At 42.5% G+C, this 72,089-nt stretch overlaps 1 protein-coding gene across 1 annotated transcript; it reads right to left on the bottom strand.

Annotated features, from left to right (window-relative positions):
* Positions 1-13,578: 13,578 nt before the first annotated feature.
* Positions 13,579-66,837, bottom strand: LOC135549769 (neurexophilin-1-like). Its single transcript, XM_064980045.1, has 2 exons — positions 66,235-66,837; positions 13,579-15,798 (listed from the first exon to the last, which is right to left on the bottom strand). The coding sequence occupies exons 1-2, from the start codon at positions 66,286-66,288 to the stop codon at positions 15,043-15,045; spliced, it is 810 nt and encodes a 269-aa protein (XP_064836117.1). The 5' UTR covers positions 66,289-66,837; the 3' UTR covers positions 13,579-15,042.
* Positions 66,838-72,089: the final 5,252 nt, after the last annotated feature.

Raw genomic sequence — 72,089 nt, 5'->3', positions numbered from 1 at the left:
TTCAGTGCACAGACAATCAGGGCAGAGACTTCAGCGCACAGACAATCAGGGCAGAGACTTCAGTGCACAGACAATCAGGGCAGAGACTTCAGCGCACAGACATTCAGGGCAGAGACTTCAGCACACAGACAATCAGGGCAGAGACTTCAGCGCACAGACAATCAGGGCAGAGACTTCAGCACACAGACAATCAGGGCAGAGACTTCAGCGCACAGACAATCAGGGTAGAGACTTCAGCGCACAGACAATCAGGGTAGAGACTTCAGCGCAGAGACAATCAGGGCAGAGACTTCAGCGCAGAGACAATCAGGGCAGAGACTTCAGCGCAGAGACAATCAGGGCAGAGACTTCAGCGCACAGACAATCAGGGTAGAGACTTCAGCGCACAGACAATCAGGGTACAGACAATGGATGATGATGACTCACTGGCAACCAATAGGAAGTGATAGGAAACAAGAGTAATACACATTTAGGTTTAACATAACATGAGCATATTTATGTCTCTTCTCAGTAATTGTCAAATTAGCTCTGGGGCAATTTTACCTGAACCGATAAATGAGCTCAACTAATGAACAAACACTATATAGTGAAGTGTGAACTTTATTGTCTTATCTGTTCTGAGTGGAAATGTCCTGAGGATGTTTCAGTCCTAGAACAAAAACAAAGTCCTGAAGAACAAAAGTCTATGAGGGAGGAAGTGTCCTGAAGAACAAAAGTCTATGAGGGAGGAAGTGTCCTGAAGAACAAAAGTCTATGAGGGAGGAAGTGTCCTGAAGAACAAAAGTCTATGAGGGAGGAAGTGTCCTGAAGAACAAAAGTCTATGAAGGAGGAAGTGTCTTGAAGAACAAAAGTCTATGAGGGAGGAAGTGTCCTGAAGAACAAAAGTCTATGAGGGATGAAGTGTCCTGAAGAACAAAAGTCTATGAGGGAGGAAGTGTCCTGAAGAACAAAAGTCTATGAGGGAGGAAGTGTCCTGAAGAACAAAAGTCTATGAGGGAGGAAGTGTCCTGAAGAACAAAAGTCTATGAGGGAGGAAGTGTCCTGAAGAACAAAAGTCTATGAGGGAGGAAGTGTCCTGAAGAACAAAAGTCTATGAGGGAGGAAGTGTCCTGAAGAACAAAAGTCTATGAGGGAGGAAGTGTCCTGAAGTGCACCTTTATTTGCCATTTGAAATTCAGTGGTAATTTAGCCACCACCATCGTCCAATCCCAAACTTTCCAGGAAATGATGAGCAACAATTTGGAGGTGAGCAGTAATGGTGGCAGGTGAGGAACACAGTTGCGAAGATTCAGGAGTGATTAATGGAAACTAATTTTTCATGGCAATTAAAATGATTAAAGCCGGAGGGCCTTTCTGCAGTAACTCCGAATTGCTCCAGGAGCAAGGCGGTGCCACAAAGCTGAAGAACCAAAATTGCATTAGTAGTCGAGGAGAACTGTATTAAAATGCAAATGTACAGCTGTTAATAGTTCTTCAAAAACAATAATCCCCCACCGTCAGTCATGTGTCAAAATGGTTAATGGAAAAATACCCCAGAGGCACGCAAGGTCCTTTTTCTATTCTGACTTTGATTAAAGGAAGAAATTCTGCTCAGGGAAAACTGTTCAGGGCTGGATGGGACTGGGTCTCTGTCCCAAATAGCACCTTCTTCCCTGTGTAGTGCATTACTATTGATCAGGGGCGATAGGGATTTTGTCAAAAGAGGTGCACTATTTAAGGAATAGGGTACCATTTGGGATGTACCCTGGGACTGGATGGGGATAGGATTGGCAGAGTGTGGCTTAATGTGGGCAGGATCCCAAACTCATTGTTCAGACTTCCTGATTCCAGAGATATGCCTTCTCATGGGAATAGCCTGTCTGTGTTGCCGACAAGGGGGAAGACGATCCCATCTCTACAGCTCTAAATCTGACGTGCATGTATTAAAGACATTCATCACCCCGTTGTGTTTAGCACTTAACCTGTATTGAGTAACGCTTACATGAAATGCTTATGATACATCTGCCTGCCTGTGAATGAAGAGGGCGGTTAAGGAGCAGCTGTGGCTGAAGGAGTGTCACACAGAAAGACATAATTGAATGAATAGTCTACTTGGTTATCCTGTCACTTCATTATGATTCTGCTGGGGGTTATAGAGAGATGAGAGTGTTCTCTCTCACCAGAGGGAAAAATGCCGTTTTCACTCCAACTAGACAGCATGGGCCATGGGGAGACATGTTGTTGTTGCACATTGAAGCAAATTTATTAAGGACATTATGATTCATTATGAAACCTCAGGTAACACAGAGACTAAGTAAAAGCCCGGTGTCGGTCAGTGAATAGTATGACTTACTGGTAACTCCTTTTGCAAGAAATACTAACATTTATGTCTGTTTATGACCAATCGCCCATCCCGGATCATCAAATTGTGTCTTGATATGTGTCTGTCACTGAATAGATATGATGGCCACGTTAAAGGGAACCTTCACCTCTAGACACTATTTGGGGTGTTTTCCCAGTCACCCTACATAATAATGAGAGGGTGTTTCAGACATAACTATGCATTATAGCTGTATTTTGTCATTTTAGCATTGGGAAAGTTCAACCAATGACATCATTGGTTGAATGAGTCTGCTGTCTGATCGAAAAATTAATGGATTCATGTGTTGAAGCAATTATTGTTGTCTTTATTTTGCAGACTGCACGATCAGGTGATCACGTGAGTAGATATGACAGTCCTTGTTCATTAGAGCTATTGAACATGTCTCAATGGTGTTCCTATCTGCCAGGACATTGCAGGATATCTAGGTTGACTCATTTTCCCTAGCTTTGTAAAGACTACAGCCTGATGGGAGCCATACTACCTTGTCCCCAGCCTTGAAGGCAGGCTTTTCAAAAAGGGAGTGGTGCTAGTTTACAGGTTACCGTGTACTGTCTACCTGAGACTGCTAAATAATTAGCTACAATGGCTACTTCAATCCAACAGTTTCATCTGAGTGCACAAATCAGTATGCCTACCTCCCAAAGTCCAGCACTACTACTGGGCTTGTGAAAGCCACACACTCCTAACTGACAACAACAGACTCCAGAAAACCAACAAGGGTGTTACTTGCTGATATGTCCAAAGCCTTTGATCGAGTAGATCACACAAAGCTCCTGCAACATCTGTCTGACATTGGACTGTGTCCAAGGTTACTAGCCTGGTTCACAGCTACACCACAGGAAGGAGACAGAGGGTGATGGTTACTAGCCTGGTTCACAGCTACACCACAGGAAGAAGACAGAGGGTGATGGTTACTAGCCTGGCTCAGCAGCTACACCACAGGAAGAAGACAGAGGGTGATGGTTACTAGCCTGGCTCAGCAGCTACACCACAGGAAGAAGACAGAGGGTGATGGTTACTAGCCAGGCTCTACAGCTCCACCACAGGAAGAAGACAGAGGGTGATGGTTACTAGCCTGGCTCAGCACCTACACCACAGGAAGAAGACAGAGGGTGATGATTACTAGCCTGGCTCAGCACCTACACCACAGGAAGAAGACAGAGGGTGATGGTTACTAGCCTGGCTCTACAGCTACACCACAGGAAGAAGACAGAGGGTGATGGTTACTAGCCTGGCTCAGCACCTATACCACAGGAAGAAGACAGAGGGTGATGGTTACTAGCCTGGCTCAGCAGCTACACCACAGGAAGAAGACAGAGGGTGATGGTTACTAGCCTGGCTCTACAGCTACACCACAGGAAGAAGAGCGAGGGTGATGGTTACTAGCCTGGCTCTACAGCTACACCACAGGAAGAAGACAGAGGGTGATGGTTACTAGCCTGGCTCTACAGCTACACCACAGGAAGAAGAGCGAGGGTGATGGTTACTAGCCTGGCTCAGCAGCTACACCACAGGAAGAAGACAGAGGGTGATGGTTACTAGCCTGGCTCTACAGCTACACCACAGGAAGAAGACAGAGGGTGATGGTTACTAGCCTGGCTCAGCAGCTACACCACAGGAAGAAGACAGAGGGTGATGGTTACTAGCCTGGTTCACAGCTACACCACAGGAAGAAGACAGAGGGTGATGGTTACTAGCCTGGCTCAGCAGCTACACCACAGGAAGAAGACAGAGGGTGATGGTTACTAGCCTGGCTCTACAGCTACACCACAGGAAGAAGACAGAGGGTGATGGTTACTAGCCTGGCTCAGCAGCTACACCACAGGAAGAAGACAGAGGGTGATGGTTACTAGCCTGGTTCACAGCTACACCACAGGAAGAAGACAGAGGGTGATGGTTACTAGCCTGGTTCACAGCTACACCACAGGAAGAAGACAGAGGGTGATGGTTACTAGCCTGGTTCAGCAGCTACACCCCAGGAAGAAGACAGAGGGTGATGGTTACTAGCCTGGCTCAGCAGCTACACCACAGGAAGAAGACAGAGGGTGATGGTTACTAGCCTGGCTCTACAGCTACACCACAGGAAGAAGACAGAGGGTGATGGTTACTAGCCTGGCTCAGCAGCTACACCACAGGAAGAAGACAGAGGGTGATGGTTACTAGCCTGGTTCACAGCTACACCACAGGAAGAAGACAGAGGGTGATGGTTACTAGCCTGGCTCAGCAGCTACACCACAGGAAGAAGACAGAGAGTGATGGTTACTAGCCTGGCTCTACAGCTACACCACAGGAAGAAGACAGAGGGTGATGGTTACTAGCCTGGCTCTACAGCTACACCACAGGAAGAAGACAGAGGGTTATGGTTACTAGCCTGGCTCAGCAGCTACACCACAGGAAGAAGACAGAGGGTGATGGTTACTAGCCTGGCTCAGCAGCCACACCACAGGAAGAAGACAGAGGGTGATGGTTACTAGCCTGGCTCAGCAGCTACACCACAGGAAGAAGACAGAGGGTGATGGTTACTAGCCTGGCTCTACAGCTACACCACAGGAAGAAGACAGAGGGTGATGGTTACTAGCCTGGCTCAGCAGCTACACCACAGGAAGAAGACAGAGGGTGATGGTTATTAGCCTGGCTCTACAGCTACACAACAGGAAGAAGACAGAGGGTGATGGTTACTAGCCTGGCTCAGCAGCTACACCACAGGCAGAAGACAGAGGGTGATGGTTACTAGCCTGGCTCTACAGCTACACCACAGGTAGAAGACAGAGGGTGATGGTTACTAGCCTGGCTCTACAGCTACACCACAGGAAGAAGACAGAGGGTGATGGTTACTAGCCTGGCTCAGCAGCTACACCACAGGAAGAAGACAGAGGGTGATGGTTACTAGCCTGGCTCAGCAGCTACACCACAGGAAGAAGACAGAGGGTGATGGTTACTAGCCTGGCTCTACAGCTACACCACAGGAAGAAGACAGAGGGTGATGGTTACTAGCCTGGCTCAGCAGCTACACCACAGGAAGAAGACAGAGGGTGATGGTTACTAGCCTGGATCAGCAGCTACACCACAGGAAGAAGACAGAGGGTGATGGTTACTAGCCTGGCTCAGCAGCTACACCACAGGAAGAAGACAGAGGGTGATGGTTACTAGCCAGGCTCTACAGCTACACCACAGGAAGAAGACAGAGGGTGATGGTTACTAGCCTGGCTCTACAGCTACACCACAGGAAGAAGACAGAGGGTGATGGTTACTAGCCTGGCTCAGCAGCTACACCACAGGAAGAAGACAGAGGGTGATGGTTACTAGCCTGGCTCAGCAGCTACACCACAGGAAGAAGACAGAGGGTGATGGTTACTAGCCTGGCTCTACAGCTACACCACAGGAAGAAGACAGAGGGTGATGGTTACTAGCCTGGCTCAGCAGCTACACCACAGGAAGAAGACAGAGGGTGATGGTTACTAGCCTGGATCAGCAGCTACACCACAGGAAGAAGACAGAGGGTGATGGTTACTAGCCTGGCTCAGCAGCTACACCACAGGAAGAAGACAGAGGGTGATGGTTACTAGCCAGGCTCTACAGCTACACCACAGGAAGAAGACAGAGGGTGATGGTTACTAGCCTGGCTCTACAGCTACACCACAGGAAGAAGACAGAGGGTGATGGTTACTAGCCTGGCTCAGCAGCTACACCACAGGAAGAAGACAGAGGGTGATGGTTACTAGCCTGGCTCCACAGCTACACCACCGGAAGAAGGCAGAGGGTGATGGCAAATGGCACATTTAGCCCTGGGTCAGAGGTCACCTCTGGTGTGCCACAAGGGGGTGTGTTTTCACTTTCACATGTCAACCCGAAAAGTTGTCTTCATTGACACACTGGACACTGGGTATGTAGATGATGTAGGGCTGTCCCGAGCCATACCATTAACCAGCATCCAAGAGGACATGTCCATGGGCTTGGAGGTGAGGCAGCTGGAAGAGTGGGCCACATCCAACAACATGCTCCTGAATGGGGAAAAGTCTGTGGTAATTGGGATGTTTTTCTAGAGATCATCCACAACCTACACCACTAATTACCCACGAAGGAGGGTAATTGACAAATAAGTAAGTTGATGTGCTGTCGGTAGATAACTACCAATATAGCTCTCTTCTAAACGAGGTAGTGTTGTGTAGTACAGTACAATTTGGTGATTGATTCGGCCATAATGGGGGCTTGCTAGAACCACTACAAGCAAATAGTTGTTTGCTATATTTAAAATGTATTGTGGTCTAACATTATAGCTAGCTAGCAAACTAGCCTAGCTAGCCTCATGCATCTCATTATGAGCAAAACTGTAGAAATGTTTCGATGATGATGGCGGAGAGTAACGGAATAAGTTTGGCTTGATGACTCATATTAGTAACTATACAGTGGGGCAAAAAAGTATTTAGTCAGCCACCAATTGTGGGAGAACAATTGGTGGCTGACTAAATACTTTTTTGCCCCACTGTACCTGTGTGTGTGAGATCTCTCATATTCTACACCATGCTGATAGAGTAGGAATGCAGAGAGTACACAACGGTTGCCCATGGATGTGTACTAGTGTTTTCGTCTTCCTCTCAGACAATATCGCTTGGATACAAAGAAGTTGATGACTCTCAAGAGATGTGAACCACCCAAACACACCATATGCAAGTATTCTCTTTGCAGAACTGTAGTACTTATTATAAGCATTATTAGTATATTTTCCTTCTATTGTATACTGTATATGTCATACATTGCCATAACTGTTCCTGCATATTGCTGTGTAAACTCACCTCGGTCTCCACAGCAAATCAAAGCCCTGTCTACTTATTTGCGATATTGACAGACGAATCTACTGTCTTATTAAAACAGGTTTAAATATGCTGTACCCGTAAAATGTACAGAACCAGTGTGCGAAGCTGTCATCAAGGCAAAGAGTGGCTACTTTGAAGAATCTCACATATAAAAAAGATTTTGATTGGTTTAACACTTTTTTGGTTACTACATGATTCCATATGTGTTATTTCATAGTTTTGATGTCTTCACTATTACAGTAATAATAATAATAATGTAGAAAATAGTAAAAAATAAAGAAAAACCCTTGAATGAGTAGGTATGTCCAAACTTTTGACTGGTACTGTATGTACAACAGCTAGCAATATCTACAGTGAATTCAGAAAATATTCAGACCCCTTCCCCTTTACCACATTTTGTTATGTTACAGCCTTATTCTAAAAAGTATTACATATTATTTTTCTCGTCAATCTACACACGATACCCCATAATGACAAAGTGATATTTATTACAAACATATTTATTACAAACAAAAAAAAGAAATGATTTATTTACATAAGTATTCAGACCCTTTGCTATGAGAAATTGATTTCCCGGTGTATCCTGTCTCCATTGATCATCCTTGAGAGGTTTCTACAACTTGATTGGAGTCCACCTGTGTTAAATTCATTTGATTGGACATGATTTGGAAAGGCACACACACACATATATATATATATATATATATATATATATATATATATATATATATATATATATATATATATATATAAGGTCCCACAGTTGATAGTGTATGTCAGAGCAAAAATCTAACCATGAGGTCGAAGGAATTGTCCATAGAGCTCCGAGAGATAATTGTGTCGAGGGTACCAAAAACTGTTTGCAGCATTGAAGGTCCCTAAGAACACTGTGGCCTTCGTCATTCTTAAATGGAAGAAGTTTGGAACCACCAAGACTCTTCCGAGAGCTGGCCAATCTGGCCAAATTGAGCAATCAGGGGAGAATGGCCTTGGTCAGGAAGGTGTCCAAGAACCTGATGGTCACTCTGACAGAGCTCCAGAGTTTCTCTGTGGAGATGGGAGAACCTTCCAAAAGGACAACCATCTCTGCAGCACTCCACCAATCAGGCCTTTATGGTAGAGTGGCCAGACGCAAGCCAATCCTCAGTAAAAGGACCATGACAGCCAGCTTGGAGTTTGCCAAAAGGCACCTAAAGGACTCTCAGACCATGAGAAACAAGATTCTCTTCTACATCTGCATTGCTTGCTGTTTGGGGTTTTAGGCTGGGTTTCTGGATAGCACTTTGTTACATATGCTGATGTAAAAAGGGCTTCATGAATACATTTCATTGATTGATCTGCAGAGAGGAATGGGAGAAACTCCCCAAATACAGGTGTACCAAGCTTGTAGCGTCATACCCAAGAAGACTTGAGGCTGTAATCGCTGCCAAAGTCGCTTCAGCAAAGTACTGAGTAAAGGGACTGAATACTTATGTAAATCTGATATTTCAGTTTTTAAGTGTTCAACACAATTCCCCCCCCCCAAAAAAAATGTCAAATAAATTTTAGAATGAGGCTGGAACGTAACAAAATGTGGTCTGAGTCAAGGGGTCTGAATATTTTCCAAATGCACCGTACACCACAATGCAGATGTAATTATACTAGGCATTCTATATTATACTACAACATCAGTCTAACTGAATATGGAGTTAGTTTGGTAATGGCAGCTGGTTTAGTAAGCTTTGGCACTGTGGCGATGTTGACAGGGATGTTAGATTTGGGGGGCTGAGATTTTGTCTCCTCCTAGACAACTGTCTGTTCCATTCTGCACTCCACAGCCAGGTGGACAAGCTTCTCCTACACTTTCTTCACCCACTACTTTGACTCCTTACAGAATATATGTTTGTACTGCAAGCGTCCTGGAAAGACATGAAGACTGATCATGAAGATGTGTAAAACATGAAGACTGATCATGAAGATGTGTAAAACATGAAGACTGATCATGAAGATGTGTAAAACATGAAGACTGATCATGAGGATGTGTAAAGCATGAAGACTGATCATGAAGATGTGTAAAACATGAAGACTGACCATGAAGATGTGTAAAACATGACAACTGATCATGAAGATGTGTAAAACATGACAACTGATCATGAAGATGTGTAAAACATGACAACTGACCATGAAGATGTGTAAAACATGACAACTGGTCATGAAGATGTGTAAAACATGAAGACTGATCATGAAGATGTGTAAAACATGAAGACTGACCATGAAGATGTGTAAAACATGACAACTGATCATGAAGATGTGTAAAACATGACAACTGACCATGAAGATGTGTAAAACATGACAACTGACCATGAAGATGTGTAAAACATGAAGACTGATCATGAAGATGTGTAAAACATGACAACTGACCATGAAGATGTGTAAAACATGAAGACTGATCATGAAGATGTGTAAAACATGACAACTGACCATGAAGATGTGTAAAACATGACAACTGGACATGAAGATGTGTAAAACATGAAGACTGATCATGAAGATGTGTAAAACATGACAACTGACCATGAAGATGTGTAAAACATGAAGACTGATCATGAAGATGTGTAAAACATGAAGACTGATCATGAAGATGTGTAAAACATGACAACTGACCATGAAGATGTGTAAAACATGACAACTGACCATGAAGCATTTTACATGTTCAGAAATGACTGGTCATGAAGATGTGTAAAACATGACAAACATGACAACTGACCATGAAGATGTGTAACCATGCAATAAACCATGTTCATCTGTAAACTAAAAAGGATACAGTGGACTGGTATGTGTTTTGTTACACTCAGTCAATCATTGTTACACTCAGAGTCAATCATTGTTACACTCAGTCAATCATTGTTACACTCAGAGTCAATCATTGTTACACTCAGTCAATCATTGTTACACTCAGAGTCAATCATTGTTACACTCAGTCAATCATTGTTACACTCAGAGTCAATCATTGTTACACTCAGAGTCAATCATTGTTACACTCAGACTCAATTATTGTTACACTCAGAGTCAATCATTTTGCGTCGGGATGCACTCAGCAAAGACGTGAAAGGTTTGAGGGGGGCTGGACTCATAGACAGTAGAGTTGTATATTTGCCAAGGAACTGACTGCAAGGGTGTGGAAGGTTTGAGGAGCAGTTGCCTTGTTGACAGTTTAGTGCATTGGTTATTTTGTTTTGTCAAGAGGGGTCTACAGGCTCTGCACCACTAAGGCTGGTGTCAAGGTCATCTTAATCAGTAGCAGGATCAGTCTGTGGGACACAGTAGTCATTGATTAGCCAACATTTTACTACTTAGTCCCCATCAATGCACACTCAAAACAACATACTATATCCACCCACCCCCCTCATGTCAATAGATCATGCCTACTAACCTTCACACACAATACCCACCCCCAACAGACACCAGTCAGTAACCCACACCATCCCCTCCTTACTAATACCTTCAAGCCTTGCATGACCAATCAACTAAGAGTCCATAATATAGAGAAAACTACAGTAGAGGTTGTAGCCTACTTGTAAACACACAAGACACTGACCATGTTTAGCTCCCCTGTTCATTTGCTGATCTTGGAGTCGTGGAAATATTTATTTGGTTTTAGGACTTACACGAGTTCCTCATGCTGAGCTTGGTATGGATGCCTCTGCAGGTGTTGATGGGATTGGACTCTAAATAGAACAGTCACGTTTGTCTCTGCGGTAGTTAGTTAGCTAGCTAATGTAACCTAACTAGGCTAACATCAGCTTGCAAAAAAGATAGCAGTTGCCTAATTACATTGATATGCTTTGTATTGCCAGCGTATTATAAAAGCTAGCTAGAGAAAGGGGGATACCTAATCAGCTGTACAACTGAATGCATTCAACTAAAATGTGCCTGCGGCATTGAACCCAACACCTCTGAATCAGACCAGTGCAGGGGGTTGGCCTTAGTCAATATCCATGTCGGGAACAATGGGTTAACGGCCTTGCCCAGAGTTTTAACTGGTCAGCTCGGGATTCGACCCAGCATACTGTAGCGACCCGCACAGACAGCTGTGTGTTATGTGTTAGGCTAGGAGGTGGTTGTGTTGTACTGACCAGTACCCGGTGTTCGCCGGGTCCGACATGTCAATCAACCTGCTATCTGCCAATCACGGGAATGCCTGGAATGTTCTGATGCCGGGCATCCTGGTGGTTGGCGGAGTGGCGAGGGAGGGGGGTTGGGCAGGGGGGTGGAGCATTGGAAGTTAAGACCAGGTTCAGCCTTTGTTCTCGCTCTCTTACGTCTGGGCTTCCCAAGAGAAGGTCACGATTGGCTTGTGGGTTATCTGTCATCTTTTTGGCGTGTGCTACGGCCCAAACAGTAGCCTGTGTAAAGTTGGTTTAATAAACCGTCAATTCGCAAACTCAAGCCTCTGTCTGGACAATTGTTCATTTATGATCTAGTCAGGTCATTACAATACTTTCAGTTACAGGCCCAACGCTCCTACTCGCCAGGTTACCTACTGCCCTGGTAATGTTAGCTGCATTTCCTCACACCTCTTTTCTGCTGCGCTGATGTTGGCTGATCGGATAGCATCCTCTTTGAAGTGAAATGGAAAATTGATAGAATACTTGTCAACGTTTGATGATATGTCAACCTTATCAGTTGAGAATTTTGGTCCGTTTCGAAATCCTCTGGCTACAGACATTTCAATTTCTCACGCCTCCATGGGACGGTTCTGACGTCCTGATGTCGTTATGAATTCTGGATATTGTAGTTTTCGACTTCGGCTGTTTTCGGCTGTTACAACCAGGCGATGTAGATTGCCTGATGTAGATTGCCTGTTTCTACCAGTGAGATACAGAAACGCTCGTATATGGCATACAAAAATTCTAAATTTGTATGACATATGTGTTAATAACATATTAAATGTCAGTGAAATAGAGCATTTAATATTGTCTCGATTCGTGTGGTCAGATAAATTCAATCTGAATCTTATCGATAAAGATAGTGGCTGTATACACACATGTAGACAGCAGGGAGCTGCGAGCCCGAGGTCCGGCGCGCTATCGACTAAACGGCAAAGGCTATTTCCGCGCTTATAAAGTCAGGGTCGTTACACAACTCCCTCCTTTCAAAGAGCTTGCGACTCTAAGACGCGCTCACCGGCTAAGTACATGCCCTGTCGTGGATGCGAGGTCCGATCACTTCTGACACCAGTGTAATGAAACAGGCAGAGAGCAGGTCTCGATCCTTCGATCTTCGAGTACGAGGTCCGGCGCGCTATCGACTGTGCCGCAACAGCAAGCTCCAGGGGCAGCGTCGATTTCCGCGCTTATAAACCCAGGGTCGTTACACTACTATTCCTTGTGGAGCAATTTGTCAGTAATACAGTATGTTTGAGTGTATACGTTCAAAACATATGCCAAATATCACACATTAGAGTACATCCCTGTAGACTTGTTAAAAGTGAATAATTCAGGGCTAAACTTTAGGAGGCCTACTCCTTAATGAGGCCGGCTGTAAAAGCACCCTGCAGACAGCCGATGAACACACAAACCTGGCACACACTTTAATTACTGATAAATTGTGAGCCAGATAAACGCAGCGAGGAGCGTATTTCTCCTCCAGAGGGTTCTAATCGCTGTAAAGCCGAGTGCTGATCCTAACTGCCGACTACGAGGCTTCCATGGCAGGTGCCACTGCACCGAGGAGTCCCACAACAGACGCTGCTATCTGCTATTGACTCCAAACGGCACTCACTCACAATCTCCTCAATCTCTCTCACAGGGACTGGAACACAACTTGGCTTCCATGCACAACTTCTCTCTGTAGACTATAAGGAAAACACGGTATCATAGACCAGAGCGACTCTGGGAAGAATTGAAGCTTAAATTCAGGAAGTATAGAGCTTACTGTAAATGTATTGTATGGTCTTCTGATTGCTCTTGGAGTGAATTTGGATGAATGGTGTGATCAGTCTTGCTTTGATGAAGTTGGAAAAAGTTTGGTACTTGTCTTGATCAGGAAGATCAAGAACCAATTCTAAGAAGTTCCGGAATTTATAGGCTCTATAAGGAATGGTAGATCAGGATAACATTTATTTTTATATATCTTATTAAAATGTTAAAGATTATGTGACATTATGATGCGCTAAGAAAAGCATGGAGCTCAGTTTGATCTGTATCTTTGGAGTGAGATGTGTGAATACTGAGGGAATCGATTAAATGTATACCATGCACTATTAGGTACAGCATGTTGGAAGACTCAATTATGTTGAGAATAATTATTGTACATGCTTCAATGTCTGGCAATTGAGATATCCTTAATATCTATTGACCTTGAAATCCTACCATCATTATAATCATTGAGACATGCATATAAAGAAATCACACTCAAGAACATTAAACTGATAAAACATACAGTATTTTTATTCATATGTACACCTCCATCCCATCCGTCCCCCATAAATAAATGTTTTAGTCATACAGTTGATGAGTACGTATAATATATTTAGACAGTTCTACAGCGTATGTACAGGGTAGCTGTTTTCAAGGATTCACGTCTACATCATCAGCAACATCAGTGTCTTTGTTTGAGGGACCAATAATGAGTATTAATGGAATGAGAGAGAAAGGGAGAGAGAGTGAGTGAGTGAGAGCGAGAGAGCAAGAGAAGGAGAGAACGAGAAAGAGAGAGTTTGTGGGAAGAGGGAGACAACTTTCTGGGGGCATATACGCAGGTCAATTCGGGATAAACTATGTACAATACAAACCATTCATACAAATTAGGATCTCTAAGACATAAAATTCATTACATTACATGTTTTATTAAGTCAATGACAATGAGCAAAGCCCCAAGTCAATCATAACTGAATATTAACAATAAACCTAATAAGGCTGTGATTTTCTAATAATAATCTGAGCCAAGATTTATACAGGGACACTCCAAATAAGCTGAAGAATGAACAGAATCATTTCTGAACATGTAAAATGCTTAATTTATTTTTTATAAAACATGCCTGCGGGAGAAGCCTGCTCAATGCTAGCTCAATGCTAAGTCCGTCAGGCCATGGGACCATCTCCACCCGATGCTTCGATTGCACACCGACACACTCCTCTTCTTCAGCTCTCTCGCCTTTGGGGTCGCAGGGTTTGGAAATGTGTGGGGATCTTGAAGGCCTTCAAGGATAAGAGTCTGGACTGTTATTTCTGAGAGAGCAGAATTGAACTACTTTGAATGAAGAGTATTGCAGGTGCAAACAAAACACAGGATCCTGTACGTTGCAGTCCAATTGGTATCTCACAGAACTGAACTTTCATGCAGAAAGTTGGCCCTAAGGAGCAAAGTAAGAAATACTAAAAGGAGAAAATCTAGGCATTTAGAAAAAAACTGGACCAAGCAAATTTACCTAACATAACATAAAAAGTTGTTACAAACTAATAAGACTTAAATGAAATGCTGATTTCACTTAGTTACAAATGGAACTATCAACCTCAAATATGTACACATTATGCATCTATGAAATCATTGATGGAAAAAAGGTATGAAAACAATAAAACAAATGGATTATAATCAATATTATTTGTTTAGTCATAGTATTTGTATACTAATAACATAATTATAATTATACAAATAATAATGGTTTTGCACAACATTTGAAATAAAAAAAGTACTGCTCCCATAAATCTTTACTTTCTGTATTGTCATCAAAAGTCTTCATTTCATATATAGGTAATTAATTCATTTTACACATTCTTTTATGTTCAGAACATTACAGCTAACATATATTTCTCTGGGTGGGGAAAAATAAGAAGCCCCACTAAGTAACTTCCTGCTCAACATTGGGGTTGTTGTTGTGGGAGTGGTCAGCCAGAGGGGAAGTAGGGAGTTTCACTGTGGTAGTTGTAGTCCGGACAGACTTTCTGCACCAGCTTGTAGTCAGTGCTGTAGAAGGAGATGTAGATGCAGATTACTTTAAAGGGCTTGGAACAGAGCCAGGAGACGTGACTCTGAGTCTGCTCCTGGTAACATGTCTTGGACGGGTCGAAGTTACACAGCGTGTTCCTGGCACCCTTCTCCACCTTCTCGTACTCGATGCGGCAGTTGAAGGACTTGGAGTCCTTGGCGTCAATCACGGACTGCTGGGCTGCCACGTCGAACTCCACGATCTTCGTTGGCGGGACGAGACTCACAGACACGTTTCCCTGGCCTGTGGAGTTGTGTCTGAAGTAGACGCTGAAGGTCCCGTTACCGTGGTCCACAATCTTCCCGGTGATGAGGAGGTTGAGCTTGACTGTCTTGATGTTGGAGTGGAAGTCTCCCCAGCCAAACATCTTCTTGAACTTGCCTGTCTTGACCATAGGCCGCCGTTTGGCTCTAGGTCTAGAATCATGGAGGTCGGTGGAGTTCCTCAGCCAGTCCCAGAGGTCCTGCTCGGAGTAGGGCTCCGGGGTGTCATAGCGCAGGTCCAGGGCCGTGGTGTTCTCTTTGCCATGGAGAGTCTGTGACAGCAACCTGCTGATTGACAGGTCCTTGCCGCTTTCTGTCCATATGTGTTTTAACGTTGACTTGGGGCTGCCCGATTTGAGGAGGTCTCCCTTGGAAGCATGTACACTTGTCACCTGAAACAAAGAGAGAAGAGGAGATACGTTTCTCTAACTGGTTTGTCATACATTTAGAGGCTGTTACAGGAGACACGGTAGTACTAGAGACAATTAAACATTTATCTAAACAGGCAACGAGACACATCAGCAGATATTAATATCAGATTCGGAAAATATAGACTTCACATTCAGGCCCAGCACACAGCTTTCTACAAAACTGACAGATCAAAAGGGATTCTAAAGTGGGGAGATACTGGTAATCCATCTTCCAACGATCTTCAATTTAAAAAAGTAGCAGACAGCCCCCATTTGGGAGTTAGAATGTGAGAGACAGATCTCTCTCTCTCTCTCTCTCTCTCTCTCTCTCTCTCTCTCTCTCTCTCTCTCTCTCTCTCTCTCTCTCTCTCTCTCTCTCTCTCTCTCTCTCTCTCTCTCTCTCTCTCTCTCTCTCTCTCTCTCTCTCTCTCTCTCTCTCTCTCTCTCTCTCTCTCTCTCTCTCTCTCTCTCTCTCAGTCAGATAGTAGAAGGGATTTCCACTTGGCTCCCCCAGATAGATAAATGCAGTGGCTATTCAGTGAATAAAGACCAGACTATTAAACACAGAGCGCTGCTTGGATTGATGATTGATGAACCCCCAGGATTTCACCATTTAGCCAAGATGAGCGGAATTAGGTTCATTCAGGCCCCGGCGGTGGAAAGTGACATTGATTGGCCGATTTCTACTGTAAGACATGACAGCAGATCTGTCTTGCCCAGGGTTTTTGCATTTTGTGGGCTGAGGCACTCCGGGGTCGATATGTAGAAAATAAGGTTTCGCTACCAATAAGTTTGCTCTTTGGACATGAATTTACTTCCTCCCTACAGACCAGTTTAAACATATCATTGTGTAGGGGGAAAATATGCCTATATGGTTCCCATAAGGCGCTTGGTGTAGAGAAAAAAAAAGAAACAAAATCAAAACGTTGAATGACCTGGGGTGTGTTTTGAATTGCACATTAAAAGCCATTTGAACCTGGCTTGGAGTAGAGTAGAACATTATCATATCATTTCTGTAGGAAGCGTTCTTTGCGCACTGGCCAGAAGTAGGATCTTAATTTGAGCCAGTTTGCTACAACAGGAAAATAATTCTGCAGCAACTAGAAATGTGAATAATTATGTGGATTATAATGAATAATTATAGTACTTACAAGTGACATTTTACAACCTCTATTTTAGCCTTGTTTCTATTGACTACAGAGTAATGGGTACAGTATTCCACTCTGAACCTGCATATGAAGAATAGCCTTAATCCCTGACTGCTTGAAATACCTTGAAATACCAAATTCATTAGTTCCCATTAAACTACATATTGCTACTAAACATACACGATTTCATTGATTACATGAGGAGATTACAATACAAATTTATTGATCAGAAATCTTCTCTGCATCTGGTCTAAGTCAATGGAAATGTTTACAGATTAATTGAGATAAAATATGAAGGAAGATTAGCCTACTGAACAGGGCCGAATACATGGATATTGATTAAGGCAGCCCTCCGCAACGCTCTAAATTCAGAGGGGTTGGGTTAAATGCGGAAGACACATTTCAGTTGAATGCATTCAGTTGCACAACTGACTAGGTATCCCCCGTTCCCTTTCCGTTGCCTTTAATAGCATATGCAATCATGTGTATTTTTTGTTGTTGTTGAGCTCATTCATTTGCATGATGTGATGGCACACTAAAATGTGGATATTTATCCATACTTACTGTTTGTCCATTGTCCTCTATAGACAGCCACCACACAATATACACACACACATCAATCTACGAAGCTTTGGGCAGTTTATCTGACTTCATCATCCAGCATGCTTTGGGCCTTGGGCCAATGTGTTTGACTCCATTTTACAGCATGCTTTGGGCCATGGGCCAGTGTGTCTGCTGAGGCTCAGTGCTGCCAGATGGGTAGTTTACCTTGGGGGACGGATGGTGCATCTGGTAAACATGGACAGCACTCTGGCCAGCAGAGGCCTGAGCCTCACAGCTGACTATAGGCCAGGCTCAGACAGATGGCTTCCCCTGGGCCTAGGCTATAGGTATAGGGAGATGGCTGGGTCAGAGAGAGCTGTACATGCTCTGTGTGTTCAGGATGTAAGTCATTACACAATGCAACAGCAGTCGACACAGTGGTTCATCAATCATCAACAGCAGATGCTATGGAATGACACACACATACATGTACGCACACATGAACCCATAAATGCACAAACACACACACAAACACACACACGCACTATAGCAGGATACCATTTGACACAAGCAGCAAGAGGACTAATGTGCACCTATAGTGGCTGGTTGACCTCCACTCCAGGTCACAATACTGTTAGTCTTTCTCTGATAACCATCACAACTCAGCTAGCTGATAACCATCACATTTCAGCTAGCTGATAACCATCACATCTCAGCAACCTGATACACATCACATCTCAGCTACCTGATACCCATCACAACTCAGCTAGCTGATAACCATCACATTTCAGCTAGCTGATAACCATCACATCTCAGCTACCTGATACCCATCACATCTCAGCTAGCCGATACGCATCACATCTCAGCTAACCGATAACCATCACAACTCAGCTAACCGATAGCATCACAACTCAGATAGCCGATAACCATCACAACTCAGCTAGCGGATAACCATCACAACTCAGCTAGCTGATAACCATCACAACTCAGCTAGCGGATAACCATCACAACTCAGCAAGCAGATAACCATCACAACTCAGCTAGCGGATAACCATCACAACTCGGCAAGCAGATAACCATCACAACTCAGCAAGCCGAAAACAATCACAAATCAGCTAGCCGATAACCCTCACAACTCAGCTAGCCGATAACCATCACAACTCAGCTACCTGATAACCCTCACAACTCAGCTACCTGAAAACCATTACAACTCAGCTACCTGATTACCATTACAACTCAGCTAGCTGATAACCATCACAACTCAGCTAGCTGATAACCATCACAACTCAGCTACCTGATAACCATCACATTTCAGCTACCTGATAACCATCACAACTCAACTACCTGATAACCATCACAACTCAGCTAGCTGATAACCATCACAACTCAGCTAGCTGATAACCATCAAAACTCAGCTAGCTGATAGCCATCACAACTCAGCTAGCTGATAGCCATCACAACTCAGTGAGCTGATAGCCATCACAACTCAGCTAGCTGATAACCATCACAACTCAGCTAGCGGATAACCATCACAACTCAGCGACCTGATACCCATCACATCTCAGCTAGCTGAAACCCATCACATCTCAGCTACCTAATGGCCATCACAACTCAGCTAGCTGATAACCATCACAACTCAGCTAGCTGATAACCATCACAAATCAGCCTGCTGATAACCATCACAACTCAGCTACCTGATAACCATCACAACTCAGCTACCTGATAACCATCACAACTCAGCTAGCTGATAACCATCACAACTCAGCTAGCTGATAACCATCAAACCTCAGCTAGCTGATAACCATCACAACTCAGCTAGCTGATAACCATCACAACTCAGCTACCTGATAACCATCACATTTCAGCTACCTGATAACCATCACAAATCAGTCTTCTGATAACCATCACAACTCAGCTAGCTGATATGCATCACATCTCAGCTACCTGATACCCATCACATCTCAGCTACCTTATACCCAACACATCTCAGCTAGCCGATACGCATCACATCTCAGCTAACCGATAACCATCACAACTCAGCTAACCGATAGCATCACAACTCAGATAGCCGATAACCATCACAACTCAGCTAGCGGATAACCATCACAACTCAGCTAGCTGATAACCATCACAACTCAGCTAGCTGATAACCATCACAACTCAGCTAGCGGATAACCATCAGAACTCAGCTAGCGGATAACCATCACAACTCAGCTAGCGGATAACCCTCACAACTCAGCAAGCAGATAACCCTCACAACTCAGCTAGCCGATAACCATCACAACTCAGCTACCTGATAACCCTCACAACTCAGCTACCTGATAACCATTACAACTCAGCTACCTGATTACCATTACAACTCAGCTAGCTGATAACCATCACAACTCAGCTAGCTGATAACCATCACAACTCAGCTACCTGATAACCATCACATTTCAGCTACCTGATAACCATCACAACTCAACTACCTGATAACCATCACAACTCAGCTAGCTGATAACCATCACAACTCAGCTAGCTGATAACCATCAAAACTCAGCTAGCTGATAGCCATCACAACTCAGCTAGCTGATAGCCATCACAACTCAGTGAGCTGATAGCCATCACAACTCAGCTAGCTGATAACCATCACAACTCAGCTAGCTGATAACCATCACAACTCAGCGACCTGATACCCATCACATCTCAGCTAGCTGAAACCCATCACATCTCAGCTACCTAATGGCCATCACAACTCAGCTAGCTGATAACCATCACAACTCAGCTAGCTGATAACCATCACAAATCAGCCTGCTGATAACCATCACAACTCAGCTACCTGATAACCATCACAACTCAGCTACCTGATAACCATCACAACTCAGCTAGCTGATAACCATCACAACTCAGCTAGCTGATAACCATCAAACCTCAGCTAGCTGATAACCATCACAACTCAGCTAGCTGATAACCATCACAACTCAGCTACCTGATAACCATCACATTTCAGCTACCTGATAACCATCACAAATCAGTCTTCTGATAACCATCACAACTCAGCTAGCTGATATGCATCACATCTCAGCTACCTGATACCCATCACATCTCAGCTACCTTATACCCAACACATCTCAGCTAGCCGATACGCATCACATCTCAGCTAACCGATAACCATCACAACTCAGCTAACCGATAGCATCACAACTCAGATAGCCGATAACCATCACAACTCAGCTAGCGGATAACCATCAGAACTCAGCTACCTGATAACCCTCACAACTCAGCAAGCAGATAACCATCACAACTCAGCTACCTGATAACCATTACAACTCAGCTAGCTGATAACCATCACAACTCAGCTAGCTGATAAACATCACAACGCAGCTACCTGATAACCATCACATTTCAGCTACCTGATAACCATCACATCTCAGCTACCTGATAACCATCACAAATCAGCCTTCTGATAACCCTCACAACTCAGCTACCTGATAACCATCACAACTCAGCTACCTGATAACCATTACAACTCAGCTAGCTGATAATCATCACAACTCAGCTAGCTGATAACCATCACAACTCAGCTACCTGATACCCAACACATCTCAGCTAGCCGATACGCATCACATCTCAGCTAACCGATAACCATCACAACTCAGCTAACCGATAGCATCACAACTTAGATAGCCGATAACCATCACAACTCAGCTTGCGGATAACCATCACAACTCAGCTAGCTGATAACCATCACAACTCAGCTAGCGGATAACCATCACAACTCAGCTAGCAGATAACCATCACAACTCAGCTAGCGGATAACCATCACAACTCAGCAAGCAGATAACCATCACAACTCAGCAAGCCGAAAACAATCACAAATCAGCTAGCCGATAACCCTCACAACTCAGCTAGCCGATAACCATCACAACTCAGCTACCCGATAACCCTCACAACTCAGCAAGCAGATAACCATCACAACTCAGCTACCTGATAACCATTACAACTCAGCTAGCTGATAACCATCACAACTCAGCTAGCGGATAACCATCACAACTCGGCAAGCAGATAACCATCACAACTCAGCAAGCCGAAAACAATCACAAATCAGCTAGCCGATAACCCTCACAACTCAGCTAGCCGATAAGCATCACAACTCAGCTACCTGATAACCCTCACAACTCAGCTACCTGATAACCATCACAACTCAGCTAGCGGATAACCATCAGAACTCAGCAAGCAGATAACCATCACAACTCAGCTAGCGGATAACCATCACAACTCAGCTAGCGGATAACCCTCACAACTCAGCTACCTGATAACCATCACAACTCAGCTAGCGGATAACCATCAGAACTCAGCAAGCAGATAACCATCACAACTCAGCTAGCGGATAACCATCACAACTCAGCTAGCGGAAAACCCTCACAACTCAGCAAGCAGATAACCATCACAACTCAGCAAGCCGAAAACAATCACAAATCAGCTAGCCTATAACCCTCACAACTCAGCTAGCCGATAACCATCACAACTCAGCTACCTGATAACCCTCACAACTCAGCAAGCAGATAACCATCACAACTCAGCTACCTGATAACCATTACAACTCAGCTAGCTGATAACCATCACAACTCAGCTAGCTGATAACCATCACAACTCAGCTACCTGATAACCATCACATTTCAGCTACCTGATAACCATCACATCTCAGCTACCTGATAACCATCACAAATCAGCCTTCTGATAACCCTCACAACTCAGCTACCTGATAACCATCACAACTCAGCTACCTGATAACCATTACAACTCAGCTAGCTGATAACCATCACAACTCAGCTAGCTGATAACCATCACAACTCAGCTACCTGATACCCAACACATCTCAGCTAGCCGATACGCATTACATCTCAGCTAACCGATAACCATCACAACTCAGCTAACCGATAGCATCACAACTTAGATAGCCGATAACCATCACAACTCAGCTTGCGGATAACCATCACAACTCAGCTAGCTGATAACCATCACAACTCAGCTAGCGGATAACCATCACAACTCAGCAAGCCGAAAACAATCACAAATCAGCTAGCCGATAACCCTCACAACTCAGCTAGCCGATAACCATCACAACTCAGCTACCCGATAACCCTCACAACTCAGCAAGCAGATAACCATCACAACTCAGCTACCTGATAACCATTACAACTCAGCTAGCTGATAACCATCACAACTCAGCTAGCGGATAACCATCACAACTCGGCAAGCAGATAACCATCACAACTCAGCAAGCCGAAAACAATCACAAATCAGCTAGCCGATAACCCTCACAACTCAGCTAGCCGATAACCATCACAACTCAGCTACCTGATAACCATCACAACTCAGCTACCTGATAACCATCACAACTCAGCTAGCTGATAACCATCACAACTCAGCTAGCTGATAACCATCAAAACTCAGCTAGCTGATAACCATCACAACTCAGCTAGCTGATAACCATCACAACTCAGCGACCTGATACCAATCACATCTCAGCTACCCGATACCATCACATCTCAGCTACCTAATGGCCATCACAACTCAGCTACCTGATACCCATCACATCTCAGCTACCTAATGGCCATCACAACTCAGCCTGCTGATAACCATCACAACTCAGCTAGCTGAAACCCATCACAACTCAGCTAGCTGATAACCATCACAAATCAGCTACCTGATAACCATCACATCTCAGCTACCTGATAACTATCACACCTCAGCTACCTGATACCCATCACATCTCAGCTACCCAATGCCCATCACAACTCAGCTAGCTGATAACCATCACAACTCAGCTAGCTAATAACCATCACATCTCAGCTACCTGATAACCATCACATCTCAGCTACCTGATAACTATCACACCTCAGCTACCTGATACCCATCACATCTCAGCTACCTGATACCCATCACATCTCAGCTACCTAATGGCCATCACAACTCAGCTAGCTGATAACCATCACAACTCAGCTAGCTGATAACCATCACAAATCAGCCTGCTGATAACCATCACAACTCAGCTAGCTGATATGCAATCACATCTCAGCTACCTGATACCCAACACATCTCAGCTACCCAATGCCCATCACAACTCAGCTAGCTGATAACCATCACATCTCAGCTACCTGAGAACTATCACACCTCAGCTACCTGATAACCCTCACAACTCAGCTACCTGATAAACATCACATCTCAGCTTGCTGACACCCATCACATCTCAGCTAGCTGATACCCATCACATCTCAGCTAGCCGATTCCCATCACATCTCAGCTAGCCGATAACCATCACAATTCAGCTAGCTGATAACCATCACATCTCAGCTAGCCGATACGCATCACATCTCAGCTAGCCGATTCCCATCACATCTCAGCTAGCCGATAACCATCACAACTCAGCTAACCGATAACATCACAACTCAGATAGCCAATAACCATCACAACTCAGCTAGCTGATAATCATCACAACTCAGCGAGCTGTTAGCCATCACATCTCAGCTAGCGGATAACCATCACAACTCAGCTAGCTGATAACCATCACATCTCAGCTAGCGGATAACCATCACAACTCAGCTAGCAGATAACCATCACAACTCAGCCAGCTGATAACCATCACAACTCAGCTATCCGAAAACCATCACAACTCAGTTAGCCGATAACCATCACAACTCAGCTAGCTGATAATCATCACAACTCAGCGAGCTGTTAGCCATCACATCTCAGCTACCTGACAACCATCACATCTCAGCTACCTGATAACCATCACATCTCAGCTAGCTGATAACCATCACATCCCAGCAACCTGATAACCATCACATCCCAGCAACCTGATAACTATCACATCTCAGCTACTTGATAACCATCACATCTCAGCTAACTTATAACCATCACATCTCAGCTACCTGATAACCATCACATCTCAGCTACCTGAGAACCATCACTTCTCAGCTACCTGATAACCATCACATCTCAGCTACCTGATAACCATCACAACTCATCTCTGAATGGACTGCTATCACCAATGACATGCCAAAATCCCCTCATACATAATTTACTGGTGATTCTGAAATAGCACCCTATTTCCTATATGCAGTTGGGCACTTGTTTTGCCCAGCCAAGCCCACTACATAGAGGTCTGGTCAAAAGTATTGCACTATAAAGGTAATAGGGTCCAGAAGATATGATGGAGTGGAAGTTTTTCTTCAACTAATAGCAAACAGAGAACACCAATAGAAAGCAGCATAGTCCAAATTCATTAAGAGTTTGAGAACAAAATGGATGCCTTAAAATTGATACAACTGATTCAGTCTAAAAAGATATAGAAAGCTGCAATATGTAACATTTTGGCGACCCGGCCAAAGTCACATAGAATGTGAGTTCTATCTAAATTCGTCATTCTCATTGAAAGCAAGTCTAAGAAGCGGTAGACCTGTTCTATGTGCTTTAAACAATGATTCTCTACACTATACTTGTTTGTTTTGTCACAAACTAAAATTAGGCAAAATATTAGAATTTTAACAACCAGGGAACGACGGAGTGATTTCTACATATTGCACTATTAACTACAACAGCAATCTATAGCTCCTTAGGCTGGAAAACCAATATTTACTGTCCTTTAGCGATGGCAGACTGTTTTCATCTATGGAATATTAAAAGTCTTTACAGTGCTGTGATGCTACAGTATATATTCTAATAAAGAGAACATTGATTGTGTGGCTATAGTTAAGTACCGTATCGTTCTGTTTAAACAAATGAAGACATGGTCTAAGACTTAATGCAAACACCACAGATAGGGGTGACAACATGTCAGCCTTTAGTCTAACAGATAAACACACCCCTTATTAACACCCCCTGAAATCAATATCCAGAGCCCTTTAGCAATATCTTAAATTGAAACAAAATGATTCTATGTGGAGGGCAACAGAGTTTGGTTCAACCTACAGTACATAATGGCTGTCACACCCTGACCATAGTTTGCTTTGTATGTTTATATGTTTTGTTTGGTCAGTTTGGTGTGATCTGAGTGGGCATTCTATGTTGTGTGTCTGGTTTGTCTGTTTCTGTGTTTGGCCTGATATGGTTCTCAATCAGAGGCAGGTGTTAGTCATTGTCTCTGATTGGGAACCATATTTAGGTAGCCTGTTTGGAGTTGGGTTTTGTGGGTGATTGTCCTTTTGTCTGTCGTGTGCTAGTTTGCACCAGTATTTGGCTGTTTTGGTTTTCGTTACGTTTATTGTTTTTTGTATTTATTCGTGTTTATTCAGTTTCATTAAACATGGATTGCAATAGACACGCCGCATTTTGGTCCGACTCTCCTTCGCATATAGAAAACCGTGACAATGGCAGGGGAAATACTGTGCCTTGTGACCCCAGTTTAGGATGTGCATGTTAATGATGAGCATGAGAGAAGACTATATGATCAAATTAAACTATCAAAATGTAATAATTAACATGATTATAATTATTATTGCTACATCTGAGTACTGATTAGCAGAAATCAAGGTTGCACTAGTCGTAAGTTCATTACCAGGACATCAACCATAGTTTGAGCTATGACATTCACCGCAGTACATTAAAGAGTTTCATACTTGAATAACATGACATGATATCACACATATAAAGTTGTCCTACTTAAGGTCTGCCAAAAAAGTGAAGGTATTGCTCATACTTAACATATACCACAACGAAACTTTACAATGAAATTATATGGTTTATATTTTCACACGACACAAATTTCATACGGTTAAAAAACAACCTTCTACTTAGCCTATTGGACGACTGAGTTGATGTTAATATTAGAAAATCTAATTTAGTCTTCTTTTGCAAAAGAGAGTCGACAAAAGATTGGAGAAGAGATGAGCTTCCTACGTTCTACTGAGCTCTTATTGAAAACCTCCAATCATATCCATGGTAAAGAAACTAACTGCAAAGCTTTTCCTGAGATGTAATTCTAGGGGAAGAACGAAGTCCGAACGACTATAATGGGTTGAATGAAAATAGCCCTCATGAAAGACCATGGAGAAAGGGGACAGAAAGAGAGGGAGAGTCGACAGTTCTATAAGAAGGAGAGAGAAGGAAGGACAGAGGAGGAGTGACCCTGGGCATACATACAGTTAACCTCCAATTGAGTAAAGTATCAGCGAGAGTATAGAATCTTCCTTCAGTATTGATTAACCAGCTGTAACTAATAAGAAACGGGATCTTCACAAGACAATACTCATAGCTAACCACATCCCTTGCAGCCACTGTAACCTTGTATGCATTTAAATATTTCCTCTGAACATTTTTTTTTTGTCATTGATTACTTTTTTTTAATACTTGAATTCAATGGAGAATGTGAAACTATTGCTCTTTCTTACAGAACAACAGCAACACTCCGTTTTCTTTTGAATCAATATCACTACTGCCAACCTCTTCAAATGCATTATTTTTGCTATATATTCAGTCAGAACCCATTCAACAAGGGCATCATTAGCTAACAGTCCCCGATTTCTGGCACTAAACTTAAAACAAACAATGTTTTATTTCAAAGTTCTTATTGATTTGATCAAACACTATACATCTGACCATATGTTGGCTCATACAGTTGGGATCCTGTCCTCTATTCCCCTACTATAAGTACAGGGCCGTAAAACAGAGTCATCACTAGCATGACTACTCAGTATGCTTGCCTTGGGCTGAAACCATTGGTGCTGGAGAGCAGAGCCGGCACTGCAGAGAGCAAGACAGCTGTTAAGCAGTGCTGTAATATCACATTGTGACCATGCACTAGAACTGCCTAATGGTCTTGTAAGAAGGCTGTTAGATGCACAATTAAAGCACTCTTCTTACTGTGTATGTGCCTGTGTGTGTGCGTGTGTGGATGAGAGAATGTGTATGTGTGTGTGTGTGTTTGTAAAATGACCATAGGCTCCCTGTGGCATCGGTAAGTAGGTAATGTGATAGAAAAGCACAGTCTCAGACATACAGTAAAGGAAGTGGAGCAGAGACCAGTGTTTTAAGGTGATCAAGGACCTGGAGCTCCAACCAACCAAGCAACCAACCAAGCAACCACACTCGAAAAGGACATTTTCAACCTGTTTGTTCCCTTCCACCATTGATGTGCTTTATGTTGGTATCTAGAACAAATATATGAAGACAAAAGTGGCATTTGCTGTGAGCTTTTAAATGTAATCAGCTTGTGTGACTGGCGCACGTTGTCTTGCTCTCCTCCCTACTGCAGCAAAAAGGCACCACAGCAGAGCAAGTGTTCATTTGCGCTGAATATCAGTTCAGCCATTTATTTTCTTACTGAACATCTCTGTTACCGATATCCCTAATTTGTTGAGGAGAAACATTCCCTATTTCCGCAACCCTTGCTCTCTTTACGTGAAACACGTAAGCATCCTATGCATATGACCAATAAGGCCTGACCTATAACCTATCATAATGACGTCAATAAAATGGTTATAAAAAACTCCATACACATTTATATCGACACCAAAATGGATGCGGAGGAGGCAAAAAGGAAACTCGAAACGGGCGAATGTTTACTGGCTGCTCAGGAGGTAAAGGTGTGAGATAAACACAAAGATGTGAGATCACAAAAAAGGCAGGTATAATAGCGAGCGTTAGTTGAGTATTATGTGTGGAAATAGTTGCTCTTAGATTACAATATTATAATTTTGTCTGAACATTTGGAACAGTGTAAACTTTTAAGTGATATTGCCCAAGAAGCTGGTGTTTGAAGGATATATTGGCACGGGGGTTGTTAGGCCCGAAAACCAGCTTCAAGGGCATTATCACTTTTATACAACGGGTTACCAACATATTCAAATAAACATTATTTGGATGAATTTATTCATACTCTTTCATCCTTCCACAAGTTATAGTCACCACACAAATCTAAGGTTGCTACCCAAGCTGGCTGGTCGTTCGTTCTATCAGTTCGGTTGCCAGAGACGCGACCCAGTCGTTAACTATTTTTGTTCTGCATCTATGGACACAACCCAGTCGTTCATTCTAAATGTTCCATTATCATACTGGCTAGCAACGTTCTTATTCTTTGCTTGCTATCTAGCCAAATACGGGTAACTTACTCTCACATCAAACAGTGCAGCCAGAATAACAGCAGCTACATTTCCATTTGTTTAAGTTGTTTTCTAGTGACATTTACATTTGGATACATCCGTAACAATGATGTACGATTTCGCCTGGTATAGGAGATTTGCTCTCTCATCAGGACACTGTTGTTCAGAGGAGCTAGCCAACAACACAGCTAACACAATCACTTAAAACAGAAGCTGGAAAGATTTCAATATTGAAACAATGTTGCAAATGTCAGAGAAACAGACAGCAAGGTTAATACAAATCTCCGCTGTTAAAAACCAAACGCTAGTCTAAAAGAAATGGGAGATAATGTCTAGATGCTTTTTATTGTGGAGATCAAGTTGATAAATTGACTGGCTGGGTTGATGAGACAATGGATTGCGCATTGAGATGGACAGTCTAAATAGGCATTTCAACGTCATAGCCTTAGACACTGGTAACTTGTGGAATAGTCACCGGCTGGAATGCGGTTTTAACCAATCAGCATCCAAGATTAGACCCACCCGTTCATATAACACTAAATAAATACGTTTACCAGAGCAATGACATCACCAGACCCGGGCTTTCGGGGCACTGAATCCCTGCTGGGATGATGTAAAACAAACTAGTCTACACTGCATTACACACTGCAATGAATACTCCAATCATGAGCCCTGGCCTGCCCTGCCTTTAGTGCTGCTTGAAACCAGCATTTCTGTGTACGGTGGCACTTTAGGAGGTGGAATCGAAGTGGTTTTCCAAAGTAATTTTTGATTCGTCCAATGAAATGTTAATTCTCTGAGGGAGAGAGTGCAAAGATGAGAAGGACGTTGGTAACCTTCATTAGCTTGCCACTACAATAGGACATTTTGTCAGCCCATGATGATGTTATTCAGAGTTACTGAACTCACAGTAAGCCAGATTTGAGTAACTTGTTGTTGACTCAAAAGCTGCACTGACAGATAAGATAAAATACTAACTAACGTTAGGGACTACCCAGTCTAGCTAGCAGTGATGCTAACATTAGCTATCCAGTACATTTTATGAGCAGGATTTTGACAGTAATTGATTAGCTATCTAGACACTGAATCCAACTGCTGGAACTCAGTTCACCATCCGACAAGTATCACTAACTAACCAATTACTGTCTAATCAAGTACTGTCCAAATATGCAAAAAAAATGCTAATAAAGCTAGCTACCTAACTTAAGTCTAATATGACATTAGCTATTTTTGTTAACATCAGCTAAATTACAGTAGCTCGCTACTGTATCTGTAGAAAAAAACAAAGCAATATATACAGTGCCTTGCAAAAGTATTCATCCCCCTTGGCATTTTTCCTATTTTGTTGCATTACAACCTGTAATTTAAATAGATTTTATTTGGATTTCATGTGATGGACATACACAAAATAGTCAAAATTAGTGAAGTGAAAAAAATTATTTGTTTCAAAAGAATAAAAAACAGAAAAATGGTGCATGCATATGCATTCACCCCCTTTGCTATAAAGCCCTTAAATACGATAATTAATTAAATAAAGTCCACCTGTGTGCAATCTAAGTGTCACATGATCTCAGTATACATACACCTGTTCTGAAAAGCCCCAGAGTCTGCAACACCACCAAGCAAGCGGCACCATGAACACCAAGGAGCTCTCCAAACAGGTCAGGGACAAAGTTGTGGAGAAGTACAGATCAGGGTTGGGTTATAAAAAAATATCAGAAACTTTGAACATCCCACGGTGCACCATTAAATCTATTATTAAAAAAATGAAAGAAAATGGGACCACCACAAACTTGCCAAGAGGGCCGCCCACCAAAATTCACGGACCAGGCAAGGAGGGCATTAATCAGAGATGCTGTGGCTCAGTCGGTAGAGCATGGCGCTTGCAACGCCAAGCGTCGTGGGTTCGATTCCTGCTGGGGCCACCCATATGTAAAAGTAGTGGCCCCAGCCGACTTGTAAGTCGCTTTGGACAAAAGCGTCTGCTAAATGGGATTTATATGCAAAAAAGAGACCAAAGGTAACCCTGAAGGAGCTGCAAAGCTCCAGAGATGAGATTGGAGTATCTATCTGTAGGACCACTTTAAGCCGTACACTCCACAGAGCTGGGCTTTATGGAAGAGAAGAAAATAAGCAAACACATTTGGTGTTCGCCAAAAGGCATATGGGTGACTCCACAAACATATGGAAGAAGGTACTCTGGTCAGATGAGACTAGAATTGAGCTTTTTGGCCATCAAGGAAAACGTTATGTCTGGCGCAAACCCAACATCTCTCATCACCCCGAGAACAACATACCCACAGTGAAGCATGGTGGTGGCAGCATCATGCTGTGGGGTTGTTTGTCATCAGCAGGGACTGGGAAACTGGTCAGAATTGAAGGAATGATGGATGGCGCTAAATACATGGATAATCTTGAGGGAAACCTGTTTCAGTCTACCAGAGATTTGAGACTGGGACGGAAGTTCACCTTCCAGCAGGACAATGACCCTAAGCATACTGCTAAAGCAACACTCGAGTGGTTTAAGGGGGAAGATTTAAATGTCTTGGAATGGCCTAGTCAAAGCCCAGACCTCAATCCAATTGAGAATCTGTGGTATGACTTAAAGATTGCTGTACACCAGTGGAACCCATCCAACTTGAAGGAGATGGAGAAGTTTTGCCTTGAAGAATGGGCAAAAATCCCAGTGGCTCGATGTGCCAAGCTTACAGAGACATACCTCAGAGACTTGCAGCTGTACTTGCTGCAAAAGGTGGCTCTATAAAGTATTGACTTCGGGGGGTTGAATAGTTATGCACACTCAAGTTCTGTTTTTTTGTCCTAATTCTTGTTTGTTTCACAATAAAACATATTTTACATCCTCAAAGTGGTAGGCATGTTGTGTAAATAAAATTGTACAACCCCCCCCCCAAAAAAAACGTTTTAATTCCAGGTTGTAAGGCAACAAAATAGGAAAAATGCCAAGGGGGTGAATACATTCGCAAGCCATTGTATAAGATGGACATAGATAATTTAAGATTGAGGAAGAGGTCGTAAGATGCAGCTCAGCAAACACAGAGACGGTTGTTGTATTTGCAGGAGTAGGTGAATCGATTTTGTGTGTGTTCACAATACAATTATGTAGCAAGTAGCTACATAGATGGGTTGGCTGACAATGTCACAAACAATTTGTGAGCTTCCATGGGGCAGAAGTCAGCCTGTTGTGATTCTGGATGGCCAGATTGATAACCAGAATGACAAACTGACATGTGGGGAATTGTAAGTGGCTCATTTCAGCATGTTTCATCATGTTGTCTAATAAAATGTTAAAATCACATTTTATTTGTTTGACGCTCGTCTGAAGAAGTGGACCAAGATGCAGCGTGGGGTAGGTTAATCATATTCTTTAATGATCACCAGAAAACCAAGAACGAGAGAACCAACGAAACGTACAGCCTTTTAGGGCTCAACAGCAACAATACAAGGACAAGATCCCACAACATAGATGGGGAAAAAGGCTACCTAAGTATGATTCCCAATTAGAGACAACGATAGACAGCTGCCTCTGATTGGGAACCACAGTTTGGCCAAACACAAAGAAATACAACACACCCAAATCACACCCTAACCAAACCAAATAGAGACATACAAAGGCTCTCTAAGGTCAGGGCGTGACAATTTGTCACATACACATATTTAGCAGATGTTATTGCGGGTGTAGCGAAATGCTTGTCGTAAGGTGTTTAGTCCCAGGTTCCTCATTGATATCATGTCTTGTTTTGAGGTGTTTTGACTGATTTCATGTCAATGCAAATATGGCAAAGAAATTCGCTAACCAACAACTCTAATGATGTATTTGAGACAACAAGTAATTATTGTGCAAATGTATTTGTTTGCAATAAACATTGGAGACGAAATATAGTTTACATGTTGTCAACTATCTAAGCCAACCTCATCTGTTTTTCCCCATGGTTGCATGCATGTCGATTGTGTTGCTAAACCGACAGAGAGAGAGAGAGAGAGAACACAGATATTGTGGTTAGTGAAGAGTAAGACAGTTGAATATTAATTGGGCTTAAGATTGAGTGAACTGCTAAAAACATTAAGAAACAGAAATTATCCCAGATTTGACCTTTAGCTCAATGCATGTTGTCTGTTGTTCATATTATGTGTGTGTGCGCGCATATTGCTTCTGTATGTTTGTCTGTTCAGAATACTCCATATTGCTATGGAACTGATACTATGCCGTCTCTGTAATTATATAGGAGATCTAGAAAAACAACATTTCAGAAAGCAAGGAAGAGAGGGGAGCGAGAGAGAGGAGCAGACAGGACAGAGACAGAACACAGGAGGACATAGAGAGAGACACACGTCATATTCCTTTCAAGCCAGAGGGAGTAGTTCTGGCTACCTCTCAAAAACGAAAGAAGCCACTTCTGACATGTCCTGTGTGTATGAATTGTCAGACCCTGATCTGTTCCCATCACTAAAGGCAATCATACAGGCCACACTGACTATCCCAGTTAGCAGCTATGAGAGATCTGTCAGTGCATTAAGATGTCTACATACCTGGTTCAGGATCCCAATGACCCAAGATAGAATGCATCATGACAATTGACAAAGATATACAGTTGAAGTCGGAAGTTTACATACATTTATGTTGGAGTCATTAAAAACATGTTTTTTAACCACTCCACAAATTTGTTGTTAACAAACTATAGTTTTGGCAAGTCGGTTAGGACATCTACTTTGTGCATGACACAAGTAATTTTTCCAACAAATGTTTACTGACAGATTATTTCACTGTATCACAATTCCAGTGGGTCAGAAGTTTACATTAACTAAGTTGACTGTGCCTTCAAACAGCTTGGAAAATTCCAGAAAATTATGTCATGGCATTAGAAGATTCTGATAGGCTACATGACATCATTTGAGTCAATTGGAGGTGTACCTGTGGATGTATTTCAAGGCCTACCTTCAAACACAGTGCCTTTTGCTTGACATCATGGGGAAATCAAAACAAATCAGCCAAGACCTCAGTAAAAGAATTGTAGACCTCATCTGTACAAACAATAGTACGCAAGTATAAACACCATGGGACCACGCAGCCGTCATACCGCTCAGGAAGGAGACGCATTCTGTCTCTTAGAGATTAATGTACATTGGTGCGAAAAGTGCAAATCAATCCCAGAACAACAGCAAATGACCTTGTGAAGATGCTGGAGGAAACAGGTACAAAAGTATCTATATCCACAGCAAAACGAGTCCTATATCGACGTAACCTGAAAGGCCGCTCAGCAAGGAAGAAGCCACCATTCCAAAACCACCATAAAAAAGCCAGACAACGGTTTGCAACTGCACATGGGGACAAAGATCGTACTTTTTGGAGAAATGTCCGCTGGTCTGATGAAACAAAAATATAACTTTTTGGTCACAATGACCATCGTTATGTTTGGAGGAAAAAGGGGGAGGCTTGCAAGCTGAAGAACACCATCCCAACCGCGAGGTTGGCAGCATCATCTTGTGGGGGTGCTTTGCTGCAGGAGGGTCTGGTGCATTTCACAAAATAGATGGCATCATGAGGCAGGATAATTATGTTGATATATTGAAGCAACATCTCAAGACATGAGTCAGGAAGTTAAAGCTTGGTCGCAAATAGGTCTTCCAAATGGAAAATGACCCCAAGCATACTTCCAAAGTTGTGGCAAAATGGCTTAAGGACACCAAAGTCAAGGTATTGGAGTGGCCATCACAAAGCCCTGGCCTCAATTCCTATAGAAAATATGGGGGCAGAACTGAAAAAGCGTGTGTGAGCAAGGAGGCCTACAAACCTGACTCAATTACTCCAGCTCTGTCAGGAGGAATGGGCCAAAATTCACCCAACTTATTGTGGGGAGCTTGTAGAAGGTTACCCAAAACGTTTGACCCAAGTTAAACAATTTAAAGGCAATGCTACCAAATACTAATTGAGTGTATGTAAACTTCTGACCCACTGGGAATGTGATGAAAGAAATAAAAGCTGAAATAAATCATTCTCTCAACTATTATTCTGACATTTCACATTCTTAAAATAAGGTGTTGATCCTAACTGACGTAAGACAGGGAATTTCTTCTAGTTCTAAATGTCAGGAATGATGAAAAACTGAGTTTAAATGCATTTGGCTAAGGTGTATGTAAACTTCCGACTTCAACTGTACTAACACGCTTGGGAAAGAGTGAAGTCATAGACAGGTCTTCACCTACAGTTTAATTTTGTTTCATTTCATTTCTAATCTTTATGGATGGATTAACATCCTAGTACTATGTAATATAACTAGCAAACATTGTTAATATTTAGTTGGAGAAAGGATTGTATGCTGGTATGTACATATGTGTAAATTTGTGAAGTGTTATTGGAGGGGGTGTATTTGTTTTTGTGTAATTAAATGAGTAGAAATATTATCCTGTAGCTAATTGACCTTGGAATCTGTGATTTATTGCCACAAATATTTTGAAATCCAATTTTCAAGTGTTTGGTGACTGCGTTTGTACATAATGTATCTGCAAAAGTTATCCTCCCCACACTCTACAGTTATAATACAAGTTTACTGCTAATGTGAGTTTACGCAGTTCCAACATAATCCCAAAAATGGCAGTTCAAAATTCCAATCCTGCTAAATTACACCTAACTAAAACATTATTTCATGCAAAACATTCATTTGTGGTCTAGGCTGGCACCCTTTGGATTGTTTTGGAACTGCACCGTGCGCGCAGGATGACGAGCTCACATTAGTTAGCAGTAATGGGACCAACATCAACATTAGGCTTTTTCTTTATTGCTAAATCAAATATTGGACATTGTTTATAAAAAGATTACAACAAAAAAATGACAAATACTTTTTACAACAATTTTCTTCATGGAAAATTCCGATATAGTTATGCACTTGTAATTAGTACTTGCTTATAGATTTTTTTGAGATGATTAACACTATATTCCATGATTTACTGACCACAATCCATTGAATTAATATTAAGAAGTGTTGATTATTTGGCGTCAGGAGAGCATAGTGCATGGAAGAAAGCAGTGAGCTATGCAACATAGCCTTATGTTTCTGCACAATGTTCTCTGCTAGCGTGCGAGGCCAAGAGTGCGTGGTGCTTCATATTGGTTGCGCAGGGATCAAATCTCCCCCACCTGAGTCAACCCCAGGTCTTCAGGGTTAAGCCCGGGATGTTCTGAATGTCTAGTGACGTCCCTGCACCAGAGAGTTCTAACAAAAAAAATATATATAGTGTATATAAAGCCTTTATTACAGCAGACTAAAAACAGTTGCATGCATTTATGAATTGCGGTTTATGTATTGTTTATGCTAATTATTATTAAAAGCTCTCTTTGTTATTTAATTGCTTGATTGCATTTCAAAGCATGAATGTCTCCTATTCTGTCTGGTGGCATGAACGAAAGAGTGATTGACTGATACAGCAGCCTATATATTGAATTATAAAGTCCTGGATGCTGATTGGCTGACAGCCGTGATATATCACACCATCACACCATATACCACGGGTATGACAAAACATTTATTTTTAATGCTCTGATTACGTTGATAAACAGTTTGTAATAGCAATAAGCCACTTCAGGGGTTTGTGGTATATTGTCAATATACCACGGCTAAGTGCTGTATCCAGGCAGACCGCAATGCGTCGTGCAGAAGAACAGCCCATAGCAATGGTATATTGGCCATATACCACACCCCTTCATGCCTTATTGCTTAAATATAGGCTAAAAATGTTACGATATTTAGATTTATCAGGATGCGTTCTTAGGCCTACAGCTTGGTGGTGGTTATACAAGGCTAATAATATACAAAGCTTACTAATGATAAACAAAATGACTTATTATTATAATGACGATCATGATAATTATAATAACAATAAGGAGATCAAGAAACAAAGAGATCTTCTGTTGATTCTGACAATTAATCTTGATGGTTGTAGAGTCGCCTCAAATAAAACTGTGAAGGACCTCGGCGTTACTCTGGACCCTGATCTCTCTTTTGACGAACATATCAAGACTGTTTCAAGATTTATGTAACATTGCAAAAATCAGAAACTTTCTGTCCAAAATGATGCAGAAAAATTAATCCATGCTTTTGTTACTTCTTGGTTAGACTACTGCAATGCTCTACTTTCCGGCTACCCGGATAAAGCACTAAATAAACTTCAGTTAGTGCTAAATACAGCTGCTAGAATCCTGACGAGAACCAAAACATCTGATCATATTACTCCAGTGCTAGCCTCCCTACACTGGCTTCCTGTCAAGGCAAGGGCTGATTTCAAGGTTCTACTGCTAACCTACAAAGCATTACATGGGCTTACTCCTACCTATCTTTCCGATTTGGTCCTGCCGTACATACCTACACGTACGGTCACAAGACGCAGGCCTCCTAATTGTCCCTAGCATTTCTAAGCAAACAGCTGGAGGCAGGGCTTTCTCCTATAGAGCTCCATTTTCATGGAATGGTCTGCCTACCCATGTGAGAGACGCAGACTCGGTCTAAACCTTTAAGTCTTTACTGAAGACTAATCTCTTCAGTGGGTCATATGATTGAGTGTAGTCTGGCCCATGAGTTTGACGGTGAACGGAAAGGCTCTGGAGCAATGAACCGCCCTTGCTGTCTCTGCCTGGCCGGTTCCCCTGTCTCCACTGGGATTCTCTGCCTCTAACCCTATTACAGGGGCTGAATCACTGGCTTACTGGTGCTCTTTCATGCCGTCCCTAGGAGGGGTGCGTCACTTGAGTGGGTTGAGTCACTGACGTGATCTTCCTGTCTGGGTTGGCGCCCCCCCTTGGGTTGTGCCGTGGCGGAGATCTTTGTGGGCTATACTCGGCCTTGTCTCAGGATGGTAAGTTGGTGGTTGAAGATATCCCTCTAGTGGTGTGGGGGCTGTGCTTTGGCAAAGTGGGTGGGGTTATATCCTTCCTGTTTGGCCCTGTCCGGGGGTATCATCGGATGGGGCCACAGTGTCTCCTGACCCCTCCTGTATCAGCCTCCAGTATTTATGCTGCAGTAGTTTGTGTCGGGGGGCTAGGGTCAGTATGTTATATCTGGAGTACTTCTCCTGTCTTATCTGGTGTCCTGTGTGAATTTAAGTATGCTCTCTCTAATTCTCTCTTTCTCTCTTTCTTTCTCTCTCTCGGAGGACCTGAGCCCGAGGACCATGCCTCAGGACTACCTGGCATGATGACTCCTTGCTGTCCCCAGTCCACCTGGTCGTGCTGCTGCTCCAGTTTCAACTGTTCTGCTTGCGTCTATGGAATCCTGACCTGTTCACCGGCCATGCTACCTGTCCCAGACCTGCTGTTTTCAACTCTCTAGAGACAGCAGGAGTGGTAGAGATACTCTTAATGATCGGCTATGAAAAGCCAACTGACATTTACTCCTGAGGTGCTGACTTGCTGCACCCTTGACAACTACTGTGATTATTATTATTTGACAATGCTGGTCATTTATGAACATTTGAACATCTTGGCCATGTTCTGTTATAATCTCCACCCGGCACAGCCAGAAGAGGACTGGCCACCCCTCATAGTCTGCTTCCTCTCTAGGTTTCTTTATAGGTTTTGGCCTTTGTAGGGAGTTTTTCCTAGCCACCGTGCTTCTACACCTGCATTGCTTGCTGTTTGGGGTTTTAGGCTGGGTTTCTGTACAGCACTTTGAGATATCAGCTGATGTATGAAGGGCTATATAAATTTGATTTGATTTGAAAAAGGAGGCTACAGGAGTGAGAGCTGCGTGTATATTATGTGTGACAAACAGCTGCTGTTAGATCAAATAATATTTGATTTATTTGTGTTGCACCATTATTTTTACATAATATAATCATATACAATTTCAGTATCACATATCTTGGAGTGATGGACTGTGCCATCTCCGTAGCCTCCGCAATGGATCAGTCCACTGAGCCATGCGCAAATCAGACTGGTGTCTTGTGCACCATGAATATACACTGCGACTGCTCGAATAAAGAAATCTCGGTTGACCAACATCCTATTGACCAAACAATCGACCAGTCGACTAAATGGGGTCATCCCTACTATCTATCAAATAACACTATGTGAGATTTTCCTGTATTTCCATTTCTATATAAAAGCCAGTCCCTATCAGATAAGAACTCTAACCATAACCATAACAACACATTGTGAGAACACATGTACAGTGCTGTAACTTAACTTCCTCATACAATAGACCCTCTGTTTGTCAACTTTCTCATCTTCTGCTGCATGATGGAAGTCTAATCTTCCATTTTCAGAGTCTCCATCGAGACTTTTTTGTAGATAATTACATGGTGATTGAGAAAAGGAAAGTACATTTACAGACAGCTTGTGTACCACAGCAGATGATCAGGTAGGAAAAGTACAGTGGTATCCTATAGCACCACTAATTTACAGATGATCAGGTAGGAAAAGTACAGTGGTATCCTATAGCACCACTAATTTACAGATGATCAGGGAGGAAAAGTACAGTGGTATCCTATAGCACCACTAATTTACAGATGATCAGGGAGGAAAAGTACAGTGGTATCCTATAGCACCACTAATTTACAGATGATCAGGGAGGAAAAGTACAGTGGTATCCTATAGCACCACTAATTTACAGATGATCAGGGAGGAAAAGTACAGTGGTATCCTATAGCACCACTAATTTACAGATGATCAGGGAGGAAAAGTACAGTGGTATCCTATAGCACCACTAATTTACAGATGATCAGGGAGGAAAAGTACAGTGGTATCCTATAGCACCACTAATTTACAGATGATCAGGGAGGAAAAGTACAGTGGTATCCTATAGCACCACTAATTTACAGATGATCAGGGAGGAAAAGTACAGTGGTATCCTATAGCACCACTAATTTACAGATGATCAGGGAGGAAAAGTACAGTGGTATCCTATAGCACCACTAATTTACAGATGATCAGGGAGGAAAAGTACAGTGGTATCCTATAGCACCACTAATTTACAGATGATCAGTTAGGAAAAGTACAGTGGTATCCTATAGCACCACTAATTTACAGATGATCAGGGAGGAAAAGTACAGTGGTATCCTATAGCACCACTATTTACTGATGATCAGGGAGGAAAAGTACAGTGGTATCCATTAGCACCACTAATTTACAGATGATCAGGGAGGAAAAGTACAGTGGTATCCTATAGCACCACTCATTTACAGATTATGTTTATGAACTTCTATAGCCAGACAGAAATGTGTGATACGTTTGTGTTTAAATATTGATTCTAATACCCAGAAACACAATGATGTTTGTTTGTGTTCTAGAATCCTGATTCTAATATATCTTGAGGCTCCATAAATCAAAGCTGGCTTTATGTTGTCATCACGCAGATGGCACCATGCCAAATTCACCCCAATTAAAGACCTGAGGAGGAGAGTTAAAGGGGGGAGAGTGTTCCCTCAAAGGGAAGAGAGGGCACCTGTTCACCTGTCATATCCTCATAGACTCTTCTGATCAGTGACTGAGCGTTTCCCCCTCCTCAGAGCCGCTCGTTCCAATGCAGAATTAATGAAGGCAAACAAAGCTAAAGTCTCCTCCTCTTCCTCCCTCACTGGCAGCCCAGCGCAGGCAGCCCTTTGTGTGCTCATTCTCTCTCCACTTTGGTCCCTCTCAACAAATCTTCAGTGTCACACTTAATGAGATTTTCAGTTTGTAAAGTAGGTAGAGCAGCAATGCCCTCCCCCCCCCTGTTGCTGCCACCACCATCTCCCCTAATGTGTCTAAAGTGTCCACTTCTTCTCTGTAAGTCGTCTTAGTCTTATGCATTTTTAAGGCTTTTAAAAGCACATTCAATTATTCACTGTACAAATATGAATATCTGGTGTATAATACAACATGTTATGGTATTATAATATTAGTTCCATCATTTATAATGATCTGTTTGAGAGAGGTCTCGACGCAGCGACAAAACAAGGAAGGAGTCATTTAATCGTGTTTCGACAGAATTATGCAAACATACAAAATTAATTTCCTTAGCTAAGTAAATGTCAATTAACAATTTGCTGATTAGCATAAGACTAAATGACGGCTAATGATCTCCTCTTATATGACATGGAGTGTAGCGTGTCATACAGTTTTACATTTTGATTTTAACTGCGTTAAAATGGGTTAAATTGGACCTTAGGGATGGTTTCCTGGACCCAGATTAAGCCCTTGAGAGTGATTGATGGCAGATTAACCCACAATTCAAATTTAATGTCTCGCATTTGGATATGATTCCAAAACTGACAAGCGTGAGTGTGTGTGTGTATGTGTGTGTGTGTGTGTGTGTGTGTGTGTGTGTGTGTGTGTGTGTGTGTGTGTGTGTGTGTGTGTGTGTGTGTGTGTGTGTGTGTGTGTGTGTGTGTGTGTAGTAAACAAGACACACACACACACACACACCACAACAGCACAGTCAGCTGACCTTTCAGAAACACAACACCATTGCAAAACAGCTTAGAATTATTTTCTACAGTGCCCTTTATTTATCCAGGTTAGTTTCACTAACTAGGTTTCCATCCAACCTTTTTATGCGAGTACAGTACATGTCAGATGATTTTTTTAATGACAGGCCTTGATGGAAACAGGACATTTTTCAGTAAAGTTTCCAAATGTCAGCAAAACAAAATATGCTAGACAAGGTGGGATCTTTTCGAGTCGGTAAAATGAATGATGTGAGAAATGCAAGTATTGATATAATGACCATCATATCGAAGTAAACTTGGAGTCATGCGATGATATGTTGTGTGGTCCTCCCACTACGACTCGGGAAAGCATGCAGTTTATTACGCTACAGATGAAATAAGTTCTGATGAACTTCATGCTCCTTTCCAATAAATACTGAGGGTCTTATTCTGGTGACATGATCGTTGACACTTAGCTACCGTTTGACAAAAATAATCATGCTCTTTTGTCCATAATAACAATCTCATCATGTAGGTTATGTGCACTGTTGGCTAGAGCAATACCAGAGTCGGCACATTCACTATATACCGCAAAACATTTTTGTAAGAAATTGCGATAGAAACCCATTTAACTTGCCTTTTTTATTCGGTACATGGGAATTTAACCCCAAAAGGTATTTTATGTGCCAAGAGGTATTTTATGTGCACTACGTCAACAAGTCAATTTGATGGAAACATCTCTGGAGGGAAGATATGCATGTTGTTTTTAATGCAGATTTTTGAATATTCGCATGAAAATCGGTCACCAATTAGATGGAATCCTAGCTACTGAGAGAAAGGTGATTAGTTAGTTAGTAGACTAAGATTACATGTATTCCTCCAACCTTTCTTACAGGCAGAGAGGGAGCTGACTTGTAAATAGTCTGTAATAAGAAACACAGGAGAACCCTGCTTATGAGCGGAAGAATGAAGATTTCATCCTGTGAGGTAACGAGAAGGTTCCAGGAGTCAGGTAAAGGAACATAGAAAGAAGAGAGAGAGTAAGAGAGAGAAAGAGAGTCAGGTAATCAGGGAAAGAGAGAGAGGGAGAAACAGTCCGAGAGAAAGAGAGAGAGAGACACTGTATATATATATATATATATAATATGACATTTGGAATGTCTTTATTGTTTTGAAACTTCTGTATCTGTAATGTTTACTGTTAATTTTTATTGTTTATTTCACTTTTGTATATTATCTACCTCACTTGCTTTGGCAATGTTAACACATGTTTCCCATGCCAATAAAGCCGCTTGAATTGAATTGAATTGAGAGAGACAGGGTAGAGAGAGAGAGACCCACATTAAAAAAATACTAGTTTACTGTAGAATACTACAGTACATACTATAGAATTCTGTAGTAAGCTGTAGTTTGCTGCAGAATACTATACTACACACTGTAGTATCCCTCGATCATGTGTAGTTCTAGGTCATTTTGTAGAATACTGTAAAATACTATAGTAAATACTGCAGTATTATCCACAAAAAAACATTGTATTACATTTTACAGTAATGTCCGCAAAACCCTTCACAGTCCGCAAAACAAATAGTAAATACAACAGTATTTCATTTGAATATACCATGCACCATTCCCCTCCCCCATATCCCAATTTTTGCCACCCATAAGTGAGAAACTTATTCCAAGTGTACAGTAGACTATATATTGTCTTCTATACAGGGTACATACAGAGCACAAGCTCTGAACTAACCATTTTAACCCCAGTCTTAACTACCTTCTTCATCAAAGACAATAAAACAAAAACATTGCAGTAAATAATATAGTATACTACAATCCGCAAAAACACTACATTAATTACTATAGTATATACGACAGCTTTCTTTCACTACAGTATTTATACTATAGTTAACTGTAAATACTACAGTATAATACAGTAAATACTTCAGTCCTCAGGAAACACTACAGTGAAAACTGCAAAAACCCTGCAGTGAATACTATACGATATAAATATATTAATGCTACATTATTTAGACTCTCTAATAGTATGTTTTATATGTGGTGTAGAGAGAGAGCGATGGGAATGTCGTCCTCCTACATTCTCATGTTTTATATGTGGTGTAGAGAGAGAGCGATGGGAATGTCGTCCTCCTACATTCTCATGCATGTTCCAGTCATTGTTGGAAATCAAAGTAAACCCATAATCCAATAAACTGCCATTTCTGTTTCCAATGACCCCAGCGGACCTCATTTTAAACCCATGACAAGTTTCAATCAATATGATTTAGTGGTTGAGGACACTAATAACTCAGGTGGAAGAGACGAAACAAGATGGATTTGCAGGATCACACTAACAAACACACACACACACACACACACACACACACACACACACACACACACACACACACACACACACACACACACACACACACACACACACACACACACACACACACACACACACACACACACACACACACACAGAGGATCCCTTCACTCCTCCTGTATTGGGCGTCTGTAATTGCATTTTATAAATGAGTTTTAGTTTCGAACTTTCCTCCATTGATTTTTGGTCAGGAGGTGACACAGTACAGTGTGAAAAGGAGGAGGAGAGGGAGAGAAAGGAGAGGTGTCAATAGCAGCCCCTTGAGGCATATCCCACAGGCTAATACATTAGATTAACGTCCAAATCCGATTGAATTATTGACAGTGCAATAAAATATCAATGTGAAACATGCCAATGCTTGAAAGCCTATTGTTCATGTATGGTTGATAGATATAGCCACACACAGTTGAAAACATTTCTATCACACACAATAAAGTTTACCAATATTATTGGGATCTATAAAGAACATCTCAAAAACATTAAAAAAAACATTTAGCTAAATTCAGAAGAAAAAAAATCACAGAAAATGCTTTTATAATCACCAGAAAAACTTTCACTATTTCTCAGAAGTCCCAAAAAGAGAGTCTTCCTAATGAAACCTGAAACAGCCAACTTAATTCCATTTAAATCCAGCCAAATGACTTTCTATTCAAGGCATGCTGCCCAGGCTACGCTGATTTAACAAACTACAGATAGTACTAGCTAAGTGATTGAAGTTCATTTTCATTTCAATGAAGTAGACAGGTCTGCCAAGCACTAGCCTAGCCTAGCATCTTAGTGCTCCCACTGGAACTGGCTTCAAGGGATTTAGTTTAGAGGCAGAGAGGAAGGCCATGGTTACACACACGTACACACACGCACACACACACACACACACGCTAATGCATGGGATCTAGAAAGACTCAAACTTAAATGAACAGCGGCTAGTCCAAGATCAGCCCTTATCTGCCTGAGTGTATGTGTACGCGGTTGTGAGTGTGTGCGGGTGTCTACCTGCGTGCCTAGTGTGAAGCTCTGTCCCTAAGGCAGCAGCTACTATTCCTGGGATCCAGCTAAATTAAGGCAGTTATACATTTTAAAAACATTACAATACACAACCTGTTAAGTGTGTGCCCTCAGGCCTCTACTCTGCTACCACATATCTATAACACAATCCATGTGTACATGTGTGTATAGTGTGTATGTTATGGTGTGTTTGTATGCATGTGTCTATGTTTGTGTTGCTTCACAGTCCCCGCTGTTCCATAAGGTGCATTTTGATCCGTTTTTCATATGAACATCAAGACAGTACAGTGGACAGGTATGCCTCCTCTCCTCTCTTCGAGAGCTCAGAGTGCTGATGTGAAAATCAAAGGCCTGTGTCAGGACTGAATGCAGAGACCGTCTCCTCTAGGGGAGAATCAGAGTGAACATCATGTTCTGCATTTCATTTCATGCCATGTCATGTCCTCTCTCATGTTAAAAAGAGCAACATGGGACTGTGGTCCCTCATCTGCACCATATAATTCCCCTCTTACATGTGTGTCGCACCCTGACCTTAGAGATCCTTTTTATGTCTCTATTTTGGTTTGGTCAAGGCGTGAGTTGGGGTGGGTATTCTATGTTTTGTGTTCTATGTTTTCAATTTCTGTGTGTTTGGCCGGGTGTGGTTCTCAATCAGAGGCAGCTGTCTATCGTTGTCTCTGATTGAGAACCATACTTAGGTAGCCTTTTCCCTCCTGTGTTTAGTGGGTAGTTATTTTCTGCTTTGTGTGTCTGCACCAGACAGAACTGTTTTGTTTGTTCCGCTTTGTTATTTTTTGTTCTAGGGTTCAGTTTGATTAAAAATCATGAACATGTAAGACGCTGCACCTTGGTCCTCTTCTTCAAACAGCCGTAACAATGTTCTACCTAATATAATGAATTTGAACTGGTTGAGGGGCTGACTAAAATCATTACTTCAAAGCTGCAGTGGTTATGTGACCTGTGAAGGCTAAACCTGCGAACACGCCACTACTTAATGAAATGGCAGTTGTAGACTTGAATCAATTACCCTTCCATATGGTACATACAGTACATCCACACAGAGCCATCCCATTTAGGACTATACTGCAGTGCATCCAAACAGGAAGAGGCCACTGTCCCTCAGGCATGCTGTCACCATGCCAACATGTACCCCTCAGACACTGGGGACAGACAATTCCCCCTTTCCCACACACACACACCCCAGAGAAAGACCTAGGCCTGTAGAAATGGCAGTATAGCAGACAAGCATCACTAGAGACTAAGGATTATATCATTATGATTAGTTGGCTTTGCAAGGATTCATGGTGCAGGGATGAATGCCAAGTAGACAGCCAGCACACTGAGGTCTTCATCATTTACACACAATGTGATGTTGTGGAATGTAATGTATTGCTATGCTTGGGAGACACAAGACACATTTCCCCAAAGGGTTTCAATACAGTAAACTGTTGTCTGAGTATTCACTGTCTGACTTGACCTTTTAAAAGCTACACTATTTTACTTTTTGGGCGACCAAACCAAATTCACATAGAAATGTGAGTTACAGATCTTTCATTCCCGTTGAAAGCAAGTCTAAGAAGTGGGTGATCTGTTCTACTGTATGAGCGCTATTTCTATGCTTCCCGTTCTGAAGATTCATTTTTGCATCTTTTACTTTTTGTTTTCTACACCAGTTTCAAACAGCTGAAAATACAATATTTTGGGTTATAGAAAATATATTTCTCAGCAGTTTAGATGATACAATTATTCTCTACACAATGACTGCTTGTTTTGTTTCATAAACTGAAATTAGGCAAACCATTAGAATTTATTGCAATTTCTGCATATTGCAGCTTTAATAGATGGCCAACCACGATCCCCAGCAGGGTTCTTCATCTCAACCGTGCAACCTTGTGTGTAGCCAAGTTGACAAAATAAAACCAATCTGTCAGACAGTACACGGTCCTGATTTAGCAATTTATACAGTGCCTGCTTCTAGAACAGCCAGTGAAATTTGAACAAAAGACTGTGCAGGCTGTCTTTGTCTATGTGGAGAGCTAGCCTATTGTCCAGTTCCACGACAGAGCTTTTGTAGACGATCACATCCATTTAAAATCACACACAGGCACGCACGCACGCGCAAGCACACACACACATGTATGCACACACACACATACATGCACACACACGCATGCAAGCACACACGTCTTTTTGTAGAAGTGACGTCCATTTAAAATCGTCTTTGTCCTCCCAGTCTGCCTTTCAGCCTGGCGCCATGCTCCATTAATCACACAAGACAGACAGAGCAATGCTGCAGACATCCTTACACACACACACACACACACGCTCACACACGCACGCACAGGCACAGTCAAATGGACACACGCAAGCACACACTGATGGGGAACGAGACTAATCTCACTTTCTAGGAGGTGATGGGCCTACGGCAGATCTACAATGTGTGTACAGTCCACCTTTTAATGCTGATCTTGTAATTTACGTAACTTACTGTCCAACAGCCACAGAATTAGATGAGCGCTTGCCTGTTCTTATTTTCTCTTCTTGTCCTCAGATAAAATGACACTGAAAGAGTTCACCAAGAAGTACGCAAGCTACAGACTACAATACCCAGTGCTATATACACTATACATACCTCTATATACTGTATGGCTCTGAATACAAACCCTTGTCCAACACTGTGAAGCAGTCTTAGTGGAATCACATGAGCGATTCAACAGTGAGCAACATTATTCCAGTCCTTCCCCGCGCTTTAGTCGTGAATAGAAGGACAACAGCAGCACAACATCGGACAGCCACAGATATTCCTAGTCTGCTGACTAGGAAAAGCTGAGCAGAGCAGCTTACAGCACTGTGGGTGTGATGCATAGCCAGAGAGAGAGAGAGAGAGAGAGAGAGAGAAGATTATTCAGAACGACTTACATTTACAGGCTGCGCAGAGAAAGCAGCAGCAGCATTACAAATGAAAGTGGATTTTAAATGCTAGATTTAACCTTAAATGGTTTTGCTATGTGGTTGTTATCTGGTCTTTACAATGGTACGGGAGGGTCAGCTCACTGCGCCTTTATCCAGCCCAGGAAATACCATTTTCTGGGCAGAATTACACCTGAATGGATGAACACCTGCCAAACAGTATTTATTCTTCAGCTCCACACTGCAAAACAAGAAATTACACCTCCCTCTTGATAACTCGCACACAGATTTAGAGTAGTGGAGTTGGCTCCCAATCTACCATTGACTTACTAGGCGCAGTACCTGTGATGCTCCAATAGGAAGAATCCTTCATGGACAATAACAACTGATGTGATGTGTGATGTTTGAAATACCCTTGAAAACTTACAGCGTATGAAATAGACCCTTTGGCCTCAAGTTTCATTTGCAGCAGATGAAGCTTGCTTGGAGTTAAATTAGACCTCCCTCGCGCTCTTTACCATATTTTCCCTATATTTTAGATTTGTTCCTCCCTCACTTCCCCATCTTTCCTATCTCTCTCTCTCCCTCCTCTGCCTATCCTTCTATTGTGGCAGCAGCATGCTGCCCATCCTCCATCCATGCGTTTGGAATTCAACTTAACTCTACCCAGCCAATGGATAAATTGTCACCTCGTCGGATTCTTAAAAATCGTAGTTCTGCTTGTGTCACATTCTCTACTACAACTTGATTGTATTAACTCTGTTTCTTCCCCTGACAGAAAGCTGCTCGTTTTAGTCCACCCATTGAGAGGAAGCTATTTAAACCGAAGATTATGGAACCAATTTCAGCACTTCCCCTCCACACCTGCTACTCACGTCTTCTATTATTGGTCTAACGCTTCTCTAAACAGACTACAAACATATATAAAGAAGGATTGAGTTGTTGATAGCAGTCATGCAGACTTCCTTTAATGGCTTAGGACATCAGCAGACTTTGGGTATGATTTGATGAATGACTATCAAATGTGGTGCCCTGAAGCGAAAGATCAGGAGCTTGTCTTAGCCTACTTCATGTGTAACACAATGAATATGTAACAGCATTCATTAGAACATTAGAATAGGACTAGAAACATTAGAGAACATTATTGTAAGCCATAAGAACAGGACCAGAAGACATGAGAAAAATATCATAATGATTGGGAATTGCTTTATTGTCTGGGCCATTAACTTGACACTTTCAGACAAATACTTCTTAGAGTGTGTATCTGAGTTTAAGAAATGGTGAGATAAAAAGTATAGGAATGTGGGGAAAGCGTGCATTTTCCTTCAGCAGGACCTCACCATTCTGTATATTTTGAGACTAGTTTTAGAGGCAAAAAGTGGCACAGTTTCTGGGAATCTCTTTTCCAATATGCTCAGCATGCCACATAGTTAAATAATTTCTGCTTGACAGGCATGAGTGTGTATGGCTGTCCATCACTCCACAGAATACTACACAGAAAACGGCAAAATACCATATCCTCCCACACCCGCACTTATCTCACACACACACACACACACACACACACACACACACACACACACACACACACACACACACACACACACACACACACACACACACACACACACACACACACACACACACACACACACACACACACACACACACACACACACACACACACACACACACACACACACACTGAGAGGGAGATTATGAGCACCTGTCAGTGGCCCTGTGAAGCATTGGCTGTTAGGGACGCTAATGTTTTAAGTGTAATGGCATGTGAGGTCTGGCAGATCATCTGTGCTCCGGCAGAGCTGAGGGCCGGCTGCTGAGAAGAACACACCAACACACACACACCTCACTGCCTGTTAGTGGGACTCCCATCAGAGGGCATTGATTTGATAAATGCTCCAGCATATACAGAGATGGCAGAGAGAGAGAGCGAGAGAGAGGTTATAAGAATATTTATTCAGAACGACTTACAAGGAAAATAACCAAACTCTCTTAAAGTAAAAAATGTCAGATGGTTTAATTTCAGAAGCATGTACAGAAACAAATATATTGTATGTTTAATTTGTTATATCTTGCAGGTTGTCAAATGATGTCAGAGGATGTGACATCATATGGTGATGTCATCGTGAATACAGAGCTGATAGTGGTATTGAGTTTTTTCTCTCTCCAGACAGAGTATTCCATCATTATGCATGTTTTCTCTGCATGGTTGGACAATACACTATAAGTGGAATTATTTTACAATTCTCATAAAGAACACATTTGTGGTCAACGTGAAATGCTGCACACACAAAGACCAGCAGCAAACAATAACCTAGACATCGCGTCTAACTCTGAGAAAAGAGACTTTCATTATAGAATAGAGAGAGATATAGTGATAAGGAGATGGAGATAGGAAGAGAGGGGGAGAGCGAGTCAGAGTAAGAGAGAGAGAGAGACAGCAAGGGAGCGAGAGAGAAAGAATGAGAGGAGAGAGAAACAGAGAGAGATAAGCAGACAGACAGAGACAGAAAAAGACAGACAGAAAGAGAGAGAGAGAGAAGCAGACAGACAGTGACAGACACAGAGAGACAGACAGAGAGAGAGACAGACAGAGAGAGAGAAGCAGACAGACACAGAGACAGACACAGAGACAGAGAGAGAGAGAGAGAGAGAGAGAGAGAGAGAGAGAGAGGCAGACATAGAGAGAGACGCAGACAGAAAGGCACACAGAGAGAGAGAGAGAGAGGGAGGGTAAATGAGAAAGATAGATAATCTCCTCCATCTTATTTCCCAAAACAGAGAGGTGGTCTGACGACACACTTAAGGATCAGTTTTATCTCAGAGACAGATGAGTGACAGGTGTCAGCTCAAACCCTCCACCGCAGAACACCTCATAGCTATTCTCTTTTTTTTCTCCTCTCCTCGATGGCTGGATGCCGATAAGAGACGAAGATATAATTGTAATTCTGAAAATCAATAGTCCTGGAATCTCCTGGGCTGTAAAAGGCTCAGTGAAGTAATGTAGTGTTGTCGTTCGCTGTATGCTGGAGTGATATGGTCAATTCCACAGTGTGTGTGTGTGCATGCAGATCGTTTTCTCTTTCGTGGTCCTGCAGCATGAGTCCTCACTCTTCAATTCTCCAACTGAAGGAGACAATCATGAAATAAAAAAGTATGTAGCTGGTTTTACTTATCAGTAGCGGTGCATGGGTATAATCACTGAGGACGACAAGCCAAGCCAGTAAAACAGCCATATTACAACCTACGTTGTGATAATTGCGTTGTTTGCTCTATAACCCATTTATTTATATGCCACTGTGATATACAATAAGGCCGACACAACAAAAAGGCAACAGTCACACAGTGGCGGAATAAATTCAACTACACACACGTTGGTTTCATCACAAAACCAGAAAGTAAGCATCTGTCCGTTGAAGTCCACAAAGCAAATATTTCATGTAACAAACAGTTACATGACCTACAGCATGATCAAGCAAGGTAATGGTTCTGACAGTTTACTAAACTAGTGATTTAGAACCACGGAGAGTTAAAGCAAGTCAGCACAAAGACAACAGGAACACTGCCTCCGCTATTCCAGCACCAGTTAAACTTAAACAATTAGACAACATCAAATCAACAAGGCTATATATGCTTAGTTTAATACAGTGAAAACAAACCTAAAACAAATGAGGTCCTATCAATGTTCCTAAATATCATGTGGCTGTCCATGGTACTGATTTCATTATTATACCTTTACTTCAACAAGAAACACAGACTGAGACCAACGTCTCTTTTACAGCTGGGCCCTGCATATACATGTTTACACATACAGTTTAGGAACAGTGATTATAAAACTACACAAGACAAACAAAAAGATCACAGATAACAATCAAAAAATACAGCAGCAGATTGTTACATTTACACACAAGTTCTTCTACCAACAGCACAATAACTTGATTTACCTGAAACAGTTACAGGCAATACAAAAATACAAATCCTCCAATAAATGTTTAAAATGGGCGACAGGGGGACAAGAGTCTCAAGTTGAAGTTTAGTCTGCAGGCTATTTCCTAGGCGAGGAGCGTAACAGGAAAAGGCAGCCATACCCGACTCTGTGGAGATGAGGCATGGGCCTCAAGTGTAATCCAGGCTTGAGACCTGGTTTTAGGAATTTTAATTCTAATATTGATGAGTGATGATAAATAAGAAGGTAGCTTATTCAGAAGTGCTTTATAGACAAACACGAGAGCATGTTGTTCTCGTCTCACGGACAGTGAAGTCCAACCCACATCTTGATATAAAACAGAGGTGAGTTCTGTAGCTAGAACCCGTTATAAACCTAAGTGCACAATGATAAGTAGCATCAGGGTATTTATTATTATAGTTTTTTTTTATATTTGTTTACCCCTTTTTCTCCCCAATTTTGTGGTGTCCAGTTGTTGTAGTAGGTACTATCTTGTCTCATTGCTACAACTCCCGTACGGGCTCGGGAGAGACAAAGGTTGAAAGTCATGCATCCTCCGATACACAACCCAACCAATCCGCACTGCTTCTTAACACAGCGCGCATCCAACCCGGAAGCCAGCCGCACCAATGTGTCGGAGGAAACACCGTGTACCTGGCAACCTTGGTTAGCGCGCACTGTGCCTGGCCCGCCACAGGAGTCGCTGGTGCGCGATGAGACAAGGACATCCCTACCAACCAAGCCCTCCCTAACCCGGACGACGCTAGGCCAATTGTGCATCGCCCCATGGACCTCCCGGTCGCGGCCGTTTATGACGGAGCCTGGGCACGAACCCAGAGTCTCTGATGGCACAGCTGGCACTGCAGTACAACGCCCTTAACCACTGCGCCACCCGGGAGGCCACATTCAGCAATTTAATTGTTGATGCCGTACCATGCATGTAAATAATATCCCCATAATCTATAACAAACATAAAAGTAGCTTTCACAATTTGTCTTATATTTGTAGGGGACAAACATGTCCTGTTTCTATAGAGGAAGCCTAGCTGGATTTTTAGCCGTTTACAAAGTTCATCAATATGCATTTTAAAAGACAGTTTATCATCCAACCATATCCCTAAGTATTTATATGCAGAGACCTGATTAATTCGAGAACCATCTAAGCTCATAAGTGACCCTTGTAATATTTTAAAATCTGTATCCAATAGTGCAAATTAGAGTACATGACAGTGTCATCAGCATATAAATGAATTTGACACTTTCTTATCTCATCACCGATATTGGTTAAGTAGAGAGTGAACAGTAATGGACCAATAATAGAACCTTGTTGGACCCCTTTAACCAACTCCAATGGCTCCAACTGGATGCTGTCGACTCTAACAGCCTGACTTCTATCCTTTAGATAGTCATGAAACCAACGACAGGCATCCAATCCCAGTCCTATTGACGACAGCTTACCCAAATGTATCACATGCTCTAAAGTGTCAAAAGCTTTAGACAAATCTATGAACAAGGCGGCAAAGTACTTTCTGTTATCTAGGGCATTAGTAATATCATTTACAACACATACAGTGGCCATAATAGTACTGTGTTTAGGTCTGAAGCCAGATTGATTACTAGAAAGAGTATTGTTAACAGTCAAAAAAGATTGTAGTTGCCTATTCACCAATGACTCTAGAATTTAATCCAAACAGGAGAGCTTAGAGATGGGCCGATAATTATCCAACTCACTACCATCACCTCCCTTGAGGAGTGGTAAAACAAAAGCTGTTAGGAATCTTTCCTACGACCAATGTTTGATTGGAGATATGCGTCACTACACCAGCAATAATAGGTGCCGCACACTTGAGTAAATATGGATCGAGATTGTCTGAGTGTGTGTGCATATGCCCACGCAAGTAGAAAAACATGTTGTTGACATCCTACTTGTAGACTGAACACCAAAGCCATCCTCCTCGCTGCTCGTCTATGATGTCTTAGACTAGGCAACCTGGCTTAAATGCTTGCTAGCCTAACTTCCTTGCATGGGGAACAATGAACCAGGTAAGTTAGCGAGCTGGTTAACGTGAGCCTACTACATCTACAGCTATGAACTCGTGGATTCAATATGAATTTATGGTTCGATCAGAATCGCTGATGTCCAAATCCTCATCTCCATCCATGGCTTAGGAAAGGCCTGATTTAGCTAGCTAGCTACTGCAGGAGGACAACAACACATCACAAGCAAATTGTTTTAGATGCCAAATGCTCGCTGGCATCAATCAATGAAATACCACAGTCGCAACATTTCATACTCTTCTTGTCCAGACAGCTTCAGATACAGTTGAAGTTGGAAGTTTACAATCACTTAGGTTTTAGTCATTAAAACTCGTTTTTCAACCACTTTGCAAATGTCTTGTTAGCAAACTATAGTTAAGGCAAGTAAGTTGGTGGGTCAGGAGTTTACATACACTAAGTTGACTGTGCCTTAAAACAGCTTGGAAAATTCCAGAAAATTATGTCTTGGCTTTAGAAGCTTCTGATAGGCTACATGACATCATTTGAGTCAATTGGAGGTGTACCTGTGCATGTATTTAAAGGACTACCTTCAAACTCGGTGCCTCTTTGCTTGACCTTATGGGAAAATCAAATCAAATCAGCCAAGACCTCAATAAAAGAATTGTAGACCCACACAAGTCTGGTTCATCATTGGGAACAATTTCCAAATGCCTGAAGGTACCACGTTCATTTGTACAAAGAGTAGTACGCAAGTATAAACACCATGGGACCACACAGCCGTCATACCACTCAGGAAGGACACACGTTCTGTCTCCTAGAGATGAACGTACAATAGTGCGAATAGTGCAAATCAATCCCAGAACAACAGCAAAGGACCTTTTGAAGATGCTGGAGGAAACAGGTACAAAAGTATCTATATCCACAGTAAAACGAGTCCTATATTGACATAACCTGAAACCGCCATTAAAAAGCCAAACTACGGTTTGCAACTGCGCATGGGGACAAAGATCATACTTTTTGGAGAAATGTCCTCTGGTCTGATGAAACAAAAATAGAACTGTTTGGCCACAATGACCATTGTTATGTTTGGAGGAAAAAGGGGGACACTTGCAAGCCAAAGAACACCATCCCAACCGTGAAGCATGGGTTTGGCAGCATCATGTTGTGGGCGTGCTTTGCTGCAGGAGGGTCTGGTGCACTTCACAAAATAGATGGCGTCATGAGGCAGGAAAATTACGTGGATATATTCAAGAAACATCTCAAGACATGTGTCAGGAAGTTGAAGCTTGGTCGGAAATGGGTCTTCTAAATGGACAATGACACCAAGCATACTTCCAAAGTTGTGGCAAAAAGGCTTAAAGACAACAAAGTCAAGGTATTGGAGTGTCCATCACAAAGCCCTGACCTCAATTCCCATAGAAACTATGTGGGCAGAACTGAAAAAGCGTGTGCGAGCAAGGAGGACTACAAACCTGACTCAGTTACACCAGCTCTGTCAGGAGGAATGGGCCAAAATTCACCCAACTTCTTGTGGGAAGCTTGTGGAAGGCTATTCGAATGTGATGAAAGAAAAAAAAGCTAAAATGAATAATTCTCTCAACTATTATTCTGACATTTCACATTCTTGAAATAAAGTGGTGATCCTAACTGACCTAAAACAGGGAATTTTTACTGGGATTAAATGTCAGGAATTGTGAAAATCTGAGTTTAAATGTATTTGGGTAAGGTGTATGTAAACTTCTGACTTCAACTGTAGCTACTCATCTCTCAAATTATTTATCCAGTGTGACAGGTACAGCCACTTTTGAATTTAAGTAAAATGATAAAACTCAGAGAGATGAAAGATCAATGTTTTGTACATTTCATTTTTTTATTGATCACATTTTTTGTGGGAAGCCTGGCTTCTCTTGGCATCCGTGAATATATGTCACTGTTACATAATGATTGGTAGGTCATTTTAAGATAATCAGTACATAAGTGTGTGTAGTAAATGTAATTAAATTATCATTATAAAAAGCTAATAAAAACAAAATGTTCCCTAGACTCGTCCTGATCAATTTGTTCCAACTCAAACTCATTGCATCACCTCGTGACACAAGAGTATTCTGGGAACAGCCTATAAGTGATAAGCTAATCAACAACAGCACTGAGTTATGAGGTCAGCAGACACTTTCTGACGAGGGTAGATGTATTATTAGCAGATAATAACTCAACTTAAGCTTAAAGAAATACTTCAGCTTAAAGGGATAGTTCACAAAACTGATTATTTATTTCCGTGGTTGGTGATAGTGGCTAGGTAAACAAATCCAACTTGTGGATTGTGTAGACTAGACTACTTACAAGGTAAGGAAACAAGTACATAATCTTGTAATTTTTGTGAACTACTCCTTTAATAAGAGCAGTATTGTGTCAGTTTGCTGTTACACGTATAGACTTTATTGTTCATTATTCTATTCTAAATCATGAAGGTACAACTCCACCAATCAGATCTGCTTCCAGTCTGATGCATTAATGTGTTGCTCGTTTGCCTGGAGTGACAGCGAAAATACAAACAGTCAGACTGTTGAAACCAACACAAGCTGACACACACATACGGGTGTCAACGACAACAAACTGGATGCTCACAAACAGTACAATAATTGAAGCAACATGACAATCAAAAGACACGGCACCGCTGTCCTCCTCATCCTCATCCACTCCTCCCCGTCCTCCTCCTCCTCCTCCTCTCCTCCTCCCCTCCTCCTCCTCCCCTCCTCCTCCTCCCCTCCTCCTCCTCCTCCTCCCCCTCCTCCTCCTCCTCCTCCTCCTCTCCTTCTCCTCTCCTCCTCCTCCTCCTATCCTCCTCCTCCTATCCTCCTCCTCCTCATCTCCCCCTACTCCTCCTCTCCTCCTCCCTCCTCCTCCTCCTCCTCCTCTCCTTCTCCTCTCCTCCTCCTCCTCTCCTCTCCTCCCCCTCCTCCTCCTCCTCCTCCTCCTCCTCCTCCTCCTCCTCTCATCTCCTCTCCCTCTCCTCCCCCTCCTCCTCCTCCTCCTCCTCCTCTCCTCTCCTCTCCTCTCCTCTCCTCTCCTCTCCTCTCCTCTCCTCTCCTCTCCTCTCCTCTCCTCTCCTCTCCTCTCCTCCTCTCCTCTCCTCTCCTCTCCTCTCCTCTCCTCCTCCTCCTCTCCTCCTCCTCCTTTCTCCAATAGTCTCACCCTCTTTTCCTTCCGATTTTCATTTTCTCTCCCTTCTCTCACTTAAACCTGTAATTTAATCTTCAATGAATTTCCTCTTCACGTCTTTTTTAGAAATTTGGTCAAATGATCTTCAAAATGCAATAGTGCTATTCAATGTGCCATGTAGAAATAGCTAGCACAGTAAGGAAGTCTGTGTGTAGCTGGTGTATAGGAGTCAGGCGCAGGACAGCAGATATGAGAAAATAAACTTATTTTACTCAACATAATATAAATGCAATACAAAAACAGAGCCCACAATAACGGACCTTCCTACATAGAAACAATCATCACAAACAACCATGTGGGAACAGAGGGTTAAATAATGAACAGGTAATTTGGGAATTGAAACCAGGTGTGTAAGACAAATACAAAACAAATGGAAAATGAAAAGTGGATCGGCGATGGCTAGAAGGCCGGTGATGTCGACCGCCGAACACCGCCCGAACAAGGAGAGGGACCGACTTCGGCGGAAGTCGTGACAAGCAAAAAATACCAGACAGATCTAATGGTACATTCAATGTTTCTCATAAAATATTCACAAAAATCAGGGGGCGAGAGAGACAGAGAGAGAGAGAGAGATGCTCAAGTGTTTCAAATTTCCTCTCTCTCTTAATCAAATTTTCCTGGATCTTGATAGCTTAGAGGTCGAAACAGAAGTGGTATCACAACGGAAGTTAATTGATTAAGCGGATTAAGGAGCACACACACACACACACACACACACACACACACAGATGGAGACATGATCATGAGAGGAGCTGAATGGCCGGTAGTACCAAGGCCACACAGACGAACTGTGGTTAGTCTCCCTGATCAATGATTACAATTGTGACAGTGTGATAAATCTGGTTGATTAAGACCGAAACATGACTTTAACAAGCAGAGGAGAGGACAATCAACTGATTCAGTGGAGGAATGTAATTTACTGTAAACCAGGGCCTGGTCAAATATAGTCCACTAAACAAGGAATAGGCTGCTGTTAAGAACACTTACTAAATTATGTGGAATTTACATAGAAACAACACGGTAACAATATCTACAAGACCGTTACCTCGGAATGACCTGTACATGTAAAGCACAATCCTGTCATGACTGGCCTGCTCTCTCATGGAAGCTTTATGTTCCACCTAGGAACAAATATGATGAAGTAATCCCTGTCAAAATCTGGTTGTTTAAACTAGAGATATGTTTAGTTTTGTTGGTCATAATCCACCTCATCCACCAATGGTGGCCTGGAAGGTAACTGAACTACGGTGTTGGTCAGACATCCCGAAAATCGCTATTCTCACGAAAACGTCTGTTGCATCCGAACAGTTTTGTTTACACACCAATATGGAAAGGTGAGACTCTCACGAACACATGTGTCTGTTGTTTTGCTCTAGGATGCCCACAAACTCCACAAGACTAATCAGAATGTACCCTGGTACCAGTTAAGAAAATCTGTTTTTCCATGTATGAATCTGTTATGAAATATGTTTCTATGGGCTAATTTGAAGCAGAGGGTGCAACCGAAAAACTTTAAACCTAAGGTGCTGTGCTATTCTGCCAACAGACAGACAGACACAGCATTTACAGTTACTTGGAAGTGTGTTCATCCCTCATGGATTTGTTCATAAAGCTTTTCCAAACGTAGCCTGATTAAACCAGCATGAACGCTGCTCTTCCTATGGACACATTGTTCAGTGTGGTCTAACCAGGGTATGGAAACATACCCCTGAAGCTAGAATGGAGCTAGTGCTCCCCATGGCCAGTCTCTGTTACTGAAGGGGAAAGATCAGGAAGATAAATCCCATCAACGGGCTTCTGGCCTGTAGCTGTGTATCTCGGACGGTGCGGCAGACACGACCCTGTGGATAGATCCATCACCACTGGTGTGTTGCAGGAACGGAAGTTTACACCCCTCCTCCCCTTCCTCTTCTCTCCCGTCCCTTCCCCTCTTCCAAGACCCAACCAAGCAGGAGTGCTTCCCCCTCTTCCCCTCCCCTACCTCCTCTCCCCTCCCCCCTCCCACCTCTCCCCCCTTCCCCTATCCGCTCCCTGCCACATAGACCCAGTCAAGCGAGAGTGTCTGATCTCTGCTCTGTTAAAGTGGTCAATCAAGCCCATCAGCAGGCTTATGCAATCCATCACCACTGCTGTTAGGTACAAATGCCATCACTAGTCAACACACATGCACTACAGCTATTCACTAAGGCAGGAACAAATCCCAGTCTACTGAATGCCTCTGTTTTCTTCCATGCATATGCTGGTGCTGGCATGTTACAACAACCAACCATGCCTAAGGAAAGATACTGGGAAACAGGACAGAGACAAGAGGCAAGACAAGGGCTATTTCCAGAAAACCCAGCTTGAAAATTAATACAGGCAGAGCTAGCAATGTCGATAGAGATTGTTTAATGCTTTTGCCAACAACAAAAACTTCCCTTTCAGCTTTCAAAACACAATTAGCTTTTCAGAGCACTAAAGAATCTTCAGACTCGTCCTGGGAGTAACTCTGGCCATGGAAAGCAAGTTGTCAGTGGGTCATCTCATTTATTTCCTGCCTTTAGAAACAATTTACCAAGTAGCTCTACTCTACAGCTCTACGGTTCTACAACACTACAAGTCTACAAAGCAGCCCTGGGTTCATACCCTATTCAAAATATTTTAGATATTTTGAAAGATTGTATTTGTTTCTGCTCAAGCCTGCCAGCTGTACCAGATGGGCGAGGGTTTCTGCTCTATCCTGCCAGCTGTACCAGATGGGTGAGGGTTTCTGCTCTATCCTGCCAGCTGTACCAGATGGGTGGGGGTTTCTGCTCTATCCTGCCAGCAGTACCAGATGGGTGGGGGTTTCTGCTCTATCCTGCCAGCTGTGCCAGATGGGTGGGGGTTTCTGCTCAAGCCTGCCAGGTGTACCAGATGGGTGGGGGTTTCTGCTCAAGCCTGCCAGGTTTACCAGATGGGTAGGGGTTTCTGCTCAAGCCTACCAGGTGTACCAGATGGGTGGGGGTTTCTGCTCTATCCTGCCAGGTGTACCAGAAGGGTGGGGGTTTTAAATATTGGAACTATTCTATTGGTTCCAATGTGCCAGGCAAGCTCAATCAAGCACAGATAAGGTATTTGAAATAATTAAAATAGTATTTGAACCAAGTTAGGTCTGCTACAATGCTCCTCCTATCAATAGGCTACAGATAGACTTCCCACAGCTCCCAGACAGAGAATAGCAGAGTTGTGGAGCAGACAGAGAAGAGTCCCCCAGAGGTTCAAACCTCAGGTCAGGCCAGGCCTCAATTATATTTTTCAGAAACAGTCAGTGCCCTTCAGTGGTTAGCTCCAAAAATGACCCTAGACCTCTGAATGTGATTGAAAAACTAGAGCAGTGCACGGTGGGGAAAGATGGAGGCTGTTGTCATTAATCACATAGAATGCATGCGTGCGAGCAGACATGTATGCACGCAAAAATGCACACACACACCCAGAGACACATAGTGTCAGATCCCAAGTGCTTTCACAGTCAGGGGTCAGGGTTATTTTGGTTGTTCAGATGGTATGTGCAGGTTAGGGGTCCGGTCATCAATGAAAGAATTCCAAATTAAAACACCATAAAATATGACAACTGTGCTGTAAATATTTGCCAGCTTCCCCCAATAGGATTTGAATAAACAAAACTGTAATGATCCATGCAGTCAAAAATGAACCAACACCCGTCAAGGGGCGATTCCAACAACTATAGACCATTATTATTGACTTTCTGCCCCAAACCAAGGTCAAGTACACACACACAGCTTAATGTCTCCTATGCAGGGTGTTATTGGTCCAGGGAGACAGAGTAAGGGTTGATAAAAGAGAAAGGAGTGTTGCCCCCAGGTCACACGTGTCATCATAAGTGGACCACCAGGTGTGTCATCATCGGTGGACCACAAGAGCAGTTCAGCAGAGGAGCACAGCAGAGTCAGGTCACCTTGAGGTGTGAATTACAGAGGTGCACCACACGGGGTCTCCTGAGACACACACACACACACACACACACACACACACACACACACACACACACACACACACACACACACACACACACACACACACACACACACACACACACACACACACACACACACACACACACACACACACACTCACACATACACAGGTGGCAGGTTTCTCTTCTGAGACACTTCCAGTCTCTGATCGAAGGGTCAAATGTCATCAGTACTGAACTGAAGCATGTTTTTAGAGTCTAAATAAGATAGATACCAAGTTAATTCAACTTCAAGCATATTTTTTCCCCTCCACATTTAAACCTAGATTTAAACCCGAAAACAAAGTAATTAGTTGAATTCACATTTCATAAAAACTCCAAAATTACCTAAATTGGGTGTTGGGTATGAAGTGTGCTATGTAAATACACCATATACGACCTCAGCTATATCAAGGAGACAAGCAACTGACAATACATCATAATGCTGACGTATTGATATGAATTCATAACAGATACATACATAGAAATATGAAGAGTCATTTCTAGGAAATATTCACAATAATAACAGATTCCTCTGAAAGTGTGATTTCCATCAAAGATAATGTGATTGCAGTGGACGGTCAACGGACATGGAGACAATTGGTTGTATTGTAATGCTGGTCGAGAGCTACTTGAGTTCCTCAATTAAAGTAGATCCTTCACTGTTAATTCACATGTAACATAGCTGCTAGCGGACCACTTGGTTGTGCTGTGAAGGGGCTGGGGGTTTAATATAGGATTATAGTGCTGTGTGCTAAGAGACTGAACTCTCGGCCATGCCCCTTTACGGCTCTGCTCTCGGCCTACAGTATGTGGACGTCTGGATAAAGGAAGTGCTACAGTTTAGGGAACAGGGTTCCATTTGGGATGCAACCAATTCAACATAATTGACAACCTTATAGTCTTCCACACACAGTGTGCTCTGTGTAGGATCTCAGTGTAGCATCCTCTCTCTCCTCTCCCACTATTGTAGGATCTTCATTTTAGCCAGGTTGCTACAGCAGGCAAATAATCTTGCAGTAAAAGGAAATGCGAATTATTATGTGTATTATAATTACTGTAAATTGTTGTAGGGGTTGATATATTTTTCGAAAGGGAAAATCTCATCTGAAATTTCAAAGTGGAAATTACAAACTTCAGATGCTTTTTTAATCCTCAAATACAGTTCAGGTTTTACATGTATTGCATTGCAGGGAAGTTGTCTTGCAACAAGGTGATACAATTAAGATTCTACATCTGTATATTTCCCAATAAATGGGAATGCAATGGCTGTCAAAAATCAGAAAGTAATTTGTGTTCAATGAAAGGACAGAATCACAATTGAACTGATATGCGTTCTTTGCTGATGTAATGTAATATTGCCTGACAAGACTCAAATGCAAGCAGTATTTCCCCATACACTGATCTGTGTGTGGCAATCCCTCTCCCACTGTGCTGACTGCTTGCTATGACAGGGCTGGTCGCAACATCTACACCATGTTATGATGGTTTAATACTATTAACAATTAGGCCTGGGAAGATACCAGTGTCGCAATACTTGTTAGTATTGTGGCAAGGAAACAAAGCACTAAACAGCTTTAACAGCACTAATGTTGGAAACAAACTTCATTAGCTATGTGGTCATTCAGAGTCACATGTATGCATATTCCAAGCTATAGCACACAATATTTTACATACAGCAGGTTTTTAAAAGAACCAAAGAGTTTGGTCTTCTTCGTGTTTTCATTTTTGCCATGGAAAAGATATTGCGGTACTTGAATCTTCACAGCTCCACTAACAAACAATGGTGAGAGGCTGGCCAAACATAGTGCACTATACAGGGAATAGAGTTCCATTTAGGATGCAGCACTGTCAGTGTCTCTCCCACTGCGCCAACTGCTTGGCATGTCAGGCCCTCTCGCCAGCCTGTTAAACAATGATGGTGTAGTTGTAATATGCCTGGCCTAAAGCAGTGCACTATTTAGGGAACAAGGTTCCATTTAGGAGTCATTATGTGTGTGTCTGTCTGTCTGTCCCTCAGGAACAGAGCCTCCTCATTGCCCCCTTAGAGGAAGTGAGACATGCCCCCCCCCCCCCACACACACACACACACACACACACCTGCCAGTCACTGACAGCCCTGTGTTGCAGCCATAGGAGCCACCCTGCTACCAGTCATGGGGCCAGAGGACATGCTGTTGTTCACACTAGCTATCAGTCAACATAGTATCATCAGCAGTCCATCTGCTGGGAGCAAAACCACCCTAAAAGCATGTCAACTATCTGACTGGGTTTTATTGGTGCTGGCTTGATCAGAAGTAAGATGCAGAAAAAAACACAAGCACACACACACGCACGCACACACACGCACCTAGGAAGGCACCGATAACTCCCAACTAAGCCGAATAATGAATACAATCCTATTTTAATTACATTTTGTAGCCATAGGTGACCATATTCATGTGTGAATGCCGCCCTCGCAGAGAGGCGTGCGCTGTATTATACCACTGAACACCTGCATCAACTGTTCTTCAGAGCGAGCACAGTGTTATCCAGGTCAAGGCGCGCCCCGCTCAGACAAGAGGCTTAGAGACGAGACAAGAGCTTTTAACACGAAATAAAACCGTCAAAGTTCAACGGTAATCCCCGTAGGTATGGATAAACCCGACAGTTTAACTGGAACAGTTTAACTGTCTGGAAAATAATCATCTAGGTTTAGTGGAGCGCAGACACGGAGAGAGCAAATATCCAGGTGTAGAATTAAACTAACATGAACCAATTCGTAACTATAGGACAATATAATCACAGATCTCTTTACAGTCGACTGAAAAAGCCCTACCTTTTTTATGAAGCAAAAGACAAACTGAACCAAGGCTATACATTACAAAGACTACATTTTCATCCCAAAATCTGTAGCCAATATCATTATGTGAAAAGAAACCCTAATCAATTTGTAATATATCCTACCATGGAATATGTATATTGCGTTGTACTGAATTGATAAAAAACAAATTTTCCACAAATGTAAAATGAAGTAGTCATAGGCCTATGCCTAAATTGACAAACCATTTCAGGGCGAGGAAAAGTTGAAAAGTGTCAAATGGCACTTGTCAAATTTGTCATTTCGAACTATTAGGCCTATGTGAATTCAGGTTTCATCATCAAGCCTACATCTTCATTGGTTTGAATAAACAAAACGGACTTTTAAAACATGTTTGCGTCCCACTGCAATGATGTGTTCATTTGGGACTCATTCTTCCCGGCTGTTTTAAGACGCGTAAAACAACGGACTTGAATATCAGGCCCATGGACAGCTCCCGGTGCTGAATGAGAAAATCCACTTGATAATGCTCCTTGACTCGTTTGATTGGAATTCAGAGGTGAAATTCTATGCGAGAAGAGGTCAAATAAAAAGGAGGAAATGATTTTAAGGTGCCTAATCTATTATACGATAATATTCCTTTATACAGATAAATGTAATTTGGCCTATAAAATCTGTGATTTTATGTTTACAGTGAAGAAACATTTACGTAGCGGAAAATTACAGGTCATGCTTTGGTCTATATGTTGCATCTGAGATGTTGGTGTTCACATCCTACAATATAGTCTAGCTGTATCCTTATCAAAGCCCATATAAAATAAGCCCAGGTGTAACGCAAAATATAGATTACATTTAAATGCATTTTATTATGATTACTAAATGTTGCGAGATTTTTTAATTGTATAGGTCCTGAGCACACTCCAATTTTTATAATTATGTGGAATTGATTAAAACCTCACTCTTAATAATTACATAAGATATCTTCCTGTAAATGTGTCAAACATTATAAAACCCTTTGTAGGCCTATCTATATGCTTACATTTTAAGCATAGCCCAACGCGCCATGGAAGTTTTCAGACTCATTTTAGATAATGTGGTAAAATAATACCCCATGGACAACTAACAATAACGACCTGTTTTTCTGAATTAAAATTTAAATTGGCTACGCAATTAAATCCTATTCCGTCAAGCCGATAGAAAACAACCAGTAAATTAATTAGCTTGATTAGAATCATTTTAGTTTGAATAAATGTCGTTTTGCGCGAGGATTATGCAGATGAAATAATTCGAACCATCATTTAAATGTCAATAGGACAGTTGTAAGAGAAGCCAGTTTAAATAGGCGTATTTCGTGAAATCTAAAATGTGTTGCGGAAAAATGTCCTGTGGTAAGTTCAAAGGAAATAGATAGAATTGTGTGTGTGTCCTGTGTGTGTGTGTGTGTGTGTGTGTGTGTGTGTGTGTGTGTGTGTGTGTGTGTGTGTGTGTGTGTGTGTGTGTGTGTGTGTGTGTGTGTGTGTGTGTGTGTGTATGTGTTGTGTGTGTGTGTGTGTGTGTGTGTTGTGTGTGTGTGTGTGTGTGTGTGTGTGTGTGTGTGTGTGTGTGTGTGTGTGTGTGTGCGCGCGCTTGTGCGTGTGAGTGTTGCGAACTGTATATTACAAAACATTTGACTTACATTCATTTTAACCCCGAACAGCATAGTTTGACACAGTGCTGCCGTAGACCTGATAGCAATAGCCTCTTAAAGGAATAAACATTTATTTTGAGTTGCGTAGAGAGACTGAGTGAGTGAAGGGAGAGAATCCGCGCTCAATTCCAGTAAGAATCAAAGGCCGATTCATGTAGGTGTATGATGTGGCATCTGCTAGTCTTAGTGTCAAGTTATCTGGGTTCGGGATAGGGAACAGAAGCTTTGGCAACACATTTTTGTGTGAAGACATTAGGCTACTCTCCTCAAGGTGTCTGCAGAATTCACACGAAAGCCGAACGCGTGTGTGTTTATTTTATTTTTTTGCAAATGATAATATAGCCTACTTGGAAAGTGAGTTTATTTGAAATATTTAAGTGGCATTCCTTGTTTTATATCAGAGTCTTCCTGTTACTTTTTAACAAAACGTTGGTGCATGAGAAACCTGTGTTTTCTTTCCACTCAATGTCTTAGCATAAGTTAAATGTTATCACATTATGCTCTCGCTTTGAGATCAGCAAGATGGAGCTGGGTTGTCCGGGCCACGCACCAAACAACTCTCCTCCATGTTGTGTGTATTATGACTGCTATGAGTGGGATCATTGTTTATGTGGCGGACTCAAAGGAAAAAGCGTTACTGACAAAATCAAAAGGAGAAACGGAGAATTTGAAAGGTTCCTTCAGGTTGACGTGAAGCCTTCAGACGCACCTGCCGGTCGTTTTTGGTTTGTTATGACGCCCCCATGAGACAGTTTGTTGGAACTGCAGCACAATCTTGTCCGTTTTCAGCTCGTGTGCGGGAAATAATGTTTTAATTTTACACTTGAAATGTGTCATTTCTTTGACACATGTGTTTAAAAAAATAATCAGTCAAATATTAAATACTTATTCAGTCTCATAACCAAATATATTCATTTTGAAAATTAATTGGACTAAGTAGTCCTATTAATTTGACAACATAGACCACAGTTATGAAATAGAAACGCATACAGTAATGTTAAATGTCTCAGTCATGATGATGTGCAATTTAAAAAGTTGTATTTCCCCCCAATACCGTGATACAGGTCGACGGAATGTTTTTATGCAATGAACAGGACATGCCCCTGAAGTGAAGAGTTGTCTTCAATAGTTCTGTCAGTGATGTGCATTTCATAAGAAATCGTTTTTACATATGAGATTTTAGTAAAATGTGTCTTTGAAAGACCACAAAACACAGAGACAACAGTGACACAACAAAGTATTTATAAACACAAACAAAACCACTACTCACCAGGTAAAACGCTGGAGTTAGGAGTAACACCGCACACCAACACGTCGCCTGCATTCTTCCTGGTCTCAAACTTCCACTAGTTTCCCTTCGTTGACTCTTTGTCTGTGAAGACCATAAATCCACGCGTTATCCGCTTTTACACAACCGTCAAGACCCTCACCAGCCTAGGCGAAAATGAAATTATACACCCCATGACCACTGAAGCTTAGCTTACACTTGGAGACAGATATTGGACGAGATGGGGGGGGGGGAACAAATAACGATTACAAAGGAATTAATCCAGAGAGCGGGGCTGAAGCAATGTCATAGTTCAATGAAAGATGAAAATTCGATTCAGAGCAAACATAAGGGATCAGTCCTTGATTTGATTGTCTTGCTGCCTGCCGTGCGCGTGAGGCTCGCCTAGCAGTTCCTTACTGAAAAGGAGAACAGTTAAAAGTAGAGTCAGATAAATAACGGACGCTTTATAACCGCGCCTCTGGAAAACGCGTGCCTACAACACATCCGGGCTGAGAGAAACACCGTCGCTCTGTCCACACATAATATGAGAGAGAGGAGAGGAGAGGAGGGAGGGGAGGAGAGGAACGAGTGAAATATAAAAAAACGGGGCGAGATTGGTCCGAGACGCAAGGATCACAGAGTAGTCTTTAAACAGCCACTATAGCTCGACGGGAAAGCTGTTCATTTACTGACTGGCGGTAGAGTGGTGGGGTTGGTTGATAGAGATAAACGAGCCGACATTCACAGAGAGCCACAGTGCGTGCGTATACAGTATGACTCCAGGACAAACAAACTCACTAGGCTATAGCACCAGCTCCCTCCCTCAATATGCATGGACAGATCACTGCCATATAAACCAGCACGGCTGGACAATGACATTGTTTTCTTGTAGGCTATAGGTTATGTGCAGAATTTTGACTAACCAAATGCTAATGCATACAAACATGGACCTACTGTATATTTAGTAACAGTCTAAAACATATAATTCAATGTAGCCGTGAAAGATGAGCCTACATTGACAGAAGTGCTAAATGTAGCCTTATTGAGGATGTTCAAGACCTTGGAAGGGTTAAGCAGAACACTTTGATGTCACTCAAGTGGAAGGCAGGGCCAAAGAAGTAGGCTACTTGAGGGACTCTGGGGTCTTATTATGTGGATGGTCCATAGCTTGACTACCACAAGTGCAAAGTCAATTCATGTCTATGTGCACATGCATGTGCGTGTTGCTATCATTGTGCGGTATCTAACTATACGTAAAGGCACTGTCAGAGCACAAGGTTAAAGGAGCGTGCACCACATGCTGAGTGTGGGATTGTTGCAGGCAGTATAGATAGATTCCTTTCAAATGCCATCCTGGAGAAAAAAAAGAGGAGGGGAAGAGAGGAGAGGAAAAGACAGGGAGGGTAGTTCTGGTTGAATAAATCGGTGGTCCTCTCAGTGCTATAACATTGTGGTGGTCTGCTACTGTCACTATAACTCACCCCTGGGCCTGATGGATTCCTGTTCTGAATGGCTTAGGTAGCCTTCACAGGAGAGAGAAAGAGAGGGAGAGGGACTAGCCTTCACAACAGCTGCAGCAGCACCAGACCCAGGGGGATAAATCTTTAGAGGCCTGCCATGATGCTGAATCCCAGCCTGGGGTCTGCTGCTACCCTGATACTCCTCATTCTGGAAGTACAGGACTGGTGCCCAAGAACCAGAGGCCCTACCAAGCAATGAAAGTGCTGGTTTAGGATCAGTTCTTACCTTTTAGTTCACAATGAATATGACTACTCATGTGGACTCTAAAACGCTTAATATATGCAGACCCAGGTTTGAGGTTTCGATATTAGCGATTCATCAGGAAGTGAAGTGGAATAAAAAAAAATGGGGAATTGGCCAATGTTTTCTTGGAGGATAATTTGCAGCATATGCTCCCGATGTGATTTATTGACACAAATACACAACGCATAGGACCTTCGCCAGGTCCTTGGCAATAGTCGCTCTGCCATGTTTCAGAGCCTAAAACATTTTTGAAAGAGAATAATGTCGGGGCTCAAGGATTTTCAAGGGCAAAACAGCATTACAGAGCATCAAATCAGATTGTATTTGTCACATACACATGGCTAGTAGATGTTAATGCGAGTGTAGTGAAATGCTTGTATCATACTGAAGAGTTACAACTGAACTAGTCAATTTTGCAACATCAGAGATATGAGAGAGAGGGAGAATCCATTGAAAGGCGCTATGTGAACTAAACACTTAGCTGCAACTTTCTCTTCCTCCTGATCACCCCCCCCCCCACACACACACACACACACACTTCTCTTTCTCTCTCTCACTCCAAGAGACACCCTAATTTAAAGGGATAATCAGGAGTTGGTCCTAATTTTCCTTGGCACACCTTTGGTGCCCATTCACTGCAGTGCAGAGCAACGGGCAACGAATTACAAACTAGTCACTTCCCTAATAGTCCTACCCAGGATGGAGGGCGGGACAGGGACGATGAGGAAGGAAGGGGAAGGGGATGGAAAGAGGACTAATGAAGGGGAGAGGGAGAGAAAAGAAGGGGGCTGTGGAATGAGCTGAGTGACGTTGGCAGTACGTATAGGAGACCGAGCCTGAGCCGTCCGGTATTATGAATACGCCCAGCTGGCATGGCTCATTGCCCGATCGTCAGGGCAGATGTTGGGAGCAGAGGAGAGGGGAGCAGGCCCCTTAGCTTCAGGCCTAACCATGATGTGGTGGTGGCAGGGATCTGTGGCTGCCATGTCTATGCCATCCTGCCAGCCATCTGGCATCTGAAGTGCACACTCCACTCCGCTCTGAGTAGACACCCAAAGAGGGACAGACAAGTCTAACATGAGTTTTTACCCCTGACCAGAATGGATGGGTGGTGGGTAGTGGGAGGATGCCTGGTGGGTTGTTATGGTGGGGGGGTGGGCACATCGATCTGCCATGTGTGGGTACAAAGCGCGGACTTCCTGGAGCTTGTGGCGGAGGCTGCCAACGTCTTTTATGTGGATGTGCGGTCAGGCAGGCAGGCAGGCGGGAACGTGCAGGCGGCGGGCGGATGGACGGAGGGATCTTGGAGATGACAGAGACAAATGCGGGATCAGAATGACGGTCACAGGATGCAGCTGGCAGCCATCACCATCAAGTACTTCCTCCTCATCACAATTAGACCCACTGTGTGTTACTGTGTGTGTGTGTGTGTCTGACTGACTGCAGCCTGCAGGCTCTTGGAGCCAGAGGAGAAAGACAGGAGGAGAAATGGAAGAGAGGAAGAACTATGTTTGAATGCTTGTCATTCTGTGGATGAAGTCTTGCAGATGCACTCCAAATTCTCTAAATGAAGGGAGAAGTGGGACAATTAGGGAAATGTTTCTAGTTTAAGCGTTCACAAAAATGGGGAATAAAAGGTTCTCAGCTGACAAAAAAACATACGAGGAGCTAAATTCTGCTCCCCTAAGTATGTCAGTCCAGGCTATTTATCTTCCAGACATCGTCAGCAGGAGCATTTGGCAGTGGCCTCTCTACTGGTTACATCACTGATGTCTTGAAAAACAGACACAGACAATTCAGCTAGTACTTATCTAGTACTTATCTAGTACTTAGAGAGTACTCATCTAGTACATGGTTTTGTCTGTTGGATATTTAAAGTGATGCCAGGCACTCATCACCAGGCCTCGGCAGACATAAAGTACTTTCCTGGAACCAACTGGCAAGTGTCTTCACTGACATTTTCAACTTCTCCCTGACCAAGTCTGTAATACCTACATGTTTCAAGCAGACCACCATAGTCCCTGTGCCCAAGAAAGCAAAGGTAACCTGCCTAAATGATTACCGCCCCGTAGCACTCATGTCGGTAGTGCTTTGAAAGGCTGGTCATGGCTCACATCAACACCATCATCACAAAAACTTTAGATCCACTCCAATTCACATACCGCCCTAAAAGATCCACAGATGACACAATCTCAATCGCACTCCACACTGCCCTTTCCCACCTGGACAAAAGGAACACACTTCCATCCAGCTTCCTTCCATCCAGGACCTATATGCTAGGTGGTGTCAGAGGACGAACCAAAACATTGTCAAAGACTCCAGTCAACCAAGTCATAGACTGTTCTCTCTGCTACGCCAAGTGGTACTGCAGCTCCAAGTCTAGGACCAAAAGGCTCCTTAACAGCTTCTACCCCCAAGCCATAAAACTGCTGAACAATCAATCACCAGACTATTTACACTGACCCCCCCCCCCCCCGTTTGTTTTTACACTGCCGCTACTCACTGTTTATTATCTATGCACAGTCACTCTACCCCTACCTACATGTACAAATTACCTCTAACCTGTACCCCTGCACATGGACAATAAACTTAATGTAAAAAAATCAAAAGTAACACTATAAAATAACAATAGTAGACACTAAATACAGGTGGTATATAGTGTCTACTATTGTTATTTTATAGTGTTACTTTTGATTGAATTGTTTACATTAAGTGTATTTCGTAAATATTTTTCTTAACTCTATTTCTTCAACTACATTGTTGGTTAAGGACTTGTAAGTACGCATTTCACGGTTGTATTTGGCGCATGTGACAAATAAAATAAGATTTTGATTTATCTTCTATGAAGCAGAGAGAGAGAGACAGAGTGAGAAAGAGAGAGAGAGAGAGAGAGAGAGAGAGAGAGATAGATAGATAGATAGATAGATAGATAGATAGATAGAGAAATTGAGAGACAGAGTGATATATGCCAAAATGATCAAGTGCTTCAAATTTCCTCTCTCTCTTCATCAAATTTTCCTGGATCTTCATAACCCTGAGGTCGAAACAAGAAGTGGTATCACAACAAGTTAATTGATTAAGTCGATTAAGGAGCATGCACACACACACACACACACACACACACACACACACACACACACACACACACACACACACACACACACACACACACACACACACACACACACACACACACACACACACACACACACACACACACACACACACACACAGATGGAGACATGATCATGAGAGGAGCTGAATGGCCGGTAGTACCAAGGCCACACAGACGAACTGTGGTTAGTCTCCCTGATCAATGATTACAATTGTGACAGTGTGATAAATCTGGTTGATTAAGACCGAAACATGACTTTAACAAGCAGAGGAGAGGACAATCAACTGATTCAGTGGAGGAATGTAATTTACTGTAAACCAGGGCCTGGTCAAATATAGTCCACTAAACAAGGAATAGGCTGCTGTTAAGAACACTTACTAAATTATGTGGAATTTACATAGAAACAACACGGTAACAATATCTACAAGACCGTTACCTCGGAATGACCTGTACATGTAAAGCACAATCCTGTCATGACTGGCCTGCTCTCTCATGGAAGCTTTATGTTCCACCTAGGAACAAATATGATGAAGTAATCCCTGTCAAAATCTGGTTGTTTAAACTAGAGATATGTTTAGTTTTGTTGCATGGGCTGCGCCTCAATCCAGCCTGGTACCAGTTAAGAAAATCTGTTTTTACATGTATGAATCTGTTATGACATGCATTTCTATGGGCTAATAGCAGTAAGGCCAAATTCAATGTTTTATCTAATATATTTTATACATATTTTTCAAAAGCAAAAAGCAAAATGATCCTTGACAGGATCATTTTCAAAGAATCCGCCCCAACTTAGACTCTTAAAGATTAAGAAACATCTTCGCACTATCGCCCAGGCCAGAGAGAGTGTGATTTTAAATGTACAGTAGAATAGCTCCAGTTCCTCAGACTTCACTAAAGCCCCTTCTGTCCTCTGACGTCTGTGTGTGTGTGTGTGGATAGCTCTTTCTGACATACGTGTGTCCTGGGTCTGAGTTTC

Source organism: Oncorhynchus masou, chromosome 12, assembly GCF_036934945.1.
Source record: "Oncorhynchus masou masou isolate Uvic2021 chromosome 12, UVic_Omas_1.1, whole genome shotgun sequence".
Classification (NCBI taxonomy): Eukaryota; Metazoa; Chordata; class Actinopteri; order Salmoniformes; family Salmonidae; genus Oncorhynchus; species Oncorhynchus masou.
The sequence above is the reverse complement of the archived record's forward strand: the minus strand, read 5'-3'. Positions and strand labels throughout refer to the sequence as shown.

Bases quoted from the DNA above. Each gene is read 5' to 3' on its own strand.
- LOC135549769 (XM_064980045.1), bottom strand. From the start codon at position 66,288: ATGCAGGCGACGTGTTGGTGTGCGGTGTTACTCCTAACTCCAGCGTTT. The intron at 15,799-66,234 runs GTGAGTAGTGGT...TCTTTGTTTCAG, and splicing joins TAACTCCAGCGTTTTACCTG to GTGACAAGTGTACATGCTTC.